Source organism: Manacus vitellinus, unplaced genomic scaffold, assembly GCF_001715985.3.
Source record: "Manacus vitellinus isolate BGI_N305 unplaced genomic scaffold, ASM171598v3 scaffold_35_pilon, whole genome shotgun sequence".
NCBI classification, from domain to species: domain Eukaryota; kingdom Metazoa; phylum Chordata; class Aves; order Passeriformes; family Pipridae; genus Manacus; species Manacus vitellinus.
In genome coordinates this window covers 5,885,419-5,957,507 of record NW_021940498.1, presented here as the reverse complement: position 1 = coordinate 5,957,507, position 72,089 = coordinate 5,885,419, and the positions used below count along the sequence as shown (strand labels likewise).

Genomic DNA, 72,089 nt, shown 5'->3' with positions numbered 1-72,089 from the left:
TGCATATGCAACAAAAAAACATGGGAAAAGTGACTTCTGCTTTGGTTTTATCTTTTCTTTTTCGTTCACTAAAAAGTAATATTTAATGTTTTAGGTGTCATATGGTATCATCTAGGAGATCCAACCATGAATCAGGGTATGACAGGTTATGACCATGTTCATGTAGACTTTGTAGAGCATAGACAGCATAAAATAGCAATGATTAAAAATGCTTCAAATACCAGGCAGCTTGCAGGAACAACAGTTGTGCAGATTTTTAGAAAATGTAGTCCGTAATTACTGTAAATTTACTTTTGCTGACTCTGAATTTGGAACCCCTGTTATGGTTTAGCAAAATAGCCCCATAGTTATTAACTGATCAAGGGCTTACGTTGAAAGCGATTCTTCTGGGAACATGAGGAAATAAGGATGTGGCATTGATCAGAGATGGCATGTCAGTGAGGCATCTTCCTGTGGCAGAGAGCATGTACTGCATCACAAAATGCTAATAAACAGACTAGGGCAATCCCCCATCCCATTAAGCCTGAAGGAGTGTCAGGGTTTGCCATATGGCTCTCCATGTGCACCACTGTTGTCAAGTTCATCCTTCTCTCTCAGTTTTTTTGTCCTTTTTTCTTGCCTTTCTTTTTTTTTTTTTCCCCTACCATCACTAGTCCTTTCATCCTTCCTCCCTTTGGAACAGAAATCTTCATTTTAGCTAGGGATGTTTTTCTCCCTTCTGCTTCTGCCTGCCCACAGATGCTAATAACAGCTCCTTCTTAGACTGATGACTAGTCTCTATAGCAATCAGGCAGCAGAAGCACTCAGCACTGAAAAACAGGCAAATTTTGGTAGCAGCCTCCCCATTTTTTCCTGTTCCTTTTTCTGCAGCTGTTGCTACCTGCCTTCACCTCTGCAGAAATCTGATCACCTCTGCTGATATTCATCCGAATGGAATGGACCAAGAAGAGGGAAACAGCAGCATATGGTTCAGTTTCCTAAAGTACTAAGCTGAATTAAAAATTAGTTTATTTTACCACATTTTATGAAACTAATGAAGCATCTGAAATGTACATAAATATTCTACTGCTGTTCAGTGTAGCTAAAATGTCTGGTGAAAGTGATATAAATAGGAAGGTTGACTGCTGTCATGTTAAACAGAGAATACTGGAATAGTGAATAAGGTGCTACCCTATGTATTTTGGGTGAAAATGTAACAAATATTCCAATTAATAATGGAACAAATTCTCAGCTTGAGATAAAACAGAAATAATCAATTTTCCATGTATGAATATCTATGTAATATTACAGATAAAGAGTGAATAAGCAGAGTTTGTTTTTTACTGCTAAGACAAGGTTTGGGTACTGTAGGCTGAGCAGGAAAATCAAATAAGACGTTCTGTCAGAAAGATAAAAAATAAATAGCATTGGTTCTCTAGGCTGATTCTAAGCTATCAAAAATATGTCCAGTATTACATGAATGGCATTTAGTTATATAGCACAGATGAATATTTATTAATATTCTTCAGAGACTGAAAGGATGGCTTTTGTTTTACCAGACACTTGACGACATGATATTCAAAACATTTCCTTTGTTTGGCGTCAAAAAGTATTATGATCATTTTGCCAAACAGCACACAAACAAAGCTATCGGGGGATGTACTGCACTGACAGGCTTTGAGTTAGAAGATTAGCTTTGAATGAACAAAACTTCAAGTAATTTGCAAGGTCTTTCAGTCAAATGTAGGACAGATGTTTTATAAATAGTGTAATGCATAACATTATAAGTGGCTTTAAAGATTTTCTATAAGGTCACAGAAAAACCTATTTTGGGGGCAATTGGCAAGTGACAACAAGTAAAGTATAAATTAAATCCCAAAGCTGTTTTTCAAGACAAAAACAAGTGTGATTTAGATTTGGTAATGAATGGACAGTCCTCAATGAGGGAGTTGAATTAAAAAAGCAGCAGCAAGTGTGCGTTTTCATAAGCAAGAGAGAGTGTTTAATTGTTCCTTCACAGTGTCTTTGTTGAACTGGTCAAGGGATGCCCAAATTCATCCTTAATGAATCAATACTTACACTGGCCCACTGACCCACTTGTGGGAACATGGGAAACCCTCTGTATAAAGGTACCAGAATAATTTATGTCATCTTTTATAAGAATAACTTCTCCATATAAAGATTATTCTGTTTGCCTCCTGTGCAGAAAGCTCATGTTCGACTCAGTTCTTCAGGTTCAGCAGAGGTAACTAGAGAGGCAGATTTCTGTCAGGCTTCTAGGTATGAGAGATTACCAAACAATGCAGGTGATGCTGTATTGACTGCACCAGCCTGGGAAAGTGAGGTGACTTTCCAGAACAGAGATGACCTCAGAGTACACTGACTGTGCAGCTGATAGTGCAGAGATAGCTCCCTTCTGACTGCTTTATCCCACCGTGTGTTCTAAGCACTGCCTGCAGGTCAGCAAAAGAGTCTGAGCATGGAATAAACACACTATCTGTATTCAGCTGGAAAGCACACAGCTGTAGCCTCTGTTGAGTCGTGGCTTAGTGAGGCCAGTATGGAAAATTAACTGGCTTTGCAAGCAAATGCAGAGGAGTGGTGTTATATATGCGATGTTAAAAGCAACACTGACAAAACAACGGAATAAAAGGCTCTTGAAAAATGCCAGCAGGGCATGAACAGGAGGGAATATACAGTAGGAAGAGAAAAAAAAAATGTTTCTTTAACTCAGATGAATTGTGCAGCAGAGTCTCAGCATTCATTTAATGTGAAAGTAACTTTCTGTTTGATAAAAATGCAAAGAATAACTTTAAAGCGTGAGCCGGATGGTGAGTGATGTACTTTGTCAGGCTTCAGTAAAGCCTGAAAACTGCAACCTTTGTATATTTTAATAACCCATTAATTCCCACACTGCATTTGTTTAGCTACCAAACGATGACAACTAAAAATGTACGTCACTGGTTCTAAGTCAGCGACATCCAGAAGGGAAAAAGGCGGCTGATTACAATACAAAGGGAGTAACGTCTTTGTTGTCACAGAGGAGATGACAGAAAATTTGACAAATTGGAAGGAAAGAGCACTGATTTCCTTCTTTGTTTCAGAAGAAACAAGGTCCAAGGATGAAGGTTGTCATTTTGTTCCTACAAACACGAGCACAACAAGGTAACATCCAAGCATTAAGTCTGAATATTAAGTCAAGTCTGTATGAACATACTAATAATACTACTTTTAGCATACATACATGTAAGTTCTGCTGCTTAAGGCTACAGTTTGGCATTCAAAGTCAGCAGATACGGAAGGACATCCTTACTATTTGTTTCATTCCATGCCTCATGATTAATATTCAGTAATATTTCTTAGGGAAACTACTTACCTCTTGTCGCCTTTTATAATACCCATTGTTTACAAGCTATTAGAAGAGCTATTAAGAACTACTCTTGTGTGTCCATGAGCCAAAGCTACAGTTGTCTGTGTGTATAGATTGTTTGTCTAGCTGTGCACTTGCAGAGCCAGTACAAAATATGAGTGAGATAGGCAGGTGGTTGAATGATTAATCTCTTTATTTATTGCAAAATCATACTGCTTCATACTTTGATCTGCTTGGTTTAATAATCTGTCTCTGGATATAACTATCTTTAGAAGCTTCAGAGACCAGAAAGTCTATAATATGCCACACTTATTTCCCAGCATAATCTTTATTGATCTTCAATTATTATTACATTTAATAATGTTCCTTTTAGGCTGTGGTTTCCAAGCTTGTTTATTGTGGTCCTTTCTTCTCTTATATTTCAACTTCAAACTAGAAACATGAAGCAGTGAATAAGCAGCAGAATTTGGAATCTAATGTATTAGGCTCTCAATTTGAATTTGTAAGACTTCTAGAATGATTGGTTGTCATTACTTGTTGCTGTTCCATATAGAGCGCTGCTGAATGTGCAAAATTTTCCTGTTTTAATCATATCCTTCAGCAATAAATTGTATCTGGGAAAAAACCCAACCAAACAAACTAAAAGACATAAACCCCTCAGATAATTAAACTGGTGTTCATTTTTGTACAAGTGTAAAATTATATTGATTAAGGGGGTTAGATGACTCCCACAAAATCCACTAAATACTTGGACTGATTGTTGTCATCCACCATCTAATTCCATGGTTGCATACTTGTTCCTTCTGGTTTTTGCTCTAGTATATTTTAAATAATTTTTTACAAAATGGAATTTCTTCAAGGGAAGGCTTGTTCTCTCAAACATTTGGGACAGCCTTTGGACTAGTAAAAGATCATCTTTTACACCAAGGCCAAAGAAGTCAAGACTAGGACTCATGTCAGCATGGTAGCTACAGGACTTACGTGAGGGGCAGAAAAGGGAATGGAAAGGAGATGTCAGTTAGAGAAGGCTGTCACCTGAATATTGCTTCATTGATTGCTGTAAAATTTGAATTTTTCTTGAAGCAAAATTAAATCACCTATTCTAGCCCTTCCCAGTGTTTGTTTTCTGTTGAAAACATTTGGATTTGTCATAACTGCCAACTTATTTTTCAGCAAAGTCATTAACCAAAGTATGTTTTATCAGTCTATTCCAGATTAATGCAAAGTACCTAATTTTTATATGTGTGTGTATTCCTGTATCAGTATACTTAAAAAAAGCCAAGAACTTCTCAGTTGCACAAGTTGCATATTTTATCATTATTTCATTACAAGAGTAATCAAATGCCATGTAGATATATAGGGGAGACAACTGCATATCCTTTTGCTATGTCACCCTCATATGGAAAATAAGGTGTGCCATAAAAAATGTTCAGATAGATATGTGTGCAATATTTTCTTTATAACAAGAAAACAAATGAATGGTTTTGAGCACAGTTGAAAGAACAGGCTTGGTGTTGTGTTGCTTTATGATCTGTGCTCAGAGTGTGTGTAATACACTCTTGACCTTACAAGGAAAGGCTTTCTTCTTTCAAATGTAGTTTCTTTTTTTTATAAGTGTAGATATCCGTGGGTCGAGGGGGAGAGCAATAGGGTGTTGTAATGAATTGACCAGCATACAGTGCCACTGTCCCTGCAATCGAATCAGAGTGGTTCAACACATGCCTTGTACTAAAATAGCTGAGGACTGTGCTTTGCTTTAGGTCACAGGAAGCTGGATTTCCACAGGCAGAAGTTTCAGTTCTGTCTGTTCTTTCTCCAAGTGTATGTCGTGACACCAGTGAATATTAAAGCAGGGAAATAAACCAGTTTTTGTTGGACTGCTTGTTCTGTTTGTAAAGCAGACTCCCATCAAAAGCAGTTTCTCTATGGATGCAAAAAGATCAAAATACAAGGTTATGTTGGTAGAGTTTGGCTGTGTTTTCTTCACTTGTTTTTCTAGAAAAGCAGAACAGTTTTGCATACAGGAATATAAAGACAGTGGGGATGATGATAATGACTGTTAATGAAATAACTGACAGCCTTCAGAGAGAAATAAGGGACTGTCATTGGTTTGGTATGTACTGCTGCTGCCTTGGCACCTGTGGCTCATGGGCAAGTGAGTATTATCATTCAGATACTGCTTCAGTGTTCTGCTTGTCTGTGTGTGGAGTAGGCTAAATAGTAATTTGGGAAAAAACCTCAAAGTAGTTGTTTCTTAGATTAACTTACAAGTTAAAAGTTTGAGGGAGCTTTTGAATAAGAACTGGAGGAAGCAGTTATTCTGGTTAGAAAAATACATCTCTTGGGGTCACTAACTTCCTTATTCTGCAGGACTGGAAGATTTTTGTTTCTGGTGTTGAATTACTTTAAGTGATGGAAGCTAGGCAAATATTAGAGAAGTTAGTCAGATAAGCATTTGCTATTTGCCAAGCATGATTTATATAAGGAGGTTTGAGAGTTTTTTAAGTGTATGATGCCTTGTTCCCCGTAAATACCCATGAAGTTGCAAATGAGAATATTGATTGTGATATTGATCTGCTCAGTGATGGTGATGAGACATCACTATATTAATTATAAGGTCCTAAACTTACTGAATAACTGTTTGTTCCTCTTTCTCCTTTTACTTCTCTCATAGTTATATGATACAGATACATACAAGTGTATCTGATTTTGTGGTCTTCTTGTCCAGGTGTAATTATAGCACTAAGGACAAATCAGAAATTGTGAATCCTCATCCAGCAGCCAGTTCAGTGAGGAGTTTTTTCTGGTTTTCTTTATCCCTATCTCCCGTGAATTTTAAATGCACTTTTCTTCATAGTCAGTGAAAAGCAAGGAAACAGAGAGCAAGAAGAAATAGAAGTCATGCTTCCCTGTTTCTCTGTAATTTTTGCAAATATTGTTATTATTATTAGTAGTATTATTGCATATATTGCATTAAAATAACTAGTCCTTATGTGTTTGTAATGCCAACTCTGATAAAGAGGCCACTGTTTCAAAAGGTGTGTTATGTGACACTCGAGTCATGGTTTTATGTTGAACACAGTGGTGATGGGTTAAGGGTTGGACTCTATGACCTTAGAGGACTTTTCTGGCCTTAACAATTCTAATATTCTGTGATTTAGCTGATAAAGCTAACACCAAGAGAAGTGTTACATCAATATTACTTAGACCAACCCAGAAAACAACTTTCTCTTAATGTAATGGCTACTGGTATAGCATCAGATACACTGGAGCCATTGTCAGTATAGAAACATCACTCTAACAGACAGCAACAGTATCCAAAATGGGTTTTGTGTCCCTACCCTAAGGCTTTCTTTACCCACGAGCATAACCATAAATTTAGACCTCTACATCCCATCCAGGAGGATGTATAAGATGTATTGTTACAGCTACCTTTGCAAAGCTTAACTGAATTCACATTAACAGCTGTGCTAGCATAGTTATTTTAGACAATAACTCTATTCTAGGCACAGTTTTAAGTGGCAAGAAATTACACAGGGTTGTGTGGGTCAGTACAGTCATTGGAATGTAGCAGTATTTTCCCACTTGTATGAGCTGAATTCCTTGTCTTCCTTTCTGTGTTTCTGGGAGCCTTTGCCCCACGGAATGTGTTTATGCCAGGTCATGTCCCTCTGCGTGTCATGGGGTAGTTTAATAGCCTGGCATTCAGAAGAAAGGGGGGGGAAAAGCTTCTATCTCACGAAAATGGAGTAAGTGGCTGAATTAAAAATGGGAGCTGTCAGAGGGGAAGAAAGATATCTTCTGAAACATTTTAAAATCTCATCTAGAGACACACTATGTTCTGAATGTCACTTTCGTTTTGGCTGTTTCAATGACTCCCATACTTGAAAAAAATTCAGAATTCATGTCACGCCAGAGGACTGTTTCCCACTGTTTACTTTTAAGTTCACTTGTCCCAGTGTGTCCAGCTGAATCATTCAAATTTGTGTTGAATTTGGACACTACTGGACAAGTGACAGGAAGTTTATGAGCCTGAGGGAGGCTGGTACTAGCGATACATAGGCGGTTTGTGCAGCTCACTGTACCTTCGTGTCACATTATTTATTGATTTTATTTTAGAAGTTGTTCCATAGAAATAACCTTAGAAAGTACACAACAGATTTTTTTTTTTTTTTTTAGGGCTTAAATAGACATCAGTATGATACAAATAAAATGACATGACAGCGGCGTGTCATCACACTGCAAAGTTATCAGTGTCAACAAACCTTTCTAAAGAAACTTCAGTTTTTCAGCCTTTCAAAACCAAACAGTGGATGAATTACTGCTTTTACTCCTGCTTAGGAGGAAGAGTACCATCACACGATGAAAAGCAGCTGAATAGATGGAAAGCTAAAAATTAGCTTAGTTTGCTACTGTTAGACCAAGTGCTGTGAATTTTATAATTTTTTCCACTTTTTTTAAGTTGTAAGTACTCAGTGAAAAATATAGAGACACTGAGCACAGATGTTAGCTTCTAGAGGCACTGAGTTCTTTGATGGATGATTGCTGGCAACTCTTGTTGCAGCTGCTTAGAAGGTACCATTTCCAATCTTTGGTCCTCGTTGTGGAATTTACCTTCTGTGGAGTAAAGCTGATGGAAATGGGCTCTTGCCTCTACTTCTACTGCTTTTTCTTGTGGCTCAGTAAAGCCACAACTTTGATCTGGGGTTTTGGACTGGAATGGCTGAAGCACAGAATGATCCTTTTCAACAACTCTGATGTGTGACATAGTTTCAAGCAAAAGGGTGAAAATTAAGAAACTGGAGAACTACTAGTTTTTGAATCCTTATGGTTGTGGCCTTCAGGGTTAAGAGTGAAGGCTTCTGAGTGTCACAAACTATAACATTAATAAATTCCTTGATTGGAGTTGACAGCTTCGGTGGGTCTTCTCCACACATGATGTGGGGTAGGCTAGAGGGTATTGCCATCTCTCCCAGACATGGATTTAGGTTGATAGGAAAAACAGCCACTGACAGAAGACCAGTATCTAAAAGAAAGCTCCTTGAGCTGCATTCTTGATATTCAGGTCTCAGAATCCATATAGTGGAGTTGTGCCATCTTAGATTTGGAGCGGTGATGGATTAATAAAGAGATTAAATTTCCCCTCAGGCCAGTTGAGAGAGAAGTAATCTAAACCAGGACTTTCACAAATCTTCTACACCTTCTCCAATACTTGTTTGGAAATCATTACCATACCAATAGGTCTAAGTGTTGATATGACACTGATATGCCTTACTATAAATTATTTTTCTTTTATTTTTCTTTTGTGGCTATCCAGTGTTCTCTTACTGTGAATTGCAAAATGTCTTGGTTTGGACCTGGTGGGGAATGGGATTTACTTGTTTTTCTTTGGTTTTTTAGTTTGTTTGTTTGTTTGTTTTTTAATTTTCTTGTATTGGGAAAAAAAAAAAGGAATATCAAATAAATATTTCCTGCTTATCAGCTAAAAAAGCACAGAGCTGTCCATGGTATTGCTGTCCAAACTGTAATCAGGCATTGATAGTTGTATTAATAGTCTTAGAACTGAGGAAAATTCTCATTTGAATCTGCTCTTAGTAAGCTGCATATATTATGCATTCAAATATATGTATATACATGAACATATAATTGAGATGGATGTACAGGTGGTATACTTCGAGAAAAAGGCAGAAAACAGAGATTAAGGCTAAATGTGTATTTAAAAGTAGGGTTTTAAAAATGCTTGCCTTTCTTACATTCAAATTCAGATGTTTTGAGAAGTTAAATAGGATTCAGTTGTTTGAGGATTACTTTGTATATGACTTGGATTTAAATCAGAGGGCATTTCACATCAGCTACTCTGTTCAAAGCAGCTGCTGTTAAAGGATTTATACATGATATTTCTTCCAGGGTATTAGTATAGCAAGTCTTCTCCTAGCTGAATTTGAAGTGGAATGTAGAATTTATATTTTCCTTGCCTAGTGTGTATTTTTTTTAGGCAATCTTGATCTACCGTTTAAGAATATTAACCGGTTCAAAATTATTGGCATTGTTTAGAGGATTTTAAATAGAGTTAAACTATGTGAAACCGTGCTTTCCATTTAACTGTACAAGTGTAAAAATAAACTCTCCAGAGTGAAAGAAGTACTTAGAATCATGCATTCAGTGATTCACATCCCAAAGAAACATACTGCTGATACTTCAGTGAGGGTAATGTGAGTGTCTTGGATTACCATTATGTAGCATTTTCCCCACAGGATGAAAAGAACATAAGACTATTTATGAGGGGGGGAAAAAAAAAAAAAGATAAGATTTTGGTAAGCTTTTTAAGCAAAGTCAAAAGAAACTGAAATATGCCTACAGTATTTCACCCACAAACAGATGGCCAAACATAACAAATCAATAGTATGTAAATAACAGTGTTAAGAAGATCTGTTGCAATGCACGAAAAATGACTGGTTTCTTGGCTGCTGCCTTCACACAGGCTAAACCTTCACAGAGAAAAGCAGGATATATGTTGGGTTGTTTTTTTTTTTCACAGAGACAGATGTAGTGGCTCAAAGTTGCTATCTTCATTTTAAAGTCCATTTTTTTTTTTTTAAGTGTAACATAGAATCAACAGGTGCCCTTTAGAACTTGTAAAGGTGGTGCTGAGAAACAAGCAGCGCTGGGAGGTCTGAAGACAGAGGCAGCAAGAGGAAATGCTGTTCTGTCTTCACGAGGCCAGTGAGTCCCCTGCACCCACACAGGTCTGGAACAGAGAACTTGTGCTGGAAACTCTTGGGTTGTTACAAGAGGCAGACTGTGAAACAGTGAACTGCTGGTTCTGTGGCACACAGTCATCAGAGCACTGGGACAAAAGTGTGTCTTCCTGTTTAAGTTTACAAGAAAAGCAAGGTCCAGATTGCATCTTACTGTGCCACTCCTGGAAGCACAATTTATTCCTACTGTCAAGACCCTACAGTCTTTTTTTCAGGTGTCTTGCAAATAAGAGTCTCTAGTATTTTAGGGCCTATTTTACTTCTGAAGTATGCTAAGGGTGTTTTCTCATTCAAATTACAATAATGGGGGATTTAATTTTAATTTTAACAAAGGATCGTGCAAGTGACTTTAACTTGTGACCTCAGGCAATTGATTTAAAATCTCCCTCTGACAATGGCTTCTCTTCTGTGGAATGTGAATGATGATGTTTTATTTCCCTGCTCTGGTAAGGCATTTTGAGTTCCTTGGATTAGGAACTTTTGCCTGGCCTGGGTTCTGCAAAACACTGTGCAAAGTAGAAGTCGAACATTAAAAAATATGAAATGGGCAGAAATCCCAGTTTTAAATTGAGATCCTTCTGCTTATTTTTTCAGAAGAATCAGAAAAATATACCGTAGTTTTCTAATGATAACAAGATATAATCAAGTGAGTATTGATCATTTATAGTCTAACTAATTAGTCAGCAATTGAAAGCACTTAAACAAGTTATTCTTTCAGAAAACTATCAGTTTCAAAACATTACTTTTTTGTGCAGTTGATCAAAAAAAGGTTTTGAATATTCTCTGGAATCAAACTTACAAAAATAGCATATGTTTCTGATGTAAAGACTGTTTTGATGTTTCCCCTGTTGTTCTTTGTTACTAATATAATGAGGTTTTCTGGAGCTCTTGGTTATTATTCCTGCTTTTATTGGGATCAGGGAAAGAATTCTCTGGTTTGAGATTTTCATAAAGTACTACTTGCAGTGTGTCCTTTCCCAAAGCAGAGTAAAATAGCCCAATATCCTTGCATCTCACCATTTTTTAAAGATATTTTCCTGATAGTATGCATCTTCAAATCATTAGAAATACTGAGTGATAACGTGCTTTTGGGAATTTGATGTTGACCATTGCCATGTCTTTTTAAAGGGCAGTTTTCTAGATTTCTTTGCACTTATGCCATTATGTCAATGACGGAGATAATTTCAGGAATATTGTGATCAACCCAGACCCCAGCACTTCTGAATTTGAACATTTAGGAAACATCTGAAAATTATCTGTTAAGATGTTTAAACATTCTTTATCTTACTCTATAATTATATGATGGTAGCTAGGAAAGACAGCAAAGATTTTAAAAAAAAAATCAAACCAAGACAAAAAAAAAAAATTTCATGCATTTCCACACCTGTTATCATACAGGCATTTATTGTACAGTGTCATATAGAATCATAGAAATGATTCTGTAGAATCATAGAAAATGAATCCTAGAAATCAGAATCATAGAAATGCTGAGTTGGAAGGACCCATGAGGATCATCAAGTCCAGCTCCTGGCCCTGTGCAGGACACCCCAAGAGTCACACCATGTGCCTGAGATCATGGTGCAAATGCCTCTTGAGCTCTGACAGGCTTGGTACTGTGACCACTGCCCTGGGGAGCCTGTCCCAGTGCCCAACCACCCTCTGGGTAAAAAAGCTTTTCCTAATATCCAAACTAAACCTCCCCTGACACGACTTCAGGCCATTCCCTCAGGTCATCCCAGTGAAAAGATCAGTCCCTGCCCCTCCTCTTCCCCTCACGAGGAAGTTGTAACTGCAGTGAGGTGTCCCCTCAGTCTCCTCTTCTCCAGCCTGAACAGACCAAGTGACCTCAACCACTCCTCATATGCTCCTTCTTTGGATGTTGTCTAAGGGAAAGTGAAGGTTGTTTAGGTGCTGTAAATTTATTAAGCAGGAACAGTATTTAAAGACACCAAGAAAGACAACAGGTACTTCTGGACAGACCACAGAAAGAAGGATTATCTCTAAGCATGCAAAAGTGGCTGTTTTCCAAAGGGGATGGTGGTTCCTGAAATTGTAACAAAATGTTCTTCGTGTTTCCCTCCTCCTCCTCTCCCCTGTTGTCTCACAGGAGTTAATGCCTCCTGAAATTGCTGTTCTGTTAGCATTCCTTCTCTTGATCATATCTAGTGTGGAAGTACCATGAAAGCACGTGGGTCATTGAAAGGTCTAACTGAGTTTCAAATGTAAACAGGAGTACAGTGAATGGTAATATTGTTTTGAAATAGACACTGAAGTATTCTTTCAAATTTGTCAACATTAGTATTTCAGAGTAGAACACGGGGCCATAACAAATCCATTTATAATTTGTCTCCGTTTTGGTACCATGTATCTCAATTTGATTTCTAAATTTGATTCATTTTCTTTCTGTAGTTCCCTCAGCTCTTTTCTCACTTTGGCTGAGACTTTCCCTTGTCTCCATTCTCTTTTCATACTTTGCCAGCTTTCCTTGTAGAGACCTGAAAATGTGTTACAGCTCATTAATATGACTAATCTCAAAGTACTTGTACAACAGACATTGCTAGCTCTAGCAAGATAGACCCATTTCCCCCTGTATGTTCTGAAATTATAGTAGTAAACTCTGAATTCTGTTGCTGTCAAATGTTCTCCTATTGCCTCTCCCTCTGACTTTCTTGCATGAAAGTTACATTAACTCCAACATGACCACAGTCTGGCAGCAGAGATTGTTCTGTCTGTCAGAGTGTGATCACCTGGGTTACCTGAAAAAGAGCAAAGCTGGTGGTAGGAAAATTGGATTAATACCAGTACATCACTTTTGTAATGAAAATAATTGATAATATTTACATTTAAAGTACAAAGTGTGGCGAATACAATGACTAGAAACAGAGAAACATTAGTATAATAATAATTTATGACATGTACAATTTAATAAGGAACATTTTCTGGTGACAAGCTGGTTATTAGGAGCAGGCAGTCAGAACTGAATATGCTCAGGGTGCAAATGATAGCTTTTATTCCTGTGGGTTTAGTTTCAAATTCTCCTGGTTTTCTGCAACTGGGAAAATGAGAAAGCATCCAGTTGCAACCACAGAAAATTTCCCCCTCCTGGTTTTTTAACCACTTGATCGGTTTCCTGTTGCAGGATCAATTTACAGCTTGCTCAGTTTTGAATTAGATGAGCAATTATTTAGTTTTTTTCTTAACAGATTTGGGCTGCTGGATTGCCTTCTTGCAGCGCTGACTTTTTGTCAGTAAATATCTTTTTCCTTCCCCTCCTCTTTTTTTTTTTAGCTTTTTGAAGGTCTAAAAGCTATCCCTGTTGCACGGGATGCACTATTAATAATTTCCCCATTGTTGTACTCCTCCTTCCCTTTTTGGTGTCCCAGTGCATGATTTTTCATTAGTATATTCCATCATATGGAAATACTCAAATTAACCAACAGCCAGCCTCAGGAAAACATGGCTTAAAATCAAACTCTACATGTTAATGAAAAGGAATTTATGGTGTTCTCTTACCAATGAACGCTATTACGGAGTGAAAAAATACCATAGGACAATCTCGGTGCTGAACTTGCCAGAAATGGTTGCCAGAATAGTCTATAAGATGATTAATTTTTCCAGTGAGTTACTCTTTGGACTCTTTACTTAGGAGCTGGTTTCGTGTTTTCCTGGAAAGGCTCAGTTTTCAGCTGGTAGCAGTTTTTATCCAGCTGAATTACAAAAACAGGCAAAATGTGAGTGGTGCATCCCAAGCATAAAATGATACATCTTTTGCTCAGAGGGTTTATGATCCATATCACTGACTCAATGGAGTTATGCCAGGTTATGCCATCTGAAGATTTGGCCCTCAGTAACACGCAATATTCTGTTTTCAAGGACCATTACTCAAATAGAAGAACCTAATCACACTAAAGACCAAATGTCTGCTGCGTCAAACTTTGGTACAGGATTTTCTCTTCTCTAATTGTCGTGATAGAAAAGTACAGGTGGGTGAGTAGCATAAAATTTAGGTGTTATATCCTTTTCTCTCTTCTAGAAGGTATGTAAGGTCCTGTGGAAGATAAGATGTGACTTTCAAAATGGAGAGTGATTTTATTTAGTTGAATTCACCCAGTTAAAAATTCTAATTTCAATGATGGCTGTTGGGAGTTTGTTTTTGAATGCCAGAACTTAAACACCGACGTGAAAGCAGCCAGAAACCTCTGACTCCTCGTGACTCCCTGTTGCCTGCACTGTGATAACTGCAGAGGGCAGATTGTGCAGCAGAATTACTGCTAAGATTGCATAATTCCTCCTACTAATGTTACCAGAAAACTTTACCTAAGTGAGGCAACGGAGAAGTACTTACAGTAAAGATAAAACAGAGGCTTTATGATCTACAGTTGGTCTTGCTTAGTCGAAATAAAGCAGAAAGATATCTTCAGTTCCCATTTATATGTCATTAGCCCACATTCAACAGCAATAAAAATGATAAACAAGTGCATTTTTGATGACTTAGCATTCACACAGATGCCGTTAAGCAAATATTTTGTGGATGTAAAAAATTTTCTGGGGATTTAAAACGAAAGAAATGTGTTAGAAGTAATAGTGATGAAGGTTAGCTGAAAGTATAGTGTGAGTAAATTCTACTCCATTGTATCAATGGGTAAAAATAGATTGGAATAGAAAGGATTATTACATATAAAGAGATTATTTTTACCAATACACATTCAAAAGGTTAGAGATGACCTAAAATCCCAGTTTTAAGGATGACCTAAACCCCTGTTTTTTCTGAAACAGAGGCTTAATGATGGCAGTTGTTTTTATTCACAGGGAGAGCTCTGGTGACCAGTTGTGCTCAAAGCCTTTCCTTTTCCATCTACCCTGACAATACTAATGCCTTGCTCAAGAAATTCCTTCTTGCAGGTGTTCAGCCTGTGAGCCCAAGTCATTCACTGCCTCGTGCCAGGCCACACTGCTGCAACTCTGAAAGTTAATTAGGGCTAATCCATGGAGTTATAATCTGCCTTGCTTTGAGCACTTACAGAAAGGCAACCAAATAATGTTGAACCCAGGAGAAGGGACCTGTCCTTCAGAGTGCATGTGAGAGAGTGCATTTTTCCCATGAATTATTGTTTTGGGAGAGAGGTGCTTTTTAAGATCATTAGAGTAATATTAAATTGGTCAGGTGATGGCAAACAGTTTTTCTTTATGGATTTAAGATGAAATAATAGATGGTATCTTGGATTAATTTTATTTTCATGTAGTCTTTGTTTTACTCAATAAAGCGTGTAGTGGACGTTTTTTAGCTGTGTTACCTAAATGAGTGGTTAAGAGTGTTCTGAATGCTGAAATCTCACTTTAAATCCTTCTGACACTCTGATAAGTTGGAAATCTTAAGACTTTAAGAAGTGAGAAAAAATAAAATGTGCATTTTTAGGGGAATTTAACCGGAGTGGCAATATACTGGAATGGAGTGAATTGTCCATCTGTATCTCCTATCATGCTTACTCTTTTGCTGAGCTGTCACCTGGTTAAAGCACAAAATGAGAATACAGTTCCCTGATACCACAGTGACAGTTTAAGTAGTATCTTTCCCTGACCATATCTTCTACTGCCAAGTCCCTGAAAATTGCTTATGAGGGTGTGAAGTGCATCAAATCAGATCAGAGGACTGATTTAGATTAAAAATAAAGCCTCCTTGTCCTCACCTTTATTCTTTCATGCCATTTCATTCCGTGGCCTGGGCTGACAGCCGTGCTGGGGGGGGCTCAGCACTGCAGGGAAGGAGCAGGAAGGAGGCAGCAGTGACAAGGGGCAGGAGACGGAGGGAGAAGAAGGAGGGAAGGGCAGAAGATGGATGAAAGTTTGTGCAGAGTTTAACAGATGTGTGGGTGCAGTTAGAAAGACCAATGAGGAATTGAGACCAGCCACACGAAGTACCTTGTCAGAGCATCTGAAACCTGTTGTATGAAACTATTTTAGAATAACCCTCTTAGGGAACGTAAAACTTGTTTGGAGTAGATGCAGTAGACTAATTCAGTAGCCCTACTGAATCAGGACTAAGTTTTCCAATCTTGTTTAGTTTCCCAGCTAATTAGGAGTTATGAAGTACTTTCTGTTGTTGCAAGAGCCCCTCAAGCATACCCAAAGTCCATCTCCAGGGAGCTAAAGCTTCCGCTGTTTTTCAAGTGACTCTTTTCCTACAACTCTCTTTGATTTGATAAAGTTGACCCAAGTGTTCACAATTTTTCATCACAACTAATACCTTTTTACAGTACCTTGTGTTACTGTGTAGTTTACTTCTAATAAATATGTATGGTGTTCTCAATTTTTGAATCATCCATTGACTACCTCAGAAATACTCAGAGCTGTCTGATACTTCAGCTAGGATATTTCAAGATCAGTGCAGGCAGTGTGTTATTTATAATTTTTTTGAATGCTACTTCTTGTAAGTTCTCACAGATGGCTGTTGGAAATCAGAATGAATATGGATTTTTTCTTTCCCTAGTATTTAATCACTGTATTTCCAAATTATTTGTATGAAATTATTTATCTGTAAATTGGGATACATATACATGTACATGTGTTCCTATATATATATATATATATATGCACACACATATCTGCAGGTTATATATACATATTTATATATACCATTATTATTATACTATTATCTGTGAGTGCAAAAGGCTTTTGGAATACATATTTCAGATTAGTGTCTGAACTGCAAAAATATGCAAAAGTTTGAAAATAACTGTGCCATATTTGTTAGCTTGTATCCATTGCATTTTGTTGCTAGTATTCAATTAAACACTTAACTTGCCTACTCATTGATCCCATGTATTTATGCAGAGCTGTGCTCATTTTTAAATTTGATTTCCTCAGGGAGAATACCAATATTTTTAATTTTGTTTTGTGAGCCATATGTTCAAGAGCCGCTACTAGTTTGCTGTCTCAACTTTCTTTGCCTTTTTCTGCTGTTACAATATTCCAGACATTCACCAGTCTAAAATAGAGCCCTGTAAACACACCACTAAAAAAAAGTTTCTCGTGCAATGTGATTTTATTATGAGCTCAACATTTATTTAGTTTTATCCTAATATCCCCTATTCCTCAGTGCTTCTCTCAAAAGGCATCTCTCTTTATTTTGTGAGTCAGCTTTTATAAATGTATTGCTATTCATGCCTGTTATCTTAGTTCCACCATTGTGGGTTTGCTATGGAGCTACTTTATGGTGGATTTTTATTTGTACTTTTAAGGTGTTCTGGCCACCAGAACACAGGAGAAGTGTCTTCTTTGAATGCTGGCAGTTTTTTTTCTCTTTATGTGATATTAAACTCGTCTCTCTCGTGGTCATCCACCCACTTTCAGGACTGATCCCAGTTCCCCTGTTTGGTCCTGGCAAGGAAGTAGAACCTCCAGAGTAGAAGCAAGTGAGACCCCAGGAGCAAATGGACAGGAGAGGCCAGTAGCTAAAATGATGCAGTGGGACTAGATGACAGTTTAAGCTGCTGGCAGTGGGGGAAGGCGACAGTGTCAGCTTCAGGGAAAACAGTGAAGAGGCAAAAGTGGCCTCATTTCATCAAAGAGATAAAAAGTCTCTCAAAAATCTGTGTGAGAAGACAAGGGACAGAATCTGGTTTTGCTTTGAGTGTATTTGTCCTGAGAGCTTTGTATGTTAAACTTCAGTAAATTAAGTGTGGGAAGTAACTAAAATTATTTAACTGTATCTTTAAATTTTACCATCTGCAGATTGTAATTGATGCTTAAGTATCAGAGTGAGATGTCCCATGAACAATTTGAATAATAAATTCAAAGTTGGACTTGAAGCATAGTTTCAGTTTTAGTGATGTGGATCCTTTGCAGGATGAAGTTGCAATGTATTTGGATACTAGCCTGTAAAACTGTATTCCCTCTTCTTTGCTGTCTAAACTCTGCTTTGTAACCACCATATTTCTTTCATGAGATATTGATGTTTGTATTCTTAAACACTTGTGAAGATTACATTTCCTTTCTGTTGAAGGGTGTTCCTGGGATATAAAATTGAGATATAAGATGAATGGTCTTCATTTCTTATTGCACTGGAATACTGTGCCCTTAAAAATCCAAACATCTAGTTACCATCTTGTAGGAAATTTTTGTCAGGTTCTAGCTGTGGTAATATACTTTTTGTTCCAAACAATACTCTACTCTGCCTTATCATTAGTTTTGGCATCTTGCTCCCTGTCATATCTCTGTCCCTCTCTTCCTCCACCCCCTATGACTTGATATTTTAAGTCCTGACAATGTTTTATGTGTTGTTCCTCTCAAGGTTCATTTCAAACTTCCATGATCCGTTGCTTATCTGTAAATGTCGATACTGATTTGATGTATCTTGGCAAGCATTTGTTGCAGCATGAGGTACAGGAAAGTAATATCAAAGTTCTCTGTCTTGGCATTGCAGAATCCCTGTGGGGCAGGTGCATCAAATTTTTCACATTATTTTCGACTGGAGCAAAAGTAACTTTCTGATTGTTCTCATTTTTGTCATTTGTCCCCTACTTAGTGTCATGCCAGCTTCCCTCTAGACGAACCTTTTTGGAATCATTAGTCAGATGGAAGATCAAATACCTTTTTGTAATTATTTGAGATGGTGAGATACCACCTAACCATCCAAGTCATTCAGTAGAACACTTGAAGCTAATTTCAAGTGCCCTGAAAATCACTACCCACTGCTGCACCAACAAAACACCACCTACATTTTAGCTGCTGCTATTGTGAGCTCCTGGGATCATTTTATGTTAAATTTAACTTTGAGATTGCTGACTTCTTTATACTCTATCTACTGCAGAGTCTTTTCTTATTTGATCATGATTGTTTCTCTTTTTAAAATAAGGTTGTAGCGAGGTGTGGGTCAGTCTCTTTTCCCAAGTAACAGGTGACAGGATAACAGAAAACAGCCTCAAGTTGTGCCAGGGGAGATACAGATTGGATATTCGGTAAAATTTCTTCATCAAAAAGGTTGTCAAGTGTTGGACAGACTTCCCAGGGAAGTGGTTGATTCACCATCCCTGGAGGTGTTTAAATGATGTGCACATAGGGTTGTGGTTTAGTGATGAACGTGGCAGTGATGGACTGATGGCTTGACCTGATGATCTTAAAGATCTTTTCCAGCCTAAATGGTTCTATGATTCTATAAACAGTTTTCTCTGCAGTCTAGGAGAATGGCAGGCTTTGTGGCTGCTGGTCAGTGGGTGGCAAATTCTATGCCTGAATAATACTGAAGCAGATTGGAAATATGCCCCTTTCTCTAAGACAAAGATTTAATTCCCAAGCTTAGTCTGAAAAAAAAAAAGTATAATCTATGAAGGTTTAGCTATCTATTCCTGTGAATGCTAAAGGAGAAAAACCAAAACAGGGCAGTTTTCTGTTAGTATTGGGGAAAAGACTGCTTACTGATCTCTAAAGCAACAAAGTAAAAAAAAAACCAAACAAGTAGAAAACCTAACAAGGCTAATTAAACAAACAAAAAAATCCTTCTCTACTTCTTTTTATTTTTACCCAGTACTTGTACATTATGTGGGATCTCTGATTCTTCTCTCTTGGGGGTCATACAAAGATAGAAGACATTCTGAACACCCACATTTTCTGTCACCCTTAAGGACGGAGGGATACAAGCAAATAAGTAAATTATTAAGTATCCATAACAAAGAATTTCTGTTGATGTGATTTTTTCCCCCCCTTGAGTTGATCCTCTGTTTCCTGGGATGCATGATTTGCTGCTTTACTTTTCTTTGCATCAGGTCAGTGTTTTGATTTTTTTTTTATTTCCTAGGTTTATAGTTATTTTAAGCACTTCTCTACTTCTGTGACTTGGCAGACGATGAACCTTAACTTTTTTAAGTTCTGCCTTTTAAGTGGAACTGTTATTACTTTCCTAAGTTGTGCTTTGTTATCAAGTTCTCTAAGCACTTATCAGCTCTGTACTAAGCACTTTAGAGGCTTTGTAAACACAGAAATAATAATTATATTAAATCTGAAATTGCAGATGGGGCCATGAACAGGAAATCTGTGCCCAATTGCATTCTCATCCTTGTTTAAAGAAAATGAGTTTTGGGGAATTGGTTCTTAGCATAATATTGTAGCATGAAAGTAAGTTATTTCATGAAATATTTCCAGGTAATTGTTATGCCCACTTAAACTGAAAACATGAGAACATTGGTATCTTAAGCAAACAGGGCTTTGGGATGGAAGCCTTCTGAAACTGCTGAAGAAATCTGGAATTTGAGTAGCAATGTTATTCTAAAACAACACGAAAGTGAGAGTGAGACTAACTGATGCAGAAAACTGTTTCTTTTAAAACAAACAGTCAAATAATTATAACATTGAAGCGAATGAGGGAAATATCATTAAAATAATTAAAGGTATTTATCAATATATTAGAGGTGACATTAAAAGATAATAAATACAGTCCAAATATGGAGAATACAACCCAGAGACTGATCAGTGCTGTCCCCACTCAAATGAAATAGTGCTCTGCAACACTTGTACCTCCTGCTTTTCTGCAGGTGAGGGACGTGGGCTGATACTCTCTTGGGCTTGTTTTGACTTTTTCCATGTGTGCTTATTGATTCATTTTTTTTTTAATGGCCTCACACTCATATATACAGACTGCATGGCTGTAGGATTGGTTATGCATGGGAGAAAGTTTTAGAACGTGATTTTAGTTTTTCAAAGATGCAGAGGAGGTCACAGAGTCATTCGAAGGCAACAGGCCATGTAGGCTCTCAGCTCCTCAGCAAATCAAAATCTTAATAATCCCCAGCTCCTTTGTGAATTTAACTGTATTTAAAAATGGAGTTAGAGTGCTAATGCCAGTAAAAAAAAATGCAGCCTGTATAAACACAAAGTTTCAAATATAAGAATGCGCAGTTCCTAAATTTTAATGTGCATTTCTATAGTGTTTTTCTTTTAAAATTGGGATATATGGCTCTTTATTTTTATTCTTTTTTTCAAGTTTTTTTTGGTTTTCATCATTCAAGTAATAACTGCTGTTAATTACATTATGATACTCAATAGTTTACAAAATAAAATTCTAGACATGAAAGAGAGAAATCTCCTCTGTAAACAATGGAAGAGTGCTGAAGTTTTCCATTTATATTCCTAAACCCAGGTATTCAAGAAGATATAGTTTGTATGATTTGTGCCCAAACAGTATTATTGCTTTAAAATCCTACCTTTAATTTATTAATAAGTTATTACATACTGCTTCAGACACTCACCTGCTCAGCTACTCTGTTCCTAAAATATCAGGTTTAACTTGCTGAGTCTGTAGGACATATGATGTAATGACTTGAAATGTCTCTCTTGTGTGCAAAGGTAATGCCAAATAATTGACTTTATGCTCGTGAACCTAATTTTCTTGAGAGAAAATTATTCATATTAATTCAATAGAAACTAATGGGTCTGTTAAAATTAGTTGCTTTCAAAACATTGTGTTTATTGCCATAAATATCCCTGCTTTCTCCAGAAGCAGAGGAAAACTCAAGGTCTTAGTTTTCTCCACAAAAAAAAAGAAGTCTTGGCTGCAAAATTGTTCACGTTGTACACACAATACCCTGGACACATTTTGTAGAACTATATAAAATCATTCTCATTATTTCAATTTATGGTGTAACTGGGTGCCAAAGCCTTTGAGCTTTGGCTCAATGTGAGCACAATACAGCTTATGAAAGGGCAGTATAAATGAAAAATACCTGACCATTACACAAAGGATACTGACGCTGTTGTGCTCTATCCAGAGGTTTACTGTGCAATAGTATGGAAAGTCTATTATACTAGTTTTATAGTTACAGATGCTGTTTTGGGACATTCATCACCTGGTCTTGAACAAACATGGGGAAATAACCAGTTGCCCGTTATATACTAGATTCTCAAGACAACAGCCCTTCTTCTATTTAGGGGAATATATTTTCAAAGCAATATTGATTTTTCTTTCGTTCTTTTCTCCTCTCCTCTCTCCTTAGAAACCTGGTTTAAGAATTACCTTTCTTCCTTAAACTTGTTTGTCTCCAAATGAATGTGCTTAGTATTTCTCTCTTTCCCCTTTTTTTTTTTTCTTTTTTAACAAACTTGTATTCATTGAAATTATGTGTAGGTCGTATGCTGGACTATGTTCACAACAAGACAGTATTTTTTGCAGGTCAACCCCCTGCAGGACATGTGCCATCTTTGGCTTCTGGCCTCAGGCAGCTGGAGGAATCTGTAAAAAGTGATTTTTTTCAAATGTTACTCAAAAACTGTTAATCAGGCAAAAGCCTTCTGAATCAAAAATTCTCTCCAATGACTCCTTGGTTTGATTTGTTGTCACTGATGTACCTCAGACAGATCGTAGGAAAAAAAAAAACAAATTGGAATGGCTGAAAAAATGAAAAACTGCAAAGCCAATTAGCAAAGCTTTGTTCAGCTTTAAGACGTGGAGTAAGAACCCCGGGTTTCTTAACGCTTCTTGTCTGTGGTTTGATGAAAGCTCAGGTGGATGGGTTCCCCATTCACAATGAGGCAACAAACCTAAAAATTCAAGAGGAGCTTGCAACCTGCCCTCAGCTGCTTTCTGTGCAAAGAGACCTTTGACCAAAGTATTGAAGCTCAGTCCCCTTGAAAATGTTTTGGTATAACTGTGGCCTTTGCTGGGTAAATGCAAAAGTGTTTTGAACAGTATTGCTGGAAATGTGACCTGTGATGAGGGCAACCACAGATTTTTGAGCAACCTGTTTGATTAATTTGACACTTGCTATTTATGTATTTGAAACTTCCTCCTTTATCCCACCCTTTTTCAAACCTTTCCTGCTTTAAATGCAGAAGAGATCATGCCTGCATATTCCCAACGTGAAGGAATCCTTTGTTTAACTCAAAGTGTATTCACATAAATTTCTCTTCTCCACAAGAACAATCTGTGTAGGTGAAGGCAAGTGTATGTCAAAATAGGATGGACAAAATGTTACACCCAGATCTTTGTTTCTTTCGGGTTTTGTTGTTCTTTTTGTGGCTCTCATTAATCCTGTCTTTATTTGTGAGTTGAAATTTTACCTTCCAAAGGAGTTTATGAAATAGATACATAAGAACTTAATAGGGTTAATTAGCATGTTCCAGTGATAGCTTGAATTTTCAAAAAAACCCTTATCCTATATGAATTTTCTTTTAGTTGTAGACATGGCTTTTCTTATTTTTAGATGCTAGTTTCATTCTAACGTGTCTTGAAAAAATGCTCTGAGCCCTAGAACAAAAGCATAAGCAAAAAGAACTGTTGTAGGAACTTCATATGGGTATTCATAGGACAACCTATAATTTATGACTTATGTTTGATCACAGCCTTTTTAATTAGTGACATATTGCATCTGCTTAACATTGCTACTGTTTTGTTGCAAAAGATTTCCTGTATCAATTAATCTAGTAATATCCCTAAGCAAGCTGAAATTGTTGAAGAAGATGGAAATTGGCTGATGAATGTATTGGTCACTTCAGAGGCATGTTCAAATCTATCTTCTTGCTGTCCTAATGAATATGGAAACCTGCCCAGCGTGTGATTGGATTTTAATGGCTTCAAGGTCAGGGACTTTGTAAGGTGTGGATCTGCTTGCAAGGTCACTAGTGGCAAACAGTGCATGGATCTGAAAATAAACAAGGAGCTGTCAGGGATATTAACTTTTTGTAGAAAAACCCTTGGGATGAAAAGGTTAATAGGTGATTGCATTGTAACTTGTTTTGAAACTCAAAATGAGCTCTAAAGCGATGTGCATTATCCTTCATTATACCTTGCATAGGAAAGAGTAGTAATTTAAAATGCAGGCAATGTTTGATTAAAATAGTACCCTGGCTTATCAAAAGCTTGTATTTGCCACCATATAAACTGGTCTACATAATCAACATATGCTCCAAATGCAGACCTTTTGGAGAAACAAGTGAAATTACCTGGTCTAAATTGCTCTTGGATGTGTAAGTATATTTGCCTCCCATAGGTAGCCCAGACTAGTAATTTCCCCTAGAAATTCGGGTCACATGTACAGCAGTTGTACCCTATATTAATTTGCTATTCTGTAGAGATTGTTCAAGCTGTAGAAAAAAAATAATAGGGAACGAACCTGAAAGCATTAAGAAAGTTTATAAATGACTTGTCATAAGGTACTTGACTTGTGATGGAACAGCACAGAAATTACTCCTGCATGAGGAAAATGCAAAGAAAATCTTCCAAGGGGGAGAAATTCAGAGAGCTGATGACACTTTTCTGCAAGGATAAAAACTTAATTTACTAAGAACAAAAAATCAGAGCTGTTGAACAATTTACCCTGATGGTTTGGGACATTAGGTAGTTTCAGGGATGGCTACCATGGTTGTAGTTTCTTTCAAGCTGTTTATACCAATGGGAGGCTTCATCTGATAAGCATGTTCAAATAACAGTTCCACATAACAGTGTAGAAAGGAGTTATATATAAGCTGTTTTCTATCACTGGAAAGTGTGCAGCCTTAATGATTAAAGAGCTAGGAAAAAATACCACAAGTACCCCACAGCTTTGGGGCAAAAATCAGTTTTACTGAAGTCCAAAGGGATTCGGTAACTTTCTTTTTTTTTATTTTTTTTCCCCAGAAATTATATGTGTGTATACATGCATAAATATACATATATGGATACAAATATGGATACAGCCCTTCATGTGTCTTCTATTCCACATCTGGGGATTCAGTGCCTATGTGGTAACTGGTAACAGTGCTTTAGCTGGTGTGATTCATGATTTCATGATTAAACTCATCAGAATTTAGCTGCGTGTTCAGTTGGCATCTAAGTTCTGCATTTAAAACAGGGACTTAGATTTTTTTTTCTGTAAATGAAAAATATGTTGCATCCTTCCCATAACACTACTTAATTTTTGCATGCTGTATGGCATAGCATAACCAACAGTCATAAAAAAAAACCATAGCAGAAGAGTTTTGCCAAGATGGAAGATTTACTTGGTTCTGATTTCACCCTAGATGAAATCACTGTAATCTTTTATGGTATGTCACTGCTTCACTGATTTCACTTTCTTGAATGTATAAGCTCATGTTTCTGTTTCCTCCTGATTTTGGAGTATAAAGAGACAAGGAGAAAGGTGGTTTGTTTTCACTTGCTCACTCCCTGAGTACCAAGGGTCTCTTTTTCTTTCTGCATCCCACCTGGCTACAGGAAAGAGATGTTATCAGTGGGTTGGGGATTTTTTTTAATCTTGTTTTGGGCTGATCACAGTTTGAAAGCAAAAATCGTTTCAGTTTCAGTTTTCTTTTTTTAAGATAAATCGAAAATGGTAACACTATTTGTTTAAAATGTCTAGTTTACAGGATTTTGAAAAAGAGTAAACTTGAGAGTAATAGTCTGCTACAGTTTTGTAGTAGAAACTGTGGAACCTCTTAATAGGATGAATTTTATTTATGAATGTTCCTTTGTTTGATGGCTAATTCAAATGTTTAGAGTAAATGAATGTTTATTCTCCATATTGACAAATGATTTTGGTTGTATAATCTCTAATGCTTTTGTAGGAATATGAACTGAACATACACTTTTGCATCCTCTTAATGCAGAGCTGCTGAAGGCATATTTGTGTGATTCTGAGAAGCATTTCTTAAAGCAAAGCCTTATACACTGTACTCTAATACTCCAATGGACTACTGTCTGTTAGTTGTTATTCTGTAATGTCTATTTTCAAACCATATGTCACATGTTAATGTCATTATATATATGTTAATATTATTGTATATATATGTTAATAATATTGTATATATGAATTCATTAGCATCCTGTTCTTTCTATTTTGCTGCTGTTTCTAATTTTTGAGGTTCTAAATGCAGGTGAGTTTGACAGCCTCTTCCATACCAGCAGTTTCTGCTTTTGGCCTCCACATTTCCTCTTACATAAACATATTGACAGTAAATTTGGTGTCCAAGTCCCCTTCTGTTCTTCTTGCACTCTTATTAAGTTTTCTCATATTCTAGATATGTTTCATTGTAGCTTTAAATTTCACTGATTTATAGACTGATCAGTCAAAACTGTCTCTTTCTACTGGTTGTCTATGCACTTTGACTCTGATAAAGTAAAATATCTGACATTCCAGATATTTAGTCAGTTTTGGTAAAGCAAAATGTTGAGATTTGAAAAAATTCTGTTATCCTTTTGGATAATTGTCTGTTTCAACTTGTCTGATATTGAATTCTACAGTCATTCTTATTTAAATTCAGTGTTTTAGGGACACACATCAATGCTCAGTGAATGCTGTAATTGTAGTGCTGAGTTATATTTTGGATTCTATACCACCAAATCTGCAGTATGTAAAATGGCAATCCTAGACACAAATGACTTTTCTCATTAAAAATATCTGCTAATTTTCTGCAAATTGCACTTAATTGCTCATTCAACAGCAGTAATGCATGCAGCTTTGTGTGTGAGGAAAAAATCTCCTCTTCAGTGGGTTTCTGCTCTCTGCAAAAACTTTGGTCACACACTGTAGAACTGGAGTCAATGCCAATGAATCAAAGAAACCACTGGCCTCTTCTATTCTATTTTTAGTGTCCTCCCCATTGCTAGTGGAGCCTTTGCTGCGAAAACACACTACTGGATTTTTGTGAAAATATGACGAGTAATTATTTTTTAAAGCGTAGCCAATAAGGAGAATAATCTAAGGGCATCTGATCCAAAACCTGTTATGGTGGATAATTAGCAAGCTACCATGAGACAGTTCTGCTTGCATGAGTATTAAACATTTATGCCAATGGCATGTGATTGAGCTCTCTCCCCCCCAGTGTGAGAATAAGAGGCCACCAGCTTCCTCCATCAAGTGATGCCCAATAATGTTGCTGTACCCCTGAGGAAACAGGGCGGGTGGGAAGGATGAAGAGAAGCTTGGTTGTACAAAGGACTGCTGCTTCTTTTTTAATTTCCCCTTGATAGCTGAGCATCCTTAAAAGCAATGATTGGTGAAGACGTGAGAAAGACAGGGTCGGGGGAAGAGGAGAGGTTATTCACCGGAATTAAATTAGAATGCAGATGCAAGGAAGAGTGACACATTAGGCACTGTGGAAAGCAGAATGCACTGCTGCTAAACTGTGTGACAGGAGAGGCTATAAAACCTAAAATCAGCTGTGAGCAGAATAGAGGAATGGGATCAGTTCTGACTGAGTAAACGGCTGAAACATTCAGAGCCCTCCCAAAAATCCTTTAATCTCTCTGCAACTATCAAGCCCTTCTCACCTCACCCTTCTGAGCTGGCCCTACCTGGTGTTACACTGCACAGCTTCAGTCAATTCCTGCTATCTTGCAGAAAAAGGAACTTTATTTTTCATTATGTCTGTAAAGAGAGGGTTGTACTTAGCAGAGTCACTGGCTTTATAATTGTCTAAAAATCAAAAGAATCAAAGAACTGCTTTGTATAAACAAGCAGTTTATATATAGCTATATAAATTAGCAAATTATTGAAGGTGACTACCTAAAAGCTTCTCTTCATGTTGGATTTTCCACTGTTGTATGTTTGACCTCCTTGTTTAAGTTTGAATGCTCTGGAGGAAAAATACTCTGTTATCTATTTGTATGGACCCCTGTGTTGTAAAGCTTTCAAACTTTTTTGTTGGTGTTTGAGTACATTTGGAACACAAACGCAAAATATAAATCATAGGACATCCAATCCTGCAAGCAGAATACCTTGGGTGAAAAGACAGGTCTTTTCTGGTAGTGCTTCTTGGGGGGGTAGAGGACCTTTCCCTGCTGCACTGCTCATTTGTTGGTTGAATTAGCACTGCCATATGGGAGGTCTGGGCTTCACTTGCAGCCAATCCAACAATCATCTACTTGGCTTGTAAAATTCCCAGTGGCAGGTGGATGTTGCTGAAGATTTTTATGGAACATTGCTTTTCTGCTTTATAACCAGCAAAGGTTTGTATTGTCCTTTACTTCCCCACCATCCCCACAAGGTTTTCACTGGAAAGAAATCACAGTCTCAGGGGGTGTGTGCGTTCTGTTTGAGTTCTGAACAGGTTTGGCAGCCGAGGTTTGCATGATTTCATCTGTGATATGGCAAAAAAAAAAGGAGAACAAGGCATATCAGAGCTTTCAGGAGATGTAAGAGCAAGCTTTCTCTCACTGAACTGGCTGTCCCACCAGTTGCACCATGCAGATAAGAGGGCTTAGTAACTCACTGGGCAAATCTGTGCTTTTGGAGAAGTGTTTAACTTTTCTTTCATTTCCCACTGAACAAGAGCAGTTTAAATTGCTGACTGACAAAGGACATTAATACGACTTCTAAGTTCACCAGTTCTTTTTAATGGCTGGTGCCACTGTCTAAGTGAAGACAGAGAACAAAGATTCATGAGAACAACCCCCTTTACCATTCTTGCTTCACTGTTTAATAGAAATTCTCAGATGCTTACTGTCAAGGGTTGAAAACATGGGAATTCTGGGCTGGGCTTGTCCACCTAATGTTTGCATGTGAGTTCTGGTATTTTGACTCTCTTTGTTGCCAATGGAGAGAACTAGGAACTTTTCAAACCAGAGTTATGTCTCCCTTGATGCTTTACCTTTGGATGAGATATTTGACCTCTAAGTTCTTGTTTCCTCTCATGTAATCCTCTCTAGCTCAGACGTACTTAAGTGGAAAGAAACCCATCCTGAATCCTAGTTGCTGGAAACGCTGACAACTTAGAATTTTGTTCTAATATAGGAGCTTCTCTGATATAAAAAATATATATCTTGTCATTGAGCTAACACCCCAAATTAGATTTCCTAAATGTTATATTTATATATGACTCAGTTTCCCATCTGTGAAATATTCACAGAGAGCTTCCTCACTTCAAAGACATGCTGTAAATTTTTAGAAAATAGTAAGAGAAGCCCTTTAAGGTGATAAAATATTCTATATAGAGATATAAAATGCTGTTGAAACCATGCTTCAACAAAATGGGGTATATAAGGAATTAGGCCACACCATGCCTAATAGAGAAATTAAAAAAAAAAAAAAAAAGAAAAAGAAAAAGGAAAAAAAAAAGAAAAAGAAAAAAATAATTAAAGAAACAGAAAAAAATAAACCTAACAAAAATACTATTCCCTTAATGTCATTCATTCCCTGCATATATATGACAAAAATTGTGTAGATGTCAGAATATGCTATCACATTGCCAAACTTGACTATGGTCAAGGGGTTACAAATGAAATTACATAAGCAATCTATGTTTGGTGGTTTTGTTATATTTTAGTCCTTGAATTTGCTGTCTTAGTGCTCTTTTTAATGAAGCATTGTGTTTAGGTTGTAGTTTGTTTGAATAATTGGTAAATACTTGTGAACACAATTTCAAAATTTAATTACTCATTAGAATTATGCATAAGTAGGTCTTTTAATTTTTTTTTAAATGAGAATATGAACAATCTTTTTCTGAATTTGAAGCAATACTGGTGCTTACAGTGATATTAATTTTCTTGGGCAAACAAGAGTATTCATCAGCCAAAAAGGAATGCTCATTGTTTGCTATTCAATTAATTAATATTTGCTATACATTTGACTCATTTTTTTTCTTATTAACAATATTCTGTCCCCCTAGCATACAAAAATAGCTGCAGTGGTAACAGAGTTACATTTATAAACTTTAAATGATAAATTGCTTTGGCTTTCGCTCTGTCTAGGTATCGCATTTCCTAATCCCCTTAAGTTAGGGAAATTTTGTCATCCCTCTTTTACACACCGGGGTTTGAGAGCTACACAGAACAAGCTGAGGGTGGTCACAGTAAAAGAGGTGAGAAGACAGCAGCCAGCTGTGCTAAACAGCTGGAGGAGCATGAACCAAGTATTACTCACTCTTAAGAGGGTTATCTGTAATTTTCTGCCCGAGGTAGAACTGATTCAGTTTGGAAAGTAGGAATGAGTAATATATTTTTTCTTTCCTCGTAGGGCTACAGGATACAGGATAGCCAAGGATATCTTGGGCTGTCAGTCCCACATCTGGCATGTCATATTTTAATCATAAGTTTGCCAAAACTTGAAAATTATCATTTTTCCCCCTGTTTCTAATAGCAAGTAGTTTTAGAGTCTTGCTTCCCTGATGGTCTGAAGCCTTCTTTCAATATCCAGCCCGAATCTATTCTCGGCAGGTTCACACGTATTTGTTTCAATGCCGGTGTTGCCAGGGTGAAACAACTCATTTTCTTCCTTGGTATTTATGGACAGCAGCTGTAGGCCTTCTGGCTCTTCATTTTATTTTGCTAAATACTTTAAGCTCTTTTACTCTCCTTTTGTGAAGGAAGTTTTCCACTTCTGAGCCTGTGCGAGGCTAGCACAGAAAGGACTTACTTCACAACTTGAGGCAAGACCAGCATGTCAATAATACACATTTCTGCTTGCAGAAACTTCTTTAGCTATTACATCAGGCTGGAGATTGCCACGAGGTGAAAGCATTTGGGGTCAAAGGGAATATGGCTACTTAAGTGTCTGAAATGCAGCGTCTTCATCTCTGAATCTGGGAAAGATTAGGGTGAGCAGCTTCTCTGGAGCAGAGCTGACAGTCATCTCACTGAGTCAATACAAGTTCACCAGTTTAGGGGAGTTGAAGATCAATCTGATACTTTCATTTTTCTAAGTTTATCTGTGTTTACCCTTGCACCTCTTGTGTGCCATAGAAATGACCCGAGTGACGGAAATCATTGTAACAGAAAAACAGAAGAAAAGCTACGGGTAAAATATATTTTGAACTGTTCTAAATAGATTTAGGAATACTGTGTTGTTGAATGCAATCACAGTTTATTTGAAATCCAAAATATGAGATCTTCATTGAAAGAAACACAACATAATTATTCTGCCACTTCCTGTATTTTATTATCAGGGAACAAATATGACGGTCTTTTAATATATAGGATTATTATGCATTATGACTGTAGCTTCACACAGTACCTCTGCTACTTATAGGTGAACTGCTCTCATTATCTCATTTTCCAGGATAAATTGGTTTTAGGTGGGTTTTTTTGGCTTTTTTTTCCCTGTTAGAGTTTTATTAAATTACAGTCCTCTAATTATTGTTAATTGAAATCTTATTTGAAGCTTTTTTTTTTTTTCCGTAACACACCACGACTCCAGGCCTTCTGGATGGTGCAATAATATAAAATATTTGCTTAAAACAAGTTTTCAAAGTGGCTTTTGTCTAATCTTTGATTATTGTGTGTGTCTGGTGTTATGGTTATAGAAACCTGAAGATGAATTTCTGAGCACTTAGTTTTCTCCAGTCTCCCTGCTGGGACTTTTGCTTGTCCAAGCAACTTCTGCACAGGAAAAGGTCACATAAGAGGGCAAACCAGACTGTGGGTTCTTTGTCTTACACCCACAAGCTTATAAACTCAAATTTGGAGACTATGTTTTAAATCGTAGCCTTTTAAGTTTCTTTACCTTTCTTGAGAAGATTAATGTTTGAGATTGTAATGCGTAATATTTGAATTATTCATTTTAATTAAAATTGATTATGAGAACTAATTAAAAGACATGCAACTGGTTACTGGCAGCGTAGTTGGACTACTTTACAAAAATACCATTTGGTGTTCAACATTAGGCTCATGTTGATTTTAGAAATTATATTCTATAAATAATAAGGGGCTATAATTAATTCTGCATAAGAATTTGGAAATCTAATCTTTCATTAAAAAATATTAAGCAGTGTTTTCTGGTTTTGGAAAAGCATGGGTTCTCTTTCCCTATAAAGCTTTATGCAACAGTCAAAAATGCCATCTAAAAAAGGCTCATAAATATCCCTAAGTCATTTCTTTTTCCACATATTTTAAAGTGGGATTCATCTGCCTTCCCATCTCCTCACCCTTACTGGGATATTTTGGGAAGATACCTAGAATCTTAATAAATAAATCAGCTTTTAGAAAAATACACATTGAAAGCAATCCTCTGGATCACCAAATCCAGGAAATCAGTTCTTGCTCCTGTGGCAAATCTGATTACAAAAATCAAGGTTCCCCTCAGCAATGGGTACGTTGTTGACTTCACTATTATCACTCAGGAAATCTCTTCAAATTCTCGCTATTCTTATAATTGGAAACCCTCAGATTTCCAGTCTAAATGTATTAATTGCCAGTTCATGCTCATTTTCTTTGAAAAGCTCTTTATTTGACCTCAGATTGTGACTTGATGACTAATTTTGAGAGCTATGGTGGGAATCCATTATCACCTGCTCAGAAATATGCTCTCAATGCATTGCCTAATTTCCACTACATGAAATATAGTGTCACTATTTCTATTCTGGTTGAGGTTGTTGAAAGGAAAAGGACCAAAAAAATAATAAAGAAAGAGTTTTTGGACATTTTAACCTAAGACTTGAGTAGTGATTTCAACGGGATGGATGGGTGCCAGGGACTGTGAAAGCTGAATTTAATAGCTGAAGGTGAACTAAGATGTCTTTGCTTCTATTTGTGGTGAAGATATTGCACTGAAGGGAACCAGATTGTGCAGAGAAGGATAAATGAGACATTCTGTAGAAAACTTGCCATCCTTAGTCTTAATTTAGTTGCAAATTTTCCATTGAGCCTATTAGTCCGAGAAAATTTGGAGTTTTGACTACGTAATGTTAGTTTGTTTGTGGGTTTGGGTTTTTTTTTTTGCTTGTTTCCTAAAGTTGTATGCTTCCTGGAAGTCCTACATAGTTGTCTTTCATTTGAAATTAAATTCTACTGGTGTCAGAGGGAAGTTGAATTATATTCTACATCCGTATTGAGAATCAATTTCCCCAAATAAGATCCTTTCCAAACACAGGAAGGCTTTAAGGCTGTGTTTTAAGGCATATATTTGTGTTACTCACCCAGGCTGAAAATGCTTGAAGAACACTGTCAAGGAAGGGTCCTGTCTCTTGCTACTAGGGGAGTATTAGTGGGATCTTGGGATCTTTACATAAAGATGAATTTAAAGCCTTTGACATGGATCATGATGTTCACCTCCATTATATTTTCAAAGACCAGGTCTGTTCCCAGTGGAATAGCTTACACAGACTGTAGAATTTTCTTGTCACCCATGTGTCTCATGTGCATTTTATCCCTCTATATTGAATGAACTCGGCCGGAAACATTTCCTAAGCAGTGAAGAACTCTGACCCACATTTTCATGGGGCCAAAAATGCCTTCTCAGACAGCATGGTAAGGTGCTGCCCTCCAAAAGGTGAGGGACTTACTAAAGACTTGCCTCAGAACACTTTATGCCAGGGTCCAGGGGGAGCTGGGTTAGCAGTGTCAAATGCTGAGGATATTTGGAGAGGAAGAAACCACAGGTTAGTATCAGCTGCATTCTCCCTAGTCAGGAAAAGGAAGGGCAGAAAGGGAGAAAAAGGTTTTTAGATTTAGGCAATTCTGAGTAAAAGAGCTAAGAGATGAATTAGATGGGGGTCATATTTTTTTATTAAAAGAGGAAAGATACTATAAGTAACTGTAGTGATGCCAAAGAATGTTGTGTTGAATTGTGAAGACCAAAAAGCCCCAAACAGACAGACTCTAAAACACTACTTTCTGTATTGTTGGGTAAAGTTAAAATGATCCACAAGTTGCAAAATCAGTACATTTCTCTTACTCTGAAGAGGTTGGGGGTGGGAGATGTTTTGCCTTTAGGCTTCTGCTGTGTGGTAAGAAGAATAGTGGATGATTTTATGTTTCCTTCAGCAATAATAAATGGATTTGAAGCAGCAACGTTCTCTCTGAAAGGACTGTAACACATAAAGAAGCCCAGAAGTCTTTGTATTAAAAAAGAAGGGTAAATTTTCATGTACCCTGAAGTCTTTAACCTCTTTGTGACTTCAGTTCCTTACACACAGAGATTCTCTCTACTAGTTGCATTGCCACTGATTAAATGAGCAGTTGAAATCTCCAATAAGGCACGCTTTTATAAGGGATGTTTTCATTGACTTGGAGACAGTTATAGCATGAGATATTAATTTCTAACGTACCTACAGCAATTATCCATGTTCTGCTGATGGTTATTTATTGTTTAATTAAAATGCATGCGGGGGATAAAAGCCCATTAGGATAAAGCATTGTGTCAAAACCAAAAAGTTGCAATAAAGTTGGAGCATGGAAATGCCTACTGCTGGCTTCTGGATATTTATTGCCAAGCTCTGGGAGCAAGCTTCAGAGAAACAGAAAAGTACCTTACTCTACAGTAACCACCTGCTTCTATAAAATTAGAAAAGAATTTGAATTATGTATCCAGCAGGCCTAACCAGAACAAAGAATGTTCATGGACCAGTATGCTGTGACATTAGGTATCACACCCTTGTTAAGGAGCAACCTCGATTCAATATGAGTGGGGAAGAGCTGATTAAAAGGGAGAGGTTCTGTCAGTTAGAAATGGCAGTAAGTTTTTCAGGAAATGTATCAGCTCATACATATGCCTAATAAATTAACCCATCTTTATAGAGAAAACTGCAAATTCATTTTATTCAAAGGTACACGGCTTGTTTTGAATCTTAAATTCGTTAATCTCTGTGAATTTTTACACTTGTCTGATACGGTTTGCAATTCTTATTCTGATGTATCAGCTGAGGATAATAATCTATTTGAATTTATGAGGAACAGTATCACTGTGAGATGTGGGAATTTGCATGTGTAACTTGAGAAACATGTAAGTTCCTGGGCACTGGGATGTGTGAGTGAAAACATTCCTGTTTTTAAATAAATGATTGTAATCATTTAATTAAAGGTGAATCAAATTCAAGTATCTAATTCATCTCAAGATTTCTATATTTATTTTTTTTTTCTCATTTTTCCAGCATAACCAATCCATTCTCATTACATGTCTTTGGAAGGTCCAAAAATTTCTCAGAAGCAAAATCCTTTTACTTACCAATTCCTTAACCTGGCTGTGATTCCAAACAGTGATTTTTACATCACCCCTGCATTATCCCTTTTCCAGAAAAAGGTAGGTATGGGAAGAATTTCTTTTTTTTTTTTCCCATAATCCCTGGATGAAGGTTCCTGGATAAGTTATAACAGCTCAATCACTTCTCTAAATTGTGCTTAACTGTGGTGGAACCAAGGGGAATGCTCCACAGCCAAGAGTTATTGGAGAGCAGCATGCTCTGATTAGGCCCTGTTTGCCCCCTGGCAAAGCTTGTATGTTGGACTTATGTATGTGTATGTCCTTTCTGTCAGCTGGTGCTGGCTTTTCCATGCCAGGAATATTTCTGTTAGGTATCCAGGTCTTCCTGCTGTTGGAGTGGCACAGAGGGAGTAGGCTGTGACAGGGTAATTTTCTAGATAGCTATTAGAAAAATTTGCCAGGCTGTACTCTGGATGCTGCTTTATTCTGAAAAATGTATTTTACTGTACTGCAATAGTTGTTTTTATTTATTTTTTTTTATATACTGGTTTTCTGCACGTGCACACATCTTTCATGACACATCTAGAACACTGGTCAAATTCATGTCATCTGAGCAGAGTTGCCTAATTCAGGAGTGTGGGTTTACCTGTTGCATCAGGTTGGTGGGGACTGAGCAAGGAAAGGCTGTCCTCTACAGCAGTGTGGGTGCTTGGGGTCTTCTGGAAATTTTATGCAAAAAAACCCCAATTAGTGAAAGGGGCATATTCTCTGCCAGTGCAGTTGACTTTTACTGCCCTTCTATGACAAATTAGAGCTGTGAACTTGTGAACTTCACTGAAATTTTAAAAGGTGTGTCAAGGTATCATAAGCTGTTATTATACTGACACTGAATTGGGTATGGTGGTGCAGGTGCTTTGTAGTCTTTAAAATGGATGTCTCATTGCACAGCTGTCCCTCAGTCTTGAGAGACTGAGCTCACTGAGCTCTTCTGATCTTCAGTACTTGTCTCCTCTTCCACAATGAGTGGGGAGAGAACAGTCACACTCAACCACTTGTACTAAATTACCTTTGAAATTTTCTTCACTGACTATACAGGGAGTGAGGGACTCAAATGTGTGTGTTACAGCCCTAAAAACAGGTGGACTTATTTTCTTTCCTAAGATAATGAAAGCGTGTCTTGATTTGAAAGATCTGAAGTCTGAATGGCAATCTGAGGCCTCTTACATCCATCTCTTGCTGTTCCATGGGACCCTGATGGTGGCCTGACTTATGTACCTGGTTGTGCATGTGACTAAAATTGGTACTGAGACGAATCATGTGCCACTCTGTCTCTTGAGGTACCATATTTTTTGATAACCCCACTTCGTTCCTTTGGATCAAATTCATTTACTGTGGGATTTTGTCAGATTTAATTGAAAATCCTAAGGGATTCAAAGTAACTGCTCTTTGCTACTGGTACTTTGTTTATAATGCAGCATCCTAAAGCTGCTATCACAAATAAAATTACACAGTGGCAAATCACTTAAGTAAACCTGCTTTTTCTTTTTTTTTTTTCCTAATTCAGAAAGCTGGATTGTCATGTTCTTTTTACAAAATTATAGAAGTAGCTGTTTAAAAAAGGACCTACAGTACAATGAAGGCATCTGTTCCATTTCCATTTTACTTCCCCACACTAGATAACGTTGAAAACAAAAATGCTATTTTTCTCCCTTGTTTGCCATCAGACAGGATAAAACGCCTATTACTTTTAATTTCATCATTGTTTCTCTGTAATCAAAAGAAAAACAATGTTTAAATTAAGATCTTCAGCACTCCCATCCTGATTCACAGAGCTGTACAAAGCTGGTATTTTGCTGACTAGTTATTTTAACAGGAACTGTCATTAGATTTCCCCACGCACAAAGACTGCCTAGGAAACAAGGTCTCCTGGTATGTAACTACTGGTGAAGGTAGTGATTGTCTTGCAGGGTTGTTTTTTTTCTCTTTCAGTGACAATTTTGTACAAGTACCCAGGCAACTGTGAATTACTGAATATTTGTGCGTGCTGATATTACTTCAGAATCACAGAAACCATAGAATGGTTTGGGTTGGAAGGGACCTTTAAAGATCATCTAATCTCACCTCCTGCCATAGATGGGGACATCTGTCACTGAATCAAGTTGCTTAAACCTTCATCCAACAAGTGATGGATCATCTGCAGCTTCTCTGGGCAACCTGTTGCAGTATCTTACTACCCTCATCATAAAAAAAAAATCATCTTTATGTCCTATCTATACCTACCTTCTCCCAGTTTAAAATTGTTCTCCTAAATTGAAATCTGTCACTACAGATGTTGGTAGAAAACTTCCCTCTGTCTTTCTGATAAACTTCCTTTGTATATTGAAAGGCTGCAATAAGGTCTCTCTGCAGACTTCTCCAGGTTGAACAACCCCAACTCTCTCAGCCTGTTTTCACCTCAGCTGGGGGGGGTGTTCCAGTTTAATACCTTTAATTTGTTATTTATTTTATTATTAATCATCACCCCCCTCATCATGAGATAACAAATACCACCTACCCAACTGCCTTCCACTATGACTCCATTGCTCATATACCCTAACATTTGGCTTCCTTTGGTTGAATCTCCCAGCAATAGAAATCACTCAGAAGATCACGTCTACGAGAACTTCGAAGCATAAGATGTTACTGAGTGCTTTTTGTCTGCATTTCACCTTTTATCTTAAAAATGGACCAAAAGCACATTTCTCCAGCAGTTCTCTACTTCATCAGTTGAAGGTCTGTGCAGTCCTGACCTTCAGGCTGACTGAAAAGTGATTGGAGTTCAACAGGAAAACTCAGCTTACATTTTGTTTCACAGAGTTGTCTCATGAAGGAAACAAACATATTAGGAAAAAAATCCATATCCATGTCAGCATTGTGTGATTTAGCATACAACTAAATATAAGATGTGCACAACTTGCTTTGAAATTCCTAACTGCCTCATAAGTTGCTTTGAAGAAAAACAGAATTATTTTTTTTTTAAATATAAAACCATGCCATTTATACCTAAGGCCCACCTATGCTTTCTTCCTGATTTTTATTTAATGCTGGATGCTTAGGAACAAAGAGAAGTTATACATAAATATAAGAAACAATACAAGAATAAGGTGATCACTCTTGGCTGTGCACATTTCCTCTGACTATTTTAACTCTGTCTCATTTCCATCTGCTGTCTCCTTGAAGAGCTAAAGTTCATTTATATTTACAGTAATTATTAAGAGACCATTAAGCACTTCTTATAATATTTTAAGGCTTATGCCTATTTAATTTTTTTTTATTTTATTTTAACAGATTCTTTTGAAGATGGGCTGACTGAACTGGTATCTGACACTCAAAATGGTGAGTGCACACTGTGTTTATAAAACACAGTTACATCTACTGGTTCTGTGTGTTCCTAGTAATTCCTAACATCCCACCTGACCACAGCTGAATGTCAGGGTGGTGTTGTTAGAGAAGAATCCACAGTGACTCTTGGGTACCTCTCAAAAATGTTGGTAAGAAATAAAACTCTCTAAGGATCTCTCTTTCTCTCTTTCTCTGCAACAACTATTCCTAATTGTAGCTTTTGCTAATCTGCTTGGTACAATGATTTGACCAACTGGTCTTTAAGGATCAGATCCATAGATCACTGGAGGCTGAAGAACTATTCTGAGAAAATACTGGTATGTGCTTGTCCATATGTCCACATGCTACTGTGTTTTTCCTTTGCACTCTCTCATATTCTACCCGGGGCTTCCATTGTTGGACACCTGGGAGTAGGGTGGGGCCCTACATAGGTTGGTTCAAGGTTCAGCACTTCAGACTCATGTGCTTGAAATGCCACACAAGCAGATATTATATAGGGAAACCTACCTATTACTGCAGAGAATCCTTTTATGAATTATTATAAGGGTTTCTAATATTCAATTTCTGATGCATTGGTACTGTTGTGTATGAACAGAAATCTTCACTCTACTTCATTTTGGATACAGTTTTATTATTCTCTGCTCATGTAGAGGGACTTTCATTCACCTCACTGACTCAATTACATAGTGATATTTTCTTTTCTGCTTAACTAAATCATTATTCAAGGTGGATGGCTTCTAAATGTATTCCAATTTACGTGCTGGGAAAGAAATTATTTACATCCAGACTAACAAGAAACTTGGGCATTGTTTGACTAAGCACAGCAACACAAGGGCCCAGACTATAAATTTAGCAAGCCAGAGCAGGCAGCTCATATGCATATACAGTGAATAAGGTGAGTTGGATGCCCGGGGCTGAATCACAGTAGCCATCACACCAATGCTTACACTTGTCAAGAAGCAGTGCTGAAGAAAGGAGAGTGTTTGAGAGCCTACTTGTCTCCTGGCCTAGAAGAGCCGGATTAGTCTATACACTGACCTCAGAGCTTTTTTTGTATGTTTTATGTATCTAGGCAGAGCAGTTTATATCTGTGACCAGGCTACCTCATAGTGCTGTGCTATAGGAAATGAATTTTGAAAAAGAATGTCAGCATTTCCTTATGTCACCAAAAAGATAACTTTACACGACAAGGAAGAAATGTTAAGAATATGTGTACCTGTAACCTGACAACACTTTGGGTAGACAGATCTGACATAATATTCAGCAGATTCCTGTCAAATTTGGGTGCTGAGAGATTATTTCTGGATTCTGTACTCCTGTATGGCACATAGGACTGGAGTGGTGGAATTCTTCTGTAACTGCATAACGTAAGCATCCTTTGTGAACAGTAAAGGCAAATACTGGTCATAGGTTAAAACCTTAGAAATCAAGGTGACCACCTTCAAAAGAAGTGCTTCTGCAACAAATGAACCTGCACTTTATGCTCTATCTAATTAATTGGAAGCTTGCAATGTTCTTTCAGGCCTGATGTTGGAGAGGGATGGCCATTAGGCATACAAATCAGCGTGTGGTGATCAGGGTTACAAGGCAGGTCGCCCACTTGCACTGCAATGGAAAATGAATTTTCTTTCAACCCTCTTCTCAAGCACTGGAAATTCCCAAGTGGACCCAGGCCAGGGCCAATTTATCTCATTAATCAGAGATCCCATGACTTTTTGTACCTCGTTATAGATGCCACAATGTCCTTAGTGGAGTGTGCTGGTTTTGGCTGAGGTAGAGTTAATTTGCTTCCCAGTAGCTGGTGTGGGGCTGTGTTTTGGATTGTGCTGGAAAGGGTGTTGGTAACACAGAGATGTTTTTGTTATTGCTGAGCAGGGCTTGCAAAGAGCCGAGACCTTTTGTGCTTCTTTTAGCAACTCACCAGTGAGTGGGTTGGGGGTGCACAAGAAGGTGGGAGGAGACACAGCTGGGACTGTTGGCCCCCTCCAACCACAGGGATATTCCGGACCATATGGCATCATGCTCACTGTATGAAGCTGGGGGACGAAGGAGGGAAGCGGGGGACGTTTGGGTGTGACATTTGTCTTCCCAAGTCATCATTACACCTGATGGAGCCTTGCTTTCCTGGGGCTGTCAGAACACCTGCCTGCCCATGGGAAGGTGGTGACAGAATTCCTTGCTTTCCTTTGCTTGTGTGTGCAGCTTTTGCTTTCCCTATTAAACTGTCTTTGTGTCGACACATGAGTTTTTCTCACTTTTGCCTTTCTGATTCTCTACCCTGAGGAGAATCACCTCCCACCAGGGGCAGGATGAGGGAGAGTGAGCAAGTGGCTGTGGGGGGCTTGGTCACAGCTGGGCTTAAATCACAGCAGTATTATTTTGTACTTTCTTATTAGCATCCTTTGCCCTTCCTTATCCCCACTTGGCAAAATCTCCACTTGACTTTTATCAGTAAGATGTCAGCAGACTCAGATCCATTAGATTTATGGAAAGAGAAACCATTCTGAACCCCATCAACATTTTGAGATACAAGTTATTCACTGCTTTCCCCATACAAGGTAATCTCTCTTAATATTTTTTATAGTTTCTTAACCTTGCTGTAATATTTCTGATGCACAGGGGAAGGAGAACATGCAACTCACTGCTGTATGTGTCCCAAAATTCCCATAGACATGCAAAGCTGTGAAATACAGCTCCAAAGTACTGCATTTTCTCAAGTAGGAAGGTCAGATAAATTTTAATCTTTATTTTGCATCACTTGAAAATGTTAACATTTTTCTAAATATAGCACCTGCAGAAGCAGTTTAGTATTTAAAAAAATATTTCTTGGAAACTATAGGTTTAAATTTGGAGTAACCCTTGCCAATATATATACACATGTTAAAATTTGGCTGGTTTTTAATTATTTAGTTCATTGGCAAGATCATCTTCACTGACTTTGTAAGTTCATAAAGCAATGTATTTATAATTTACTTCTGCCTTATGTCTTTCCTCACTAAGTTTAGTAAGATGTGGCTTCCCTTCCCTACAAAGAGCATCAGTTGGGAACTGACGAATTCACCTTCCTGTTGTGTTCCTTTGAAACATTGCAGAGTGTAAATTCTTCTGTCCTTTTGTTCATCTTCTCTCTCCCACTGTTACTGTTCCCTTCTTGTTCTTGCTTTCAGTCTCTTTCTTTGGTTCCTCTGCTTCCCTGTTCTGTGAGGTTGCAAAAGTGATGATTTTATGTTTGGAGATATTTTTTTTTTCAGCTTAAAAGGCAGCATGAATATCCTTGTCTACCTGAAAATTTCTAGGAAAAAAAAAGGAAAAGCAAATATAACCAGAAAAAATTTAGTGGAGTCCTACTGGGAGAATTTAACCCAGGATTCTGCATGACTTAAGAACAAAGGATAATGAAGAAACTATTGGCATCAATAATTGTTACATTTCGTTTTTACTCTATAATAGAGGGCTATAATTCGTTCCTTAGCCTAATTTTTTAAACAAAATTAACATGAACAATAATAAGCTATGAAAATAACTGATATGCAGAGGTACTTTTATATTATTCTTTGCAATCCCGGGTAAGCAGGCAAAATTGTTTGAAATTAATATCTAAACTATATGATTTTATGATCCAGAAGTACTACTGATAACTAAGGCTGAAATCTAAACTAAGAGGCCAGGAAATCTTAAAATATTACTTTGTCTTTTCACCTCTTTGTGTCTCTCTTCATCATCCCCCCTCTTCACCCTGCATGAAGCAACATACATGTGCAATGATTTGTGGATGGTTGTAAGTGATGTTGCCACTGTTGGATTTGTCACTGGTAATTTACTTGTGCACTGCTGGAGAACAAGACCTTTCTCCTTCTCTCACACTTTTTATCTGAGTGTGTGTGTATCTGTTCTACATCATATAATTTACCTAGTCTGGAAAAGCAAAGAAGTGAAGGTAGATGGCTGATGCAAGCATTGTAGAGAAATCATCCTTCCAACGAGTGGATCCAGAAAAGCTAACAGCATCTCAGTATCCCATTCATATGTTCCACTGATTTGGGGCTTTGAAAGACATTTAGCTTGCTGAGTTGGATATAGATTTGCCTTATATTTTGACACTTGCAAACTTTAATCAAATGGGATAATCTTATAGTTGTGCTTTCTCTAAAATTCTGACCCTTTAGCTTGGGTCATCAGCCTTTTAAGGTCGTTAGTATTATATAATCTTGTTACTAGAACTGGAGATTTTCTGGTTTTTATAAATATAATTTCAATGCTACCATTCCCAGATATCATCATGCTTTTCTTGGACAACAGATACTCAGTAGATGGTGGAAAAGACTAAGCACGTATTGGCTCCAGTAGTGTAAGTGAGGAAGAGACAAAATTCAAGTGTAGCTGTCATCAGGTATTAAAACTCTGGAGATGGAGAGCAAAGCATTGAGTGGTAAGGGTTTAGCCTTATTCCAGATATTGGCTTTTTCTACTATAGATGTCTTGGCCTTTATGTCCTCTGAGAGAAATTCTCAGCAGGATCTTCTCTTTAAGAGTAGCTTCCTTTTAAATGGGGTCTTACTTCCATGTTGTCTTGTTAATACTGTCCGGAGATTCTTCTTTCTTCTTCAGCTGTATGGATAAATATTTAATATGTGGATGAATCTGGAATAATAACTTCTGCCAAAAGCATAAGATGTCAATATCAACCAGGTTTCAGTTTTTTAACAGCATCATCCCAACAACAGACTGTGGTCTTTTCCCAATATATTCTTTGATGGCGAACAGCACATAAGGGAAAACAATTTCTGGATGCTCTCTAATTAGAGTGACTGATGTTTTCACTGAGGTTTGCAGACAGTGCTGACACTTCAGTGTGCTTTTCTGAGGCAATAGCTCAGTGACAATTGACGGGGAAACAACATCTGCAATACTGAGAAGTAATATATTTCTCTACTTCTGATATTTCTGTGAACCTTACAGCTCGATCCCAAGGTCACAAAGCCCAAGTTGCCACAAATACAGAACTGACTGCCAGAGTTTAGGGCTCTGCATAAAACTCAAGCCACTGTCCCGTTTCAGCAAGGCTTTCCAAATTTAGTTGGCATGGCTGCTGCTGTTGATAGCAGCCTTCAGGTCTGTGTCAGACTTCCCCAAGAACAGTCCCTTGCTCCTGAAAGCCAGAACTGCTGCACACTCCATCTCTGCAGGCTACAGACACCTCAGTTGGAACCTGTTGCCTTCCCAATGCTGCTACAGCAGCTACACAAATAACGTCTTCTGTGATTTGCCTTTTAGCTTTTCCTCTGTTCTACTGCACAGTCACAAGTTTGGATCATAAAGCTTTTATTTTCCCCGCTTTCAGTCCACACATTCCTGTAAATCTGGGCTGCAACACTGTGCCTTCCAACACAAGCTTCACTTCCATGTAGACATACTTTTTATTTCATGACACTTGGGGCTTGTTCCTGCAGAACAAGCAGGTCCCTGGGCAGAAGCTTGGGAACTGGGCTGGGCTGTTCAGGGACTAACTGGATTATGGGCAAATTGTGAAACCTGCAGGTGGAGGCTCCCATAGTGGCAGAACAGGAACCACCATCTGGATAGTTCTACCCTGACTTTGTGACTGATTTGTGGTTTGGAATAAACTGTGTCTCAACAAACTCCTGTAGCTACAGCTCCTGTTCTTGTACTCCTCACCAACCAATACTGGAGTGACCAGTAGTGTCTGTACTGCTTACGGCTAAAATTAAGCAGAATTTGGGGATAAATAATTGCTAAAAAAAAAAAAAAAAGGTTAAAGAAAATAATCTACCCTGAATCTGTTGAAATGTTCAAGCTTAAAAAAAGTGATTTATTTTTTTTCCCTAGGAAGTGGAGCATTTTGTCTCGTCATTCTCAGATAAAATGTTTTGATGTTTAGTTTTGAAACAACAAAGACATGTATCTTCTGATTCATGTTTTTAATTGGCACAAATGATTTATTTCTGAAAGAACACTGAGATCTTGACTGTTTGATTTTCTCTAAGGATAAGTCTTCATTCATTGCTAAGTCTGTTAGGAATCTCCTTGAGTTGCACGATGTCTACTGTGATACAATGCTGAAGCCTCTGTTACTCTGATCTACCATATGCTTATTTACTCTGCAAAAAATCTGTTACTAACTTAATGCTCAGAAGCATCCTTTGTCTCTATGCTAATTCACTTCTTGGCTACTTAACTGGCACAGTGAGAGTCAGTTGCAATGGATTTTATATAGAGTGGAAACCAGACTGAGGCCCACATTTGCTTTTGGACAAGCCATTCTAAGGGAGGTAGAGGTCTAATAGTGAATAAGGTTTTGGGGAGTTGAGTGTTTTTCTCACTTGGAAGTATTTTAATACAAAAAAAATGAAATTTTGGCCCCCAAAAACTCACTGAACGCAAAAGCATGAATAAGTAGATTAGAAATACTTTTAATATCCCACTGTCCATAGTTAATGTTTTCATTCTTTTGTCAGACACACGCATCATGGTGATCCCACATAGTTCTTAAGGACCCTTTCTATTAGGTATTTGTCCTATCAATTCTGTCAGAGGCAAATTAATCTCTTTATAATGAATAGAGTTTCTCTTTTGGTTTTAAGAAACCATGGTACCATTCCTTCACATACATATGTCATAAAACGTGATAATTATAAGCCATATTGAGGATAGATTTAAAATAACTTCAATATAGGAGCCTCATATTTTTCAAGATGTGTGAAAGCTGAACTTATTCACCGCAGACTAAATGATTGGACCACTTAGTTTCATTTTAAATTTTAGATCTAAGAACTACTTTTAAAATAAAGCAGACTGAGTTTGGGATGCGATGTCAGAAGTAAGAATCACACCAAAAGCTTGTGTGAACAAAGGTGACATTAAAGTGTCTTTCTATGACTCAGATGGTTGCTTGGGCACTGACTCTGCTCCTGTAATTACCAAGAGAAGTCTCAGTGCTGATGAAGGAGAATGAATGATACAGTTGAAGGTGAAGTAAAACAGTACAAGAAAGATTTAGTCCTAAATTAGTGTAGCTACTAGGAAGTAGGAAAGGCACAAATACCCAGTTAATCTATTTAAAACTCTTTCAGCTCCAGAGACTTTTAAACCACAGTCTTAAAAATGGGTGCTCTACAAGCAGCAATGAGGAATCAGCTCCCAGAGTTACTTCAATAGAAATTTTGCCAGTTCATATAAAATTAAAGCTAGTGGAGAAGATTCATTGCTGTCCATTCAATTCCCTTCCCCAGGCATGTGGCTGGGCCTAGTTCATGGCACACAGTGGTTCTGCAATGCAGCTCTGACCTGCCTTTTGATGCAGTTGGGGTGTTGAGACTGAACATCAGGGTCTTCTACTATAGCAAGAACTATGTCAATCTCCTCAAGTTTTAAAATTTCCAATGCCATTGTGTTTAAATTCAGAAATTTTGGATGCTTCTGGGAGAAACTGTCATTAACAAAATGTAGACTACATTAAGCATGGCAGGGAGCAGTTTGATCTCTTTATGCAGACTCGATTATATTCTTGTTAGGCACTTATTCATGCTGAAGCTTTTTCTGCAGAAATGCCTACTATGGTAACAGCATGTTTAAACTGATGTGCCTCTGAATCTTACAACAGGAAAAAGCAACTCAGTCGTGAGTAGGCTTTGAAGTTTTATAAGGACTCCTGTGTGTTTATGACTACCTGTCTAGATATATTTATACAGAAGTAGCACTAAACTTTATTCTTATGTGCATCCTATTGTTAATTTAAAACCCAAGACATTTGGAAGTTACCTAGTCACTAATGCAATCCTGTATTCAGGGGGGAAAAAATGGGCACGAATGATGTAGCAAAATCCCAGGGGACACATGACAAATCCATAAAAGTATTTTCTGATGGAATTTGTATCTTTCCCTGTGTGCAGAGACACTTTATATGACTGAGATTAGTCCTTTGTTTGCCTTTTTTAGTTTAGGAACAAGAAAAAGTGAGACCACGTTGTGAAAATGTGAGCTGCTTTGTGAGCTGTAGGTTAATTGACTCTTGAGTCTTCTGTGCTATTGTCTTCAACCTGAAAGACAGAGGTGCTCTGGCAATGCAGTTGTTTCCGACAGAATTTTGCCAGTTCATATAAAATTAAAGCTAGTGGAGAAGATTCATTGCTGTCCATTCAATTCCCTTCCCCAGGCATGTGGCTGGGCCTAGTTCATGGCACACAGTGGTTCTGCAAGGCAGCTCTGACCTGCCTTTTGATGCAGTTGGGGTGTTGAGACTGAACATCAGGGTCTTCTACTTTATTGACCAGGAAAGACAACAAGTTTGAATAGGAGAAAACCTCTCTCTCCTTCCCACATTAGAAGGTTATAAACAAAAAATAAATTATAAACAAAAAAAATTTATTATATATCTCATCCCTCTTTGTTTCCATCAATGCCTCTCTCCTGCTCATATACACTTTCTTGACCATTTTCAATGTCTTCCCTGCTCTCAACTTTGAATTCAAACAAATCATCTTTGATTTCAACATGGAAAAATGAAATATGGAGTTTTTTAAAACTTTGAACTGCAACTCCTGGTTTTACCTGGTACCATTCTGTCTAAATCCACTGTTGTGCCTAGACTACATTATTTTCTGCAGTAATTATAGCATGATTACTATTCTAGAGCCACTTTGAATATACAGACTTCAAATGGTCTTCAGAGGGCTTGTTTGCTAATATATCAAGCAGCTCTGAATGCCCTACTCCCACTGTGACCAAAGAACCATATTAGCTTCTCTGATAATACTCTTTGCTAGTGGTAGGTGCCCTTTGATTGTGTCTAGGACAAGCATTTCTCCTTTTTGTTGATAGCACACCTGGTCACCCACTGCAAACAATGCTCAGCCAATCCTCCATTAAGTCTTTAGGCATCCATCCTGGTTTTGACACCCAGCAATTATTCCAGTAGGCAGCTGTTCCTTCGGCATTGTTTTATGCTTGGGAATCACATATGGTGGCAATTTCACACCATCTGCTGACACTGCCAACACGACCCCGATGTGCATTTTTTCACTGCCCAAAGTTTTTTTATGATGACAAATTCCGTGCCTATTTTTTTTTTTCTCAGTGGTGAAGCTGGGTGGTGTGTCGAAACAAACTGGAGTCTCGTTGGCATTGCCCAGTTGGCTCAGCAAGTAATTGTGATCTCTGCATAACCCAGTCACATACTGCAGGAATGCATTGATTTTTCGAGTTGGAAAGTAGGTGTAGGTATAACGAAGTTCCTCACTGTGGGCAGAATCCATTGTGCCCCATCATTTGTACACATCAACTACTACTTGCCTTGAATTCTCTCTGTGCAGTGTTTTGTGCTTGTGCTATTTCTTGATCTTTCTGTTTAATGATTTCCTATATAAGTGGATTTCTGTCTTTTCTTGGGATATACAACAGTTCTACAACTTATTCTTCTACTTCGTGAAATTTCTATTTTGGTTGCATTTATACATGTTATAAGTTAAATATTTATACATATTTTATATGTCCTCCCACCACCACATATCTTTTTATTTTTTTTTAACTTTTTTTTCACAAGAGGTACCACCAAGCTTCAAATATGCATTGTATATCTTTTGATCCCTTCCCTGTTGCACTCATTTTCCTCATCTCCGTATGATCTGCTATTTCACACATAAGATTCAGGGAGATTTATAAAACTGTGAAAGATCACTGTGGCTTTCTGAGTTACAGTACATCACACAACTTCACAAGTCAGTGAGAAAAACAGCTAACATGCTAACACCATGTTTTATTTAAACTGAGAGTTGCTTTGGGCATATTCTTGCTCCTTCTTCATTAGGAGACCTTCCACAGCACACACTCACTTTACCTTCACTAATCCTAAAGGAATATGAACTAATTTTTTAAGTTGAACTACTTTGGGGAAAAAAAAATGTCCTATGGGTTTTTTTGTTGTTGTTTTGTGGGTTTTAGTGTTTTTTGTTTTGGTTTGGGGTTTTTTTAGGTTTTTTTGTTTGTTTGTTTGTTTTTTCCAAATTTGTTAACTTGAATTTAACATTTTATTTTAGGTATTTTTTTCTAGGTTCACTTTATAATAAAATGCATTTTTCCATTCTCTCCTGCAGTAGGTGGCTAAAAATGTGGAAGAAGTTTCCCTCTACAGCTGCCTTACTATCCCCACTCAGGAGTGTGAATGACTCTGCTCCTAAAACCAACATTTTAGACCACTGAAGTTAGATTAGAACAGGGACAAACAGCTGGGGGGACCTTATAGCTCTCTCCAGCTACCTGAATGGAGGTTGTAGCCAGATGGAGACAGTCACTTCTCCCAGGTAACCAGCAATAGGATGAGAGGAAACGGCCTCAAGTTGTGCTTAGGAGAGGTTTAGGTTGGATATTGGAAAAAATCACCAAAAGGATTGTGAAGCATTTGAACAACCTTTCCAGGAAAGTGGATTTAAAAGAGGTGTAGATGTGAAATGGAGGGACGTGGTTTAGTGGTGGACGTGGCAGTGCTGGGTTAACAGTTGAACTTGATGGTCTTAAATGTCTTTTCCAACACAGAGGATCCCATGATTAGAGTGAGGTGGGGGTCAGTCTGTTCTTCCAGGTAACAAGTGATAGGACAAGAAGAAATGGCCTGAAGTTGCACCACGGGAGGTTTAGATTGGATATTAGGAAATATTTCCTCGTTGAAAGGCTGCTCAGGCATCAGAACGAGCTGCTCGTGGAAGGTGTGGAATCATCATCCCTGGAAGTGTTCAAAAAGTGTGTGGATGTAAGACTTGGTTCAGTGGTGAACGTGGTGGGGCTGGGTTAGTGGTTGGACTCAGTGATCTTAGAGGTCTTTCCACCATTAACGATTTTATTATTTTATGGTTTTCTTTCTCAATTTCTAAAAGGAATAGAGTTGTGGGAAAGAGATCTGGAAATACAGGGAAGAAGTGAGACAATAATGGAATCACGATTGAAGGGAAGGTTTAGGGGAGTAATTAAGTATTGAAATGTTAGGATCTCTCTGCTCTTTTCCTCCACTCAGACCTTGGGTTCTTTTCTTTTTTTTCCTGAGCAAATATATGCAAATGCAAGCTGGGGTTTTGTGTCTGTAAATATATGCCAGAGTGTTTATTGTTTTGCTGCCAGTTGGTTTGCCCACTGAGGCCTCCCAGCCCCTGTATTTATATACTTTTCACACTGTAAGGGGATCATAGCTCCTTGGGAGACACAGTGCTAACATTTCTGCCGTGCAGAAAACAGAGAAACAGTGGTAGGCCAGAGCTGATATATTGTTTAAAATTCCTAACTTCATTATGTGGGAGTCTACTAAATCTTTATTTTGCTATCTGAATTCAGCAAGAGGAAAAATGATGCTGAATCATTTTCTTTCTCCCCGGGAACAGTCTCATGCTTGCTGCCTGTGCTTTGTAAAGGCTGCATACACAGTTAAGCACCTTTAGCATTTACAGATGCCTTTACATTTACAAATGCCTTTATCTTCAGAAGCATATTTGACACACTAGGCTGGCTTACAGTTTGAAAAGCCAGTGAATCATCCTGTGAATAGCTGAATACAGAACGTTTGAAACAATCAATGACAACTTGCCAGGGCTTGGGCAGAATGCTCCCTATTGTAAAAAAGAGCTGTAGAGCAGCCTGTGAAACTCGAGTGGTCATCTGATAGGAAATGAATGCAACCAATCTCCAAGGAGCTCAGCAGACATTAGCAACACCAGTTGCCTGTAGTCATAGTGCAAGTTATCTCCCTGCATTTGACTGAGCTTCTCAGGTTCTGCTTAGGAATGAAAGGATTGCTACTTTTGCTAGTCTTCATCTCTTAAGTATTTTCATATTTAGCAAAATGTGGTGTTTTTTTGTTTTGTTTTTTTTTTTTAAATATTAGACCTATTTATACAAATGCACTTTTTTCCTGAATTTGTGAAATCATGATAAAAGCTACAAACACAGGTAATTCCTGATTCATGTGACATTACGCAGGATTGAAGGTGAAATCCTATTATATGAATATGTGTAGAGTTATCTTTTTGTTATTAAACTGTTAAAAGCCAACAGCTACTAAAAGAACTGTTACATTGCTTCACATCTCAAAATCCTAAGTTTCTGGCATTCTTGATGTATCTGTAAGATCTGGTTGGGAAAAAGTATCTTCCTAAATCTATTGGATATAGATTCTGACTTGCCACCCTGCTGAAATCCAGTGTAAACTATTGCTTTGACAGCCACATGTTGTAGATGAATACTGTAAAGAATGAACCCTAAGTAAGCTTTCAGATAAACTGTATTATCATCACTCACCACTGAAGTGGAAGTGCTACTTCAGTAAAACAAAAAAAAAATCAGCAGTTATCCAAGTTTCCTCAAGAAATATTACAGTTATCGGAAAAAAAAAGTGAGTAGGGTGAACTCTCTTACACTTTTGAACTTACAAGCAGAGTAATAGAATTTTGCACCCAAGAGCAATAGTATTTGTTATTGTATAGTATTTGTTATTACCACATCTCTTCCTCTTTAGTATCATGGTACATATCATTGTATACCCAGACTATTGGTGTATTTATTAAGGATTATCATGCTACAGTGTAACAGAGCAGAGTGCTCAGAGATTCAAAACACAATGGCTACGAATGAAATTAGATGCCACTACTAAGGGACTCTTCTATATTTCATTTCTCTGTGGTTTATATGAGTATAATCTGTGAATACATATGAGATTATGACAAAGGACATATCCTGGGCAAATGGTGATTATATATCTCTGTTATCAGGGCGTCTAAGAATGTGTAGTTATGTATTCTAGTTTTTACCCTACCACAGAGTTTGATTTATAGATATCTGGGGGATTTTTTTTCTGTGGGAGTTGGTCTAAGTCATGGTCACAGAGGAGGAAGAATTAAATGTATATAATTTTTTTCTGTTCTGGTGAATTTCCACCAGAGATCTTGCAAATCTTTCGTGGAGCCCGTCTAAATCAGCAGTAAATGATGTGCTTTTCTACCAGGTGGATGTTGAATTGATTCAGAGGTGATCAGCTGCTGCATCATCTTTATTTTCACACATCAAAGGTAGGCATATTGCAAGCAATTAATCATGCACTTGTTTATTGTTTTGGAGTAAATGCATTTTACACACCTTTTTGTTGCTGATTTTAATTTAATTACAAATCATCCCGGTGTGTATCTGTCATTACCTGAGTGAACACAAAAATGAAAGGATGAGAGAAAAAAAAAGAAGTGTTTGCATCCATGGCTCTGGTAACTTTTGAAACAGGGGGCATAAGGCAGGTTGCTTAGCACTGGTATTTTTAAAACAAACTAACTATTAAAAGTGCTTACATACATATTTGGCTACTAATATCAAAGCATTTGTGTTTTACATGAAAATATTTAGTCAGTCCTTGGAACCCAAGTCACTTTGATCTGAGGGCCCAGTTTGGTGGGGTGGGGTTTTTCCAGGATGGACCAGTGTGGTGCTTAGTTGTCATTGGGAACAACAAGTAAAAAATAAGGGGTATTATACAATAATTCTTAAAAAAACGTTTTTTTATTTCTTTTGTGTTCTCTGCCTACCAGTGTAGACATTAGTCCTTGCTAGTATAACTATTTCCTTTCACAATCATGCCCCCAGGCTGTCTATTAATGGCTGTGGCAATAGAGATCCCCAACAGAGAGTGTTTCTGTGCCTCTAAGGTTGTTATTTGGTATATGGACATGGTTTTCACCACCATGTGTTTAAACATGAATGTTAAAAAATATATGGGTGCTATTCTGTGGGAACTTTTCAGTTGCCCACTGCCTTTTTGTTGAGAACAAGGATTGATGAATTTGGATTTTAAACTTTTTAGTTTGTGGCAGATAAGAATTCTTTACAAAAACCCAGAGGCAGCAATAAGATTTTCATCAGTTAAGGCTAAAACAAGGTTTCTGTTTTAAGTCTAAACCCTCATCTTTATGGAACAACCAAACACGAACCTCTTATGTCATCTTGTCTTCATGAAAAGTGAAAATTTACAGAAAAGGGAAATTTCAAAACCTTTATATCAATGGTTGTGACAAGTGTCAGCATTGCTGCGTCTGTAATTGTAATTAAAAAATAATTTTTGGGAACAGAATTAATGATTTTCTGACAAACAAAGAACGTAATTCCTCTATTTCTCTTTTTCTTCACTTCCTGTCCCTTCCCAAAATGGTCCTGTTGGTCATGCACTGTAGTGAGTGTTAGTTATTTATATTTCCTGATAGATTTAAGTCTGCGGTATTATTTTGTTATAATTATAATAATGCAGCTCTTTAAAAAGGAATGGGTAGGTGATTCTGAGCAATTTCTGGTTTTGCATAAGAGTGCAAAGAGAGGAGGATGTAGAGGTGTGGCATCAGCATTCATATTTGTATCTCCCAGTACAGAGTTTCATTCACTTAATGAAGAAGTTCATTTAGCTTTTTATTATTTTTAATTAATTAATTTCCTAAATCCTGTCCTCCATCCTTTGTGTATTGTACCCATTCTTTGAATCCCCTTGTGTAAGTCTCACTTCTGTTTAGTTTCAGATGGGTTATGTACAATCTCCGAGTTAAACTGGGATGAAATGATATAACTGAATGTGGAAGCTGCCCCTTGGAGTCTTATGCTAATTTTCCCCTTATAAGCCACAATTAGGCTGATAAATGTTCAGAAAGCTCTTTTAATCAGTAGACACTTTTTTGGGGCAAGGGAAAAATTTAAAAAAACCCACCCAAAAAACCAGAGAAAGCTCTTTTCACTACATTTGTAGTTTAATTTCTGTGGAGCTTTTGTAGTTTCAGACACCTAAGACTTAAAGCCCAAGTTCCTTAAAAAAAATAAAATAGGCAATAGCTTGGTTAATACTTTTGCTCTTTGATTAAAATCACGGAGAGTTCCAGCTTTTAAAAGTTCTTAGACAAAAGGACAAATTCTGCTCTTGGCCTCATTCTGTAACATCAATGAATCCTTGCAGTTAAATTCTGTTGGTGAGAAAAATGTATATTCTTTACCTCAAAAGACTTGTGTTTAGACTGTTGATCATAACAGAGAAATCTTGCATTAAATTTAGGCAGCACATGAGGAAGAGGCTACAAATCCAAAGTACCAACAATGTGAGAAGGGTTCAAGCTGTAATGCCTTATGTACCATAAGTGGGATCTTGGAATTGAAATGTTGGATAACTGGGGACTAATTCAGTGAACTAAGTATTTGTATAACACTGTACACATAACTCTGGTTCTAGTACTCAATGAGTCCTTCTGTGTTCATAACAATAGAATATATTATTGTAACACAGCCTGAAAAAAACATAGAGAAAATACTGATTTTGTTGGTGGCAAAATTCTGCACTTTGGATAAAAATTTTAATGGCCATGCATCATGGGTTGAAATAAATGTGAATTGGTGGCCAGCATATGCAAAATGAGAAATCCACTGAAACTTCCATATCATAATTTCAGTTTTGATACAACAATGAAATATTTAACGATTTCACAACAAATATTTAAAAGCAATGAAGCTGTTTTATGAGCAAGGATGTGCCATCCCTGACACCCCCTGGGCTTGATAAAACTCTGTCAGATGTGAGCTGTTCTCCTGGAGCAAGGATTTGATCAAAGCAGACCCTGAGCCTCCCAATTTGGGTTTCAGACGTCAAAATATTTACCCCTGTTTACTCAGTGGTCTTGTTAGCACAAGAAGGCACCAGGAGGAGGTGAGACTGGTGCATTGCATGGACTAAGAGAACAGCATGGCAGAGAAGGGAAAGGAGCACTCAGTGCTAGTTTGGTAGTAGTTCTATGTAATATTAAATGCATACCAAGGCACCAGTTTTTATGGAAAAGCCCTCTATCTTGCCCAGAAGTGCTGGCAAGTGCATTATCACTGTTATCAGCTAGACCTGACATTACCTAAATCTTACTTAATTCACGTCCCTGCAAATTTAGAAGTCAGCCAGAAACTATGAAACCGTATCACTGGGCATCATCACGTTATCATCTCATAACAGTCAGACACAAGATGATGTAAAGCTTGGAAAATGATTTGTGTTTTCTCTGGCTTAGGGGCTGCTAAAAGCCTTCCAAAAATCCCAGCCCTCAGTCCTCATGTATAGCATGATCTGACCATACAGGATTATTTTTTCTCGGCTGCAGCTTTATGACAGGGAATATATTTCAGAATTAGGTGGATTTAAGAATGGCTGCAGAGTCTGAGTTAACTTTGGGTGGAAACTGCAGGCTTCAGCCACTGGGATTTATTTTAAGAGATGAACACCAAAATTATAAATTGTGAAGTATTATTGAAGAGTGACTGTGTAGAGGAAACAGATTTGTTCTACAGCCCAGTTGATAGGGTAAAATATAGAGGGGTAATATAAATACTGAGCAAGCAAATTGCTAGAAAATGAGGGAAAATTGTTGGTCCAGATCTTTTACCTAGAATAAGAAATAAATTTACTTTATTCTTTCAAGATTGATGCAGGACATATCTGCATAAAAATTTTACATGATAGCTGGGAACCCAAGAGGTGTCATAAAACCTTTAAAGATGTTATCTGATTCCTGAAACCTGCAGTGACGTGAATTTTAATCCTATCCCCTCCATAACAGCTCCAAAAATGTGTAACACATGAGGGCTAAAAGAATTCCAGCCTTATCTTCATTATCCTTCTTCCACCTATAAATACTTCTCCCACCAGCAAGGAATACCTCTAAAATAGCAAGCTGAGTGTTGTATTGGTGCATGGTGTGGGAGGGGATTTTGGGAACACGAGAGAATGTCTTTGCACATTCCTGCCACAGGAATAACAATATCTGGTTAGCTTCACTAGAACCTAAGTATAAATCAGAGCTTACTTTGCCAAGTCTCAACAAAATCAGTGAGGTCACAGATTGCTTGTTTTAGTGTAAGTATGCAGCTGAATGCATAGAAGAAACAAAGTTCATTCCACAATGCTAATCTTTGTTTCTAACTGGAAATAAGCATCTGCTTAGCTGAAATGGATCATTTATTGATCTACAAATACCTTAAACTCTATTAAGGAATTTGTAGAATTTTTCTGTTTCTCCAAATACCAGATCTAGATCACGAGAATGTCATTAAGTATATGTTCAGTCATTTTAACTGCATTGATTCCTCATCTTTGGATTTTTAACTCATTACTCTGCAGTGGATTTTGCTCCTAGTCACTGAATAATATATGTACTGAGGATTGGACATATAAATGTACTGTACATGTTTTGTATTTAAACCATTATCATGAAACATCAGTTAATGTTGCAAGTAAATTAAAATTCAATTTGTTTTAAAGACTGTATTTTATAAATTAAAAAAAAATAGGTAGAATTATACAGATTTTGGTGTTTCTTTTTCTGGAATGGGAACTTGAAGCTTCTTTAGCCTCTGTGCAATATAAACTAACGTTTGTCAAAATTTACTTTAACTAGTCAGGTAGGTTAGTGAACTTTACAGAGGTCTTTTACAGAAGAGCTTAGTCAGCACATCTGGGTATTTTGGCAATGCCACCCCAGCTCAGAGAGTAACATAATAGGTGACAAAAGAGCAGCAAGGTGGTATGGGGGGAATGAAGACAGTGGCACTGGACCTGCTGTCTGCACAGGTTCTCAGAGTGGGCACGAAGGGACTAGAATTTTTAGGCTGCACCTGCAATAAATATCTAAATGTAGTCTTGTCTCGTGTAGTACATAAGTGCATTTTAGGTAGTAGAAGTGCACAACACAAACGTGCTGGATGTAGAGTGAGTTAACCTGAGCTCTGATGTATCTGTAATTGATCTAAGTCATCATCATTGAGAAATTAAAAACAGCTCATAAAAAGTGTAACAGATATTTTTCTTTGTTTCCTCTTTCTTTCTCCCCCACTTGCAATCGCTTTTAGCTCCAGACTCTACTCCCCATGCTCTTCCACAGGACCTTGACCTTTCTCCGGTCCCAGATGGATAAAAAAGTATACTTTGTGATTTCTTTCAGGCTACTACTGAGCTAATTTATTGAAATGAATAGGTATGCTGTTTGGTTGACCAGCTGACGAATGAGAACTCAAACAGTTGCTCGTTCTGTGGGGATACAAATTTGATCTCTTTTTTCTAGTCAGAAGCTGATTTTCTCAGGCTTAATGTTTCTGATGAAACCAGAGTCATATGGTTGGAATCAGGTGATTTATTGGAAAGGTTTTAAGAGGGAAGGTAGGCAGCATGCCTGAGTAAGCTTTGCTTCTTAGGATATCCAAGTGCAATTTGAAAGAAGGATGCTTATTCTGGGATAGATTTTAGACTTCTGCTGCTCCCCAGCAGAAGGAAGACAAAAGGAAGATACAAAATCAAGGAAGATATAACAACAACAAGCCTTACTTGAGCAATCTATCTATGTAACACTAAGTCTGATTACTGGATACATTTGCAAGCTGTGTAGTAATCTGAAAATTATACTCCCAGAACCAATTTATCCTCATCCTTTCAGGCTTTCCCAGCCCCCCCCCCATAACCTTTATAGCATCTGGTTTCCTAAAATCCGTCTACCCATCCAGAATTTAATTTTCTCCTTTGCCCTTCCAAATTCTTTATTTTTTCTCACAGTGATGGCATAGCACCATCCTTTACCTGTCAGTCAAACCCACAATAGCACTACAACTTTCAGTACTAATCTCATTTACTTTCACTGCCTCTTCAATAATGTCACCTGCATTCCTCAAATACATCCTTTGACTCCCAGTTTCACAGCAGTTCCAATTCAGATCACTTTTTCTTATTTTTAAGGTCCTCCACAGCTATGATACCCCTGCTTATCTGACTTAGGCTCTTTCTATTTCCTCATCCACAACTTCCTCTCTGCCAGTGAAACAGCGTTTGCTCTTCTATTCCTGGACATATCAGGAAAAACATTGCAGGTTTCCTTTCTCTGCTTTGGATTTATAACAAAAATATCAGTAGTATTGTGCTTTTTTTTTGCTTCATGGGAGTGGAAGCTCCCAGCATTGACCTAATTTTATCTCATTAAGGATCGTGGGAGTTTCGTTTACCATTACCTTTTGCAGGAGCAGTGATGACAACTCTGAGAAATTTTAGTCATCCAAGCTTTGAAAATTTGAATGCTTGCAAATTTCTTCTAAGTTATTGCTTGGTACTGTTGAAACCGGTTTATTAACATAAAATGCAAAGGTCAATGAGAAGGAAATCCCTTAATTTACTCTTAATCTTTTGGGAAAAAGAACTAAATAATCAGAAAAGGCAAAAGTATCTATTTTGAAGTTTTAAGGAAATGCTCTAACTTTTTAAATTTTAAGTCAACAATTTTTTTTTATATTTTTTGCTTTGAAAGGGTTAAGTCATGTTAAGTTTTCTTATTCTTACAGTTGAAGTCCTATATTAATAATTTTCATTATGTACCTCTTTATTCAGACATATAGTCTTCTTTGTGTCCATCACAGAATGATACTCCCAGATGCTTTCAAATGTAAGTGACCATTGCTTTTGGAGGGGGGTTTGTTTTGTTTTAGGTTTGAGGGTGTTGCAGCCAGCAAGTCAGCAGAAACCATCAGAATGTATTCGTTAAACTAGTTTGTAACACAAACTAAAGATCAAGAAGTTCTCAAATAAAATTTTATTCTTTGTGTCATTCAAGAGACTGAAAAATGCAGAATTTTCATTTAGTTGTTTTATTTACTAATTTTCCAGGTGGAAAGGCTATGTACAACTTTTGCTAATATATTTAAAGGCCCTTATTCTTTGTTTCAAACATGTACCCTTAAAACCATGTGTAAAATCTGTATGATGTTCCAGGGGAATGAGAATGCTCAGCATTAAAAGTCTATTTTCCCATTTTCTTTTTAGTCTAGTCAGTATTTCATTCACACACACTGTTAATATTCTTGTTGCCTAAATCATATATTAATGTTTTTGGTCTCCGTAGCTGAAAGGCATAATTCCAGTAATGAGGGGAAATAAGCAGAATGCTTGATGAAGTAGCTAAGCTACCAAACAACAAGCAGAATGTTTCATCAACTGTGTTTTAACAACTGGTGTATGAAGCTGCCACAGTTTTGTCATTTCCTCCCCAAGAAATGTATCTCTTTTTATTAAAATGTGGTGTGGTATCAAAAGGGTCAAATCAACCAAAATATTGTGAAAGCATAAAATGCAGCAGGAATAGAAAGCAAGCTGGGAGGAAATTGTAGAAAAAGTGATATTTTCAGAATTATTTCATACAGTGATCCTGTTGGGTTTTTTTTTTTCTTCTGTGAGACCTCCAGCACACCTACTAAATCACATGAGAACAGCCAGAATCAGCAGTTACCCAAAGGTAAGTGGTACGATCTTATAGCTTAATCAGTTATTTTGTTCTTTACCCTTCCAGTATTTCATATTGAAAAGGAAGTCTGACATCTCTAAGACAGTACTAGACTTTTAAATATCTCTTTTTTTCATCCATTTTTTTTTATTCTGGGAGATTTACAGTGTAGAAACTGTACAATTGAAAAAAAGAGAAGAAATCAGAGATATTGGAGTTAACTTCTAAATTATTGACACCTGAGTTCCCAAGGTTGTGTGCTTTCTTCATTATTTGTAATATATATTTTCTAGCAGTAGAAATATAATCGTATAATACTTAAAAAAATTACTTTTTATTTGTTTCAGTTATTTTTAGCATCGTTCCATGACAATTTTTTTAAAGGGGAAAAAAACCCCAACAAAACAAGTAAAGATTCTTAGGATTGTTTTTTTAACCTGATATATTGAAGAGTATCTTAAGTACCTGCTATTAAAAATTTTGTTTTACATTTTTCCTTATGGCTAGAGCATTATTATACCTTTTCTAAGAAGTACTAACACTTAAGTGTGACCTGCCTCAACAAAAGCATTCATATATATGGAAACATGTTAAAATTTTTTGTTCCTAGTACTGTGTGACGCAGATGTTTCAGAGTGGATCACCTGAATATTTCTGTTTGCTGCGAATTGAATTGACTCTCACAGTTTTGGTGCACATGAACTAAGCCTGTTTTGGAGGAAACAAAGTTAGGGACTGAGCTCCCAGGTGCTCCACACCCCCAGCAGGAACACAGCAATTCTGAACCACGAGCTGGTTCCTCAGGGACCTTCAAACCTGAGATGTGGTGGAGTGTTTGCTCCAGGAAACCAGGCAAACCATGTGTCTTCTAGAAGGAAAGATTTTCTAGGTTAAAAAATATCCCAGACCACCTATGGGCCAGCAGAGGACGGGCAGATCTACCTTCTTCATCCTGTGGCTGTGCAGCTGTTGGGTAAAATGATGCTTGTGTGTTCAAAGGTAAAACAGTGACATAATGCACTAAAGCCAGCCCTAGAGGGATTGAAGAGTAGATGAAAATATCCATGAATTTTTTGAAGTGCAACACTGACATGTGGGGAGAGACAGGATCTGTTTGGAAAGTGTCCTGATTCTATTAATTGCTTGCTCATTATTCCATGAGCAAGCTTACACGCTGTTTCCTGGTTTCAGATAAGGCACAGCTGGAGATCTGTCTGATGCTATCAGCTCTTTTGAAGTGATTGGGCCATACCTGGATGATTAGAAAGAAAAGTCTACAGAAAGAGATTCTTGTTAAATACATTATGCTCATTGTGCAAAGTGACATGAAATGCTGTTTCAGCCATTTCTGATGTATTTAGTCAGATATATCAGTACCATATCTGGTGCTGTCTTTCTTCAGAGTACATTAAGTGTAAAAAAAACCCCACGGTCATGGAAACTACAGTCGAAAATTGCACTCAGTCTGGCAGTAGTGAATTCTCTCAGAGTTACTTGAGGAACATGAGAGAGACCAAATGAGGTCAGACTGTTTCTGACAAAGTCTCCTGTCTGACAAAGGCCAGCAGTGGATGTTCAGAACATGGCAAAAATGCAATGACATTTCGTGGACTGCTGTCCCAACATCCCATGGCCCGTGGTCAGAGGCTGTCCTAGACAATAGAAAGACTTTGCATTTTATCCTCTTCAAAGGACTAGACTTTTCCTTTAAATGTGCACCAATTTTTAAATACTGTAGCTCTTTATGAGGAGAGAACAAGGTCATTACTTGATCTGCATGTTCCACTCGTGGCTGTTTGCATTTGTGCCATGTACCCCTCCCCCTGTTGTGTTGTTTTTGGGCTGAAGGGTCCTAGTCTGCTTTGACATTTTTTGTACAGAAAACATTTATTACCTTGTTAATCACTGCCATTCTCCTCTAAAACTTCACATTTTCAGTGCACCCTTTTTGATGTGGGAACACTGTATACTTAGAATATCCGACAGGAAGGTGCAGCATAGTTTTTTACATTGTCATAATGATAATATCTGATTTATTTTCTGTTTCTTTCCTGATTATTCCCAAATATGGTTTGGGTTTCTTTTTTGTTCCTTTTAGATTTCTGTTGATCGTTATATTGATGATCCTAATTGGCCAGAACCTTTAGGTGTATTTGTACAGTTGAAATTGGTTTTTTTCCTTACATGGTTAATTTTTTATTTATCTATGATGAATTTCATTGCCCAGTCACTGAGTCTTCTGGAGTTTCTCTGTTCTTTGAAAACAGCCATAATTTTTGCTACTGTGAATAAGTTAGTATCATCAACACACCATGTCCTTCATTGTTCATCCAGCTTTTTGTATCCTTTATAGATATGTTGAGACACCATCAGAGTTGCTCATGACTCCTCATTTGACATTTATGGCTCTGTGAAAACTGGTCACGATTCTGTTTTCCAACCATGTGAGGACCTTTGCCATCATCCTATGCCTAGGTTTCTTAAGTGTTCAGTTTGTGATCCTACGAGACACCTTTTGACATTCCAAGTGACTGATATACAAATCTGATTTATCACTAGAGATGTTCCTTCCTTCAGAAGACCCCCATAACTTGGAAGGAAATATTTCTATTTAGAAGAACTGTATTGAACCATCACTATGTATTTTATTCTAATGCTCACTAATTCAATTCTTTATTTTGAGTAACAGATCCCTAATTTCCCTTTGATCTATATGACAAGTATCTGTTACTGGAAAACCATTATTTTGTCAACTTAATAAATTCTTCTACCAGTATTTCAGCTTGAGATGGATCACTGATATTTTCCTTGCAAAGGAAGATTTTTCAGAGTAGGCACCTAAGTTGTTTTGCAAGCTGGTGTTTGGCCTGCTAAAACCTGATAAAGATTGTGATCCCTTCTATCTTCCTCATTTGCACATACATATCTTCACTGTTTGAAAGCTGACTTCTGGATTTCAGTACCTTCTCCTGCTTTGACATTTATACAGACTTTCTCAACTCTATGAATTTTCTTAGAAGTAGTATGCATATGACTTGTGCCTCTGATATTGTGGTTTTTAACAGTTTTGAGCCTACTGCAATAATTTACTCTTTTGACTGCCTTTTACACATTTTGATGACTTCCTTATTCTTTGTTTTTCTGCATTTCACAATTTGCAGTACCAAACAGTAGTAGACTTTGCAAATATTTTTATTCCTATGTGGGTGTCCAACCTATTTTCGTCTGCTTGATTTATGCAAAGCAGCTCTTTAACCATAAACTGTGAGCCACACCTTTACTCCTAGTCACGACCTGGTTAGAAGTTTCTTCTTTTATTTCCTAGTTAGGGCCTCCAAGAAGCAATCATTTAACATGACTAAAAATTTGAATTTGATCTTATGCTCTGGTGTAATATTTGCCAAATTTAAAGTACCACTGAACTTCCTTGTCTATTGCAGTTACTGCTCTGCAACTTCCCTGAGCATGTCAAATGACCTTCTAAATATTCAATATTCTTTTTCACCATGTTCATTGGACAACAGTATGTTTTAAATTCAAGGTTATCTTCTAGGGTATGTAGACTTGAAAAATTGAAAGGCCCAGTTCTGTGCAAAAGATGTGTGTATTTTCCAGTATCTTCAGTGTGTTGGGAATTTAGAGACCCTCTTTAAATTTGTATGACATAATCATATGGTGTTTGTCTACAGTTGACCATCTAAAAGATAAATTTTGAAGACATGATGATTACTGGGCTTAATACTGTCTTTGAGCTTTGAAAAGACTTCTTGCATACAAATAATTAACTTTATTGGAAAAGAAATGATGTTATCTCTGCAAATGCTGAGTGTTGGATGTGTGAATCTAGTTTTCATGTCCAGGCTTGATTTTGATGAGTTTCTAAATTAAACCTCACAATGATTCCATTTTAAATGATTCCTTAATAAAGGTTGTTAGCTTGAAAATGAGTTAGCTAAAAAACAAAATCCCAAAAAAATCACTTCTATTGGAACTGGGATTGGTCTAAGCAATCATTAGAGTTTCACATACTGTTTTCTTCTGCTTCTGCACAAACTCAGCTCTAAAGCTGGGCTGTGTCAGACTAGGAAAAAGTTTTCCATAAGAATCAAGCTACATAATGATGCAGTTATGTTTAAACTATTATTTTTGGTTATTACTTTATTTTTACTGTAATTTACTTTTTGCTCTTGAGCATAAGCTTTCTTAGCCATTATCTAAGAAATTTGCAGGCTTGACAAGTTCCATAGGTATGGAGAATATTGATTATAGGTAGTACATTCAATGTGGCCTCTCTGAATGAGATTTCTCTCAAAGTCATGTTCATACTGTTAACTGGCTAATGTTCAGTATTACCTTTCTCACACACTCCTTGTAGGCTGTGGGCACACGACACCCTCTGTGGCATTTAAATGTGGCTGAAAACTCAAGATCCTGCTGGAAACACGGTACAATATCTTCAGTTTCAACATGAAATTTGTTTCGTTTCCAGCTGTCCTTGCTGGCTCAAGCTCAGTTCTTTGGGTGGGACTGGGATAATTATCCTCTGTGCCAGCGACAAGACAGTTCATTCAAAATGATGCCTGGAGCTGCAAACAATGTTTGCAGGAAAACAGCAGACTAGGCTTTTTAGCATGATGCTGATCCTTCCCATAACAATTACCGAGAGCTGACCTTCACCTTTTCCCTTTAACAAGTTTGGGTTTATGGTGCATGGCTGAGTTTTCTAAAATGAGGTTTGAATATCCCTCTTTTGAAAAAATAGATGTGTTACAGAAAATGTCGCAGAGCGGCCGATTCAGTTTTATTTACTGGAAGTAATAAATGCCTCATTTTGTGGTACAAATAAGCATTGTTAAAAGCAATTCCATTTGATCTGCTGTTTGTGAAAGAAGACAAAATGGTAGTTTTGAAAACTGAAGACATCTGTTTGACTACAATAAAGCTACGATAAAGATAGCTGTAGAGCAAAAATTCGTGCTTCATCATACCAGTACTGCTCTGTCCATTTTGTGAATGGGCAGTGAAAGAAAGCAAGAAGTAAAGGATAGATTTTTTTATTAGCATAATTTATCAAGCAATTATCCAGCATTGCAACTATCAGGTGCTTACACCTTTCTTATTTTAATTCCTTTTGAAGATCAATAAATGTTTCTCTTCTTTGTAAACTGTTGTTCTAGAGGCAAATTTTGGTCGTTTGTCTTCTAACTACCAGGAAAAAGGACTTATGGATTGTTACAGGATCTTTTACTCTAACCCTAGTGCAGCATGTTACCCTGCTGTGGCAATGTTTCTTAGTCATTACTCTCCCACCAGCATCAGCATTTCCTAATTTATTGTGGGCAACCTACTCTTCTTGTCAGGTTGAGTCTGACATTTTAATGTGGTGTGGCACTGGGTAAGTAGGGTTTTTGTGAGCCTTGGGATGAAAAATGCCAAGCTGTTGTTATCTGTTGAAACATTTTCCATGCTGGGCATCATGTGTAGACTTTGCCACCTTCTGCTAGTATGAGAGATAAAATACGGTTTTTTATACATAGGTGTATCGTGAAGTTTTAAGATATCCAAGTTCCAAATGGGACTGGGTGTCAGGGTCTTTTTTGGCTGGATAGGAGAAATATAAAAGTTCCTAAAAATTAAAATTTTGTATGCAGGGTTTTCTTCTCTCTCTTTGGGCTGAGAACAAAGGAAGATCCATCATTTTTGACAGAGGACGCCTTGCAGCCAATCGGAAAGAAGGGAAAGCACCTTTTCAGAGAAAAAAAAACCTTTTTAGGCAAAAATGAATATATTAAACTTATCTGAAAAGGGTGGGATTTTGTGAAACTATAAAATGTATGGAATTTAAACCCAAAGGGTCTTTTTTCCCCGGAAACTCGGTGAGAGAAAGACCCAACGCGCTGAATAAATCCTTTGTTTCAGGAGTTTATGCTGTCTTTCTAAACTTAAAAGAGGAATTTTTCTCACAGCTAGCACCCTCTAAGCTCTTGTAGGGGAAGCAGAAAATAATCCTCTCCAGTGATCTCACAAGTCTCAGCCTTTCAAAAGGTGATCTGTCCACTGCCCACCACAGAACGAAGCAACTAGTGCAGGATGGAAGCTGGTCATGGATGTCTGTACATGGGACAAGTATGAGTGAAGAAAAATAGTTGGATGTGGGCAGACAGCTTTGAGGAGAGGGAAGTTTTGCTGACTGATCGCTCCCATTAGGTGCTCAGGGGGTGCCAAAACCTCTTCCATCACTGACCTCCATGGAGACATTTGCTCTGGCCAGCTGAGGAGGGTTTAGGCACCAACTCCCTGGAGCTGTCAGCAGAGCCCCAAACACTGCTTGTGGCCACTGTCAGCACCCAGCACATGGTGGTGACAGCTCCCAGCTGCTGCTGGGATAAGGCAACTGGTTTAGGGGGAGGAGGGCTACTCTGTGCCTCACTTGCCCTCGGCACCACACAATGGCCCTGACTTCTTTTAATAAGGAAGAAATCTGCAAAATTGTGACGCTGATTATAACTTCTATGATTTATGCCTGCGTGCACCAGAACTCAAGTTGGGACTTTTGCATTATAGCAGTCTCCATGTGGTTGTTAGCTTCAATCAGTAATATGTTTCACTAGATTTAAACCAGTTAATTAGGTATGTGTAGTACTGTAGCCCACTGCCATTTCTGAGCTATCCAATTTCTCCTCAGGTTAATTTTTTTATTCAGCTGACATCACTGTGTGATAATAATTACTAGATGCCAAAATTAGCTTAGTGCAGTCATCGAGATGTTGCAAGTGGCTATATTTCCTATATGAGAATAGCAGAAACCAATACATAATTAGCCCTTTGTATAGCACAGCAGTAAGGAAGGAAATGATAGGGAGAAGTAGAAATATAAAAGAGGGTTTGGCGATGAATGTCTTTGGAAAAAAAAAAAAAGAAATGAAGGACAAAAAGGAAAAACAAGAAAAAATCCGTGAGAAAAGAGGCATGTCTGCACAGTGGAATAAGCTCCTTTACCTGGTGTCTGACTGAAGGATGTGAGGAAGCTTTGGTTCAGAATCTCTGTAGGCACAGTTCATACTGTCTGAAACACTGATCCTACTAGCTCATGTTCAGGATCGCCCTAATATGATCCTCTGAAGCAGAACAGGTTTGAGCAGAGGAGCTTTTGTCAGTACTTACTTGTTCTCTCTGATCTGTCTAAAAGCAAGAAGTTCAGAAACATTAGAGTTGTTTAACCGGTATGTGAAAACTGTAACATAATAAAATTAAAAGAGTAAAAGTTATCCTACTGAAATATCAGGTTTAGGCACAGTGATTTGGCTGAGTACCTGCAGATGCTCCCTGAAGATGTAATTCAATTTTCATTTGTTGCATATTCAGTGTATTTCTCATTTTGTTCATGTAATGATTGATTTTGTGCTAAAAACTGGCAATCATGCTAAACTGAACACAATTATTTTCTTTTTTGTGCAGTATTAAAATCTGTCACAAAATAGAAAGAGATCCAGTTCCAGTGTTGTGGTAGGTGTTAACAAAGGAACTACACGCTCCAAACATGAGGGCATGTTATCCATATCTTTATAGAAGAAGAATTAATTGATTTATCTGAAATAGGGATATGTTTACATTCTCTTCAAGAATAACAAACACCCAAAACCAAACCAAACCAAAAAAACTCCAATCAAAAACACAAGAAGATGTGAAAGACTTTGCTTTATATTTTAATTTGTTGGGAAAGTACCTCTGGCTTAAAAAAAAAAAAAAAGAAATAAAGGCAAGGCAGCAACTTTCTTGATTCATTAGACAAGTAATGTTACTACGAATTAAATAAAGAGATGGAAACGGTGGTTTCCCTGATGTTGGGGTCCAAAGAGAGAGTATTCCAAGTGATGTAGAATGTTAAAAGAAGCAAAGATTTTCTTTGCAAGTTTAAGACAAAGTTAAACATGTACAGGGAATATATATCATAAGGAATTTATTTCCAAGCAGCTCCATAGAGTAAGAAAGGCAAGGACACAACCCATTCATTTGTCACAGCCCCTCAAATGGGAGGCTGCTGTGTCCTCTGGGAAGGTGAGAGGAGGAGGAGGCACTGTGGGTTCAGGCAGCTGAAGTCCAGGCTTTGGTTGTAGCAGAGCTGGTGCCAGGCTCCTGGGCTTTAAAACATATCCAACTGACTCAAAAACATCTGGACTTTGGGCTGGGGTCAGGATGAGTAGAGACTTCTGGATGGAAGAGGCTGAACTTCATGTACACAGTAAGTAAAGCAACATGACTATATTCACTGTGGAATATAGGAATTGTGTTGTCTCCTTGTTATGGTTATGAGTGGGTTTCATCATATGTCTGGTAAATGGAATTTAACCATCTCCTTTCAGGTCAAAATATTTGTCATTTCCTGTGAGACTTGTTCAGTGTTCTTGGGGTGACCTTGGAAAAAAGGACTTCTATGATGAAACTTGAAAAATCAGTTTCTTTTGCTAATGTAAGGCACCTTAGGGTGACTAGGTTTAGCTTATTTGCTTGTTTGTGTTTATGTAAAGAAAACTGGCATTGGGTTTTGATCTACTTTGACTCTCAGTTCTGATTGAGCATTAGCACACCTGAATAGAAAAGTGTAGCACCAGACCAGTGACATTTATTGATATAATAGCTGTAAAACGTTACAAACTTCTGCATGTCAATGTATTAATATAAAATTAAAATTATATACGTGTGGCAAAAGTACAACTAAAATATATTTCTCACCAAATGCTAGAGCAGACCTGAGTATATCTAGAAAGCAGGATGCTCTGTAGCATAGTCAAAAGATATTCCTTCCACCTCTCCCTTCCAGATTTCTTTGAGCTTCAACATCTCTTTGTACTCATTTATAATGTATTTTCTGTCACTTAGATTTAGTATCTGGATACTGAGCTACCCATCGTTTCACTTACCCTTAGTCTTGCTATGTACTGCAAATATTGAAATGTCTTGTTAATATTAATAAAGTAGTTGCTTGTTTAGACTGTTAAAACTACAGATTAGGTGTCAGTGGGATGCCCAGGAAGAAACATGCATTAAAGATGTCTGTTTAAAGGAAAACCAAGGGTAGGATAATAAATCCTCATCTGCGTGTAGCCATCATTACCTCTTCAGTAGAAAGTCTGGGCTTCTCATTTGTCACACTTTTTAACAAGGGGAAGAGAGGGTTGGAGTAGAATGAATCATTGCAAATTTCTATCAGCACTCCCCGTTACAACGCTCACAGCTAATGCTGCATTTAGCTCCTACTGCGTGCTCCATAATTCTGCCAGGGAAGGAAAGGATCCTGCTGAAACATGAAATTCCCGTGTTGCGGGGATATTTCACAGTTTTACTTTGTTGTAAAGTGTAATTTTCCAAAATGTGTTGTCTAATGGTTTCAAAAACCTGAAAGTATTTTAAAGATATCTTTTTTTGGAGGAATTGGAGTTGGAACAGGGTCGTGTTTATCACTTGTGCTTTATTTTTTCAAACCGTAAGAATTTCGAACTTTTCTCATGGCAAAAAAAAAAGATGTTTTGAACTAGAAAACCATTCGACAGTAGAAGGAAATTCCATCTCTAAGGATTTTTAAAAATAGAGTGCAATAATTTATCAGTGCAACTTTATCAGTCATTGAGATATGTTAGTAGTAATAGAATATTTTCTAGCCTTTAATTATGATTTGATACAGGACATTCTTAAATGCTAATGCTATTCATGAATGTATGTAAACTTTACAGAGACAATATAAATTAAAATAAGTTTATCTGAGGTGAATACTTCAGAATATTTGTGGAATCTCTTGAAAAGAAATAATAATTCAAAGGACGTACTATTAAAATTAAGAGTAATATTAATTTTATCATTTAGTTCATCAGTAAAACTTTTTTGGAAAATGTAATTTATTAAAGACAGTATTTTCAAATTAAGTGCTGTTACAGAAGAGTCTGTGTATTTGGATACATGCAGAAATCTGTAGGGTGGTCATACAACTATTGTGTGGGACCTCAATTTACATTGCTGCTAGTGAGGACAAAAGAGAAAGAGGTGCTGAAACCTGAGATGGCCTTGTGGTTCATAAAATCTGAATATTTAAAAAAATGCAGGTCCCTGAACTCCGTGATTTTTTTCCTTGACTCATTTTCTGGGAGGATCATACAGAGGATAAGGTGCTAGTTTTAATTAGCAGTGCATTGGAGGCAAACATATGGAATGGTTTAATACCAAACTCACAACATGCTTTAAGAAACTCCTCTGAAAAATGCCACAGCTGTTGCAAAATATTCCTGCTATTTAAAAAGGCTTGTTCAGTTAAGAGCTCTGCTGGTACCTTGGAGAAAAAGGTAAAAAAGGATAAAAAAAATATTTCCAACTGCAAAATTGTTTGTACACAAAGAATACTGTAGAAAGGGAGATAGAAGTGACCTTTTGGTTTGCTTATGACCTACAGACCTTAAACATCATCATATAAATTATGTGAAAAGTGGTGTCCCACTCACACATGACTGGATTTTATGTGTTATGTCTGTTATCACTCTTTATCACCATTGATTGCTCTTTAATTTTGAGTCAATGCTAAGAGAGATGTGAATTTGAAACATCTCACGTGGCTTTGTAGCCAAGGTAAATATCAGTGCTCTGTGAAAAGATGTGGGAAGAGATCATCTGTGAGGAACCTTTTGCTGTGCAGTTTGTTTCATCTGGCTTCAACTTCACAGATCCCAGGCAAGATGGCAATTCCTACAGTGTTTTCCCAGAAAGGGTGGAAATCAAAGCTTCTGGGCTGTAGGTGATAGTTATCAGCCACTCTTATAATAATAATTCATCAAAATTGCAAAAGAAAGGCTTGTTTCAAATGAAATGTTTGGTTAGATATATTTGTGTCAGAAATCACACAGGAAAAAATCCTCTAATTTCCTGTGTCTTAGATATATAAAAACTTTCTGTCACTATTTAGTTGAAGCTGAGTTATCTCATCTGTCCATCGTCTTCTACACTGCAGAACTCTGTGAAGCTGCTCTTCCTGTTTTCATGATGTTTGCCTTTTTTTGGGTTTTATTTTTTTAAAAATATGAGGGTTTATGAATGTTAAGGAGTAAACCAATGTTAAATCCTACAAACCCTAAGAATGATCTTGCCTCCATTCTCTCATTCTCTCACACTCAAACAAAGCCCTTCAATGATTTCCAGTGCAGTGAAGTAGTTTAAAAAAATGAATGCTAAATAAATTTAAATTTAAACACTGAAGTTAAAGAGCAATCAGAATACTTTTAGGCCTTAATTGAATTGTGAAAATCTTTATGACTTCTTTGACCTTCAAAATCAGAGTTGTATGCAAAGTTTTTGCTTGATATCCTTAGTGTATCAGAACAGAAAGTGCTACAGATATATGTAATCAGAAGATAGCCATATAATCTGAAAAACACTATGCCATGCTGATCTTGGGTGTTTGACTGTTCTAATGTGGATAATTGTGTCTGAAAACAAACATTCAAAGAAACCAGGTTAAAGATCGAAAGATAATTAGCTTTACAGATATTTGTAAATAATTAAATTGGAGAATATTGCATTTATCACTCTATAAAAAGTAACATGGTACCACCAAGACACCATATGCTTCTTTAGTGTATTATCTATGATATGATTATTTTAATGATTGATTTGCATATATCTCTTTCCTCTTATTCAATAATCTTAAGTACTGACAAGACTTTTTTTTTTTTCATTTTGAAGAGATTTATTGTATAGTAAATGAAAATTTGTTGAAGTAAACTCCTGTGAGAAATACTTTCAGGGTAATTTTACACTCATTTCTCAGGTCCAGCATGAATTTGCCTAGAGGTTGAAGCATTTATCTGGCCCTGGATTCATGGTGTTGTTTTGAGGAATATTTGGGTTTTTTCTACATTAAAAAAGATACAAAAAACTGTGTCCTAATTTGATAGGGAGGGATTGCACAAAAACACAGCCAGCAGCTGAATCTGTCACAGCAGTGCAAGAGCCACATTTTTAGTGATTGATGTGATTCACAGCAGTGACTTCAAACTTAGTATCCCATGAAGTTCTCAAAACCATGATGTTACTGGTTGCTTTTTGTTTTGTGAATGTTTTCCCATGTGAAAAAAAAAAAAAAAAAAAAGAAAGAAGCTTCAAAGGTCTCACTTTTGACCTAATAAATAATGAGAAGAAAAAATACGAAAAAAGTAAGTCAAAACTGAAACGGAAAACAAAAAACCACACATCTCATCATTTTACATAAAAACCCCAAAACAATCTAGCTCTTTCAATAATTTCAACTTCTTACTTTCCACAGCTATTCATAAAAACTATTTCTAGACACTCTTTTACAATAATTGCCATTTTGCAATAATGACAGATTTTTTTAAGATAAGAATTTCTGACTGAGCATAATTTCAATGTTTATTGCTTATTTTCTGATTATTTGTTTGTTTGTTTTCTGTTTTGTGTTCTGTTTCTTGGTTTGGTTTGGTTTGTTTGCTTTTTTTTTCAATTAGTTTGCTTGAAACCGTGGAACATGACTATTAGAAATGGCTCCAACTGTCTTCTTGTGTATAGAGGTTGCAATCACACAACACCTACAGCACCTACAGGATGGACAAGGGATCAGACCCAGCCAGCACGTGTTTAGGAAGGGCAGGTCCTGTCTGACCAACCTGATCTCCTTTAATGTCCACCTGCCTGTGGATGAGGGGAAGGCTGGGGATGTGTCTACCTGGACTTCAGCAAAGCCTTTGACACCGTCTCCCACAGCATTCTCCTGGAAAAGCTGCAGCCAGGCTTGGACAGGGGCACCCTGTGCTGGGTCAGGAACTGGCTGATGGCCGGGCCCAGAGAGTGGTGGGGAATGGGGCTGTGTCCAGTTGGGATCCGGTCACCAGTGGTGTCCCCCAGGGATCAGTGCTGGGCCCAGTCCTGTTTAATGTCTTTACTGATGATCTGGATGAGGGGATTGAGTCCAACATTAGCAAATTTATGGATGACACCAAGTTGGGGGGATGTGTTGATCTGCTGAAGGGCTTCTCAGAGCCAGACAAGCTGGACAGATGGTCTGATTCCAGTGGGCTGAGGTTCAACCAGGCCAAGTGCCGGGTCCTGCACTTTGGCCACAACAACCCCCTGCAGCGCTACAGGCTGGGACAGAGTGGGGCTGGAGAGCAAGCCAGGCAGGAGGGGAGGCTGGGAGTGGGGATGGACACAGGAGCTGAATAGGACAGCCAGAGTGTGCACAGTGGCAAGAAAGGCAATGGAATCCTGGCCTGGCTCAGGAATGTGGCCACAGCGGCCAGGGAAGTGATCTTCTACCCTGGGTCAGCGCTGGTTGAGGCCAACCCCTGATGCTGTGTCCAGTTCTGGGCCTCGAGCTCAGGAAGGACATGGAGGGGCTGGAGCAGGGCCAGAGAAGAGCAACAAGGCTGGGGAAGGGACTGGAGCACAAGTGCTGTGAGGAGAGGCTGAGGGAGCTGGGGCT

At 37.5% G+C, this 72,089-nt stretch overlaps 1 long non-coding RNA gene across 1 annotated transcript; it reads left to right on the top strand.

Moving 5' to 3' along the window:
* The first annotated feature begins 35,002 nt into the window (after positions 1 to 35,002).
* LOC108640495 lies at positions 35,003 to 47,498 on the top strand. Its single transcript, XR_001921217.1, has 3 exons — positions 35,003 to 35,021; positions 38,250 to 38,297; positions 47,398 to 47,498. It is a non-coding gene; the product is annotated as an uncharacterized LOC108640495 (long non-coding RNA).
* Positions 47,499 to 72,089: the final 24,591 nt, after the last annotated feature.